At 32.8% G+C, this 72,089-nt stretch overlaps 7 protein-coding genes and 1 long non-coding RNA gene across 10 annotated transcripts in view; 4 read left to right on the top strand and 4 right to left on the bottom strand.

Moving 5' to 3' along the window:
* The window catches only part of LOC128396726 (GTPase-activating protein skywalker-like), a 4,997-nt gene extending 3,490 nt beyond the window's left edge, over positions 1-1,507 (bottom strand). The window contains exon 1 of the mRNA XM_053357335.1: positions 1-1,507. This exon is cut by the window's left edge and continues 409 nt beyond it. Within this exon, the coding sequence (XP_053213310.1) occupies positions 1-1,361 (1,361 nt within the window). The 5' untranslated portion in view covers positions 1,362-1,507.
* The window catches only part of LOC128396724 (ATP-binding cassette sub-family C member 4-like), a 10,281-nt gene extending 1,001 nt beyond the window's left edge, over positions 1-9,280 (top strand). Inside the window, exons 2-15 of one of the 3 annotated variants that reach the window (XM_053357333.1) lie at positions 2,197-2,542; positions 2,647-2,829; positions 2,899-3,009; positions 3,089-3,197; positions 3,299-3,613; positions 3,697-3,986; positions 4,069-4,318; positions 4,379-4,863; positions 4,932-5,018; positions 5,119-6,052; positions 6,135-6,285; positions 6,654-6,884; positions 7,080-7,897; positions 7,959-9,280. In XM_053357333.1, the coding sequence (XP_053213308.1) occupies positions 2,756-2,829; positions 2,899-3,009; positions 3,089-3,197; positions 3,299-3,613; positions 3,697-3,986; positions 4,069-4,318; positions 4,379-4,863; positions 4,932-5,018; positions 5,119-6,052; positions 6,135-6,285; positions 6,654-6,884; positions 7,080-7,897; positions 7,959-8,204 (4,101 nt within the window). In that variant the 5' untranslated portion in view covers positions 2,197-2,542; positions 2,647-2,755 and the 3' untranslated portion in view covers positions 8,205-9,280. Of the gene's footprint in view, positions 1-1,718; positions 2,543-2,646; positions 2,830-2,898; positions 3,010-3,088; positions 3,198-3,298; positions 3,614-3,696; positions 3,987-4,068; positions 4,319-4,378; positions 4,864-4,931; positions 5,019-5,118; positions 6,053-6,134; positions 6,286-6,653; positions 6,885-7,079; positions 7,898-7,958 lie in introns of those variants that run through there. The other 2 variants (XM_053357332.1, XM_053357334.1) reach the window with 2 other exon arrangements.
* Positions 9,281-34,340: 25,060 nt separating this feature from the next.
* On the top strand, positions 34,341-35,021 carry LOC128396733 (V(D)J recombination-activating protein 1-like). The gene is made up of 2 exons (XM_053357342.1): positions 34,341-34,431; positions 34,699-35,021. Exons 1-2 carry the CDS (start codon positions 34,341-34,343, stop codon positions 35,019-35,021), a joined length of 414 nt encoding a protein of 137 aa, XP_053213317.1.
* A 12,229-nt stretch (positions 35,022-47,250) lies between these two features.
* LOC128396731 (uncharacterized protein DDB_G0271670-like) lies at positions 47,251-49,607 on the bottom strand. Its single transcript, XM_053357340.1, has one exon. The coding sequence runs from the start codon at positions 48,630-48,632 to the stop codon at positions 47,394-47,396; it is 1,239 nt and encodes a 412-aa protein (XP_053213315.1). The 5' UTR covers positions 48,633-49,607; the 3' UTR covers positions 47,251-47,393.
* A 3,807-nt stretch (positions 49,608-53,414) lies between these two features.
* LOC128396732 (neuropeptide CCHamide-1 receptor-like) lies at positions 53,415-55,267 on the top strand. The gene has a single exon (XM_053357341.1). The coding sequence runs from the start codon at positions 53,670-53,672 to the stop codon at positions 55,038-55,040; it is 1,371 nt and encodes a 456-aa protein (XP_053213316.1). The 5' UTR covers positions 53,415-53,669; the 3' UTR covers positions 55,041-55,267.
* A 2,521-nt stretch (positions 55,268-57,788) lies between these two features.
* LOC128396729 (uncharacterized) lies at positions 57,789-62,037 on the bottom strand. The gene is made up of 3 exons (XR_008326848.1): positions 61,794-62,037; positions 58,055-58,311; positions 57,789-57,911 (listed from the first exon to the last, which is right to left on the bottom strand). It is a non-coding gene; the product is annotated as an uncharacterized LOC128396729 (long non-coding RNA).
* Positions 62,031-65,345, top strand: LOC128396728 (glutamyl-tRNA(Gln) amidotransferase subunit A, mitochondrial-like). Its single transcript, XM_053357338.1, has 3 exons — positions 62,031-62,703; positions 62,852-63,196; positions 63,958-65,345. Exons 1-3 carry the CDS (start codon positions 62,502-62,504, stop codon positions 65,133-65,135), a joined length of 1,725 nt encoding a protein of 574 aa, XP_053213313.1. The 5' UTR covers positions 62,031-62,501; the 3' UTR covers positions 65,136-65,345.
* On the bottom strand, positions 65,231-71,198 carry LOC128396730 (homeobox protein 13-like; the record flags this gene model as incomplete). Its single annotated transcript, XM_053357339.1, has 6 exons — positions 65,231-65,908; positions 66,207-67,712; positions 69,352-69,625; positions 69,696-69,723; positions 70,142-70,334; positions 70,622-71,198. Coding segments are annotated over 6 exons (2,772 nt in total), but the record flags the coding sequence as incomplete, so codon positions are not given.
* Between the last annotated feature and the right edge of the window lie 891 nt (positions 71,199-72,089).

Below are 72,089 nucleotides of genomic sequence, written 5' to 3'. Positions count from 1 at the left end.
GTTGCCACGGTTATTAGCTCATCGGGTGTTAATTTGATTGTCTCACAAAAGGACAACATCAGGTCCAAGGTGAATGGTGACGAAGAGGATGTTGAAGATGATGAAGAGGAGGAGGAATTTGTTGTTGTTGTTGAAGTGTTATTGTAGGTGGTGTTTGATGTAGATGTTGATGTATTTGATGTATTAAAGTTGTTGGTGGCAGCAGCAGAAGTGGCAGAGGAACCATTGTTAATATTGTTGGTAGAGTTAATGTTGTTTAGGTTATTTATGTTGGTTGAAGTGTTATTAGTAATCATACCAAGACGAGAAGGTGGTGATACTGGTCTGGAATTTTTATACAATATTAATAATGTTAAACCAATACGATAAAGAAATTTTGTTCCTTCTACCAGGAAACAATCCATTATTCTGACAACATGTTCAAAGGGTAGACCAATGAAAATCCATTTTAACCAATCAAGGAAACAAGCGTCCATTTCATTTTCTTTAATCAAACGATCCCGTTGTTCAGTGAAAAAACCTCGCCTTGGAAGGAAACCAAATTTATTTGTTAATCGTAGTAGAACATAAGCTTGACGGACAATTTGGGTTCTCGATTGGGGCAATAGATAAGGTCCTTCTTTACCACCAATACCTGATGAAGGTGCTTCCAATAAATAGGTTAATGAGGTTAATGTTTGAGTAATGTCATAATAATGAAGAAAAAGAGCCGCAATTGGATATAATAATGGGCAAAGGGTAATCTCATTGTGTTTGAGAGCTAAAATCCATAGAATACGTTCAATTAATCTTTGTCCATCAGGGTTTAACTTAAAATAACGACAATAATTTGGATCAACAAAAGAAGGTAATTTACGAGGTAAATCACCAGGTAAACGATCGGTAATCATCCCATTAGAATATGATGTAGACAATTGTAATACCTGCATTTCAACAACACTTGCACCACCACCACCACCACCACTACTACGATTATTATTTTTACTATTATTTCTACCAGTAATTGATCCTTTATTAGTTGCACTTCCACCGCCACCAGTAATACCACTACTACCATCAACACCAACACCTCCTCCTCCTCCTCCTCCTCCTCCTCTATCAGATTGCCCGCCACCACCATCATTAACAAATACTGTTGCAGATGAGGAAGGTGAAAGTAAATTAGCTTTAAGGAGATCTTCAAATTGAGGCTCAGAGGTTGTTTTCTTATATGATCGACATAAAGATGGCCATAAATTGGTACGAATTGGTGAATTACAGGGGATCTGGAATTTTCGACACAGAGTTTTCAACTTTGACTGGTTACGGGATTTTACCCATTCCTCCAGAGGAGGATTATTATAAACATTTATTATAAACATTGTAATCACAATCAGTGTTTAATTAGTTAGATAACAACAGAGAGAAAGCGAGAAAAAGAGAGAGAGATAGAGATAGAGATAGAGGGAGAGAGAGAGAGAGAAAAAAAGAAAACAATTTACAACCACCAAGCAAAAAAAGAAAAACAAAACACCAATTAATAATAAAAAATTTATTCTCTCTTTATGACTTTAGAAGAGAATTAAAAGAGAAACATTTTATTCTCTATCCGCTAGGGGGCGCATCGAATTAGAAGAAAATCTTAACCCAAGCCGAGAATCGATGAGCCGGTAGATTAACAGCTTAAGAATTTTTTCTTCTTTTTTGTTTTGTTTTGATTGAGAATTTTTCTTTTTTTTTAATTAATTAATGTTAATTATCTTCATTTTCTTTTTCACCTTTAACCTTTTGACTTGATTAATGTTCCATGAATAACTAGAGAAAACTGTTTACTGTCAACTATTCGTTTCGCTTTGTTTATTCATCATCGATTCGTTTGTTAGATTGTGACATTTGTTTGTTTTTTTTTCTTTCTCTCTCTTGTTTGGTTTCAAGTTTGGAATTAATTTTAAATATGTTTCATTGATTTATTTTTATATTCTTTTCAAATGAATCAGATTAATTTTGTCTAATTGTGGTGGTGATTATCATCATGTTTCCGGTTTTCTTTTTCTGGAGATTTATAATCTAATTATAAATTTAATCTCTGTGTGTTGTGTTCATCATCATGATCTTTGGATGGATTTTGATTTTTTTGAGAATTGATTTTCTATTTTTATAATTGTTGATGATTCAATTGGTTTACCAATGGTTAAAGTAATTCTCTATTATGATTAGAAATTGTTGGAAATTAATCAGATCGGATCAATCTTTTCGCCGGGAAAAGAGTGATGTTCAATTACTGTTACGGATCAATTGGATTGTCAACAAATAGACCAGCCGAACAAACAAAATTACATGTAATCATTGGAGGTAATCAATTTGATGATAGCTGTTGATTGTCACAATTAGACAAAGAAGATGATGAAGAAAAGAAATCATCAATTGGAAAATCAATTGAATTTATCACACCAATGAGAAACAATTAGATGATCAGATGATTTAAATGAGCAACTTTCTTGATTGACTGATTGTCTAAATTAAAAGCCACGGATTCTTTTGGATTAATCCAGTTAATTTAAAAGTAATTGTTGTGCAACATTGTTGACTAATTGAATGTTTATTTGATTTACTCTAATTTCTTTAACGGTTAACATTTTTTTTCTTTGTTTAACTTTTATCTCTCAGGATTGTGACTCCATTTAGATTGTGATTCTTTCACTGCCAACCCGTTGGTACGTAAATTAAATTGTGCCCTATCAAGACGGAGAAGTGAAAAAATCGCGTGGTGGTTACTATGGATAACCAGGAAAAAGTGACCATTCCCTGTCCATGGGATAGTGCTAATTTCTGGTCTCGAACTTCATTCGCGTAAGTACAACAAAAAGAGATGAACGAATCTAACTAATTGATTGACTTTTTGCTCTATTAATTTTACAGTTGGAATTTATCCTTATTCAAGAGAGGATATAAAAAAGATTTGGAGCTAACCGATATGTACCGATGTAGTACCAGCGATGAAGCGGACAAAGTTTACAATAAATTGTCTGTGTAAGTGACAAATTCCCGTATTGGGATAAGATCATTTTCTGTTGGAAATTTACTTAGAAAATCTTATTATCCTACACAGAGAATGGGCCAAGGAGATGAAGAAAAAGCAACCAAGCTTAGCGAGAGCTTTACTTAGAGCATTTGGTTATCGTTACATGTTAATCTCATTTCTTATTCTTGGCTATGAGGTACAAAGAGAACGAGAGAACCGACAATCAGTTTATTAGTTTCTTGATTGTATTTGTATATTTAATGATTTTTTGCTTCTCTCCATTTTGTTTACTCACAGGATTTTTTCATTCGGATTATTCAACCTTTCTTTCTTGGTGCAATAGTTAATTACTTTGGTAGAGGAATAGAAAAGGAAAAAGAATCAAATAATTTACTCTATTACACCATTGGATTCTGTTTCTGTTCCATATCGTTTGTTGTTACTCATCATCCATGGTTCGCAAATGCTGCTCGATACGGAATGAAGGCTCGAGTTGCCGTTCAACGATTAATGTTAGATAAACTGTTAACCCTTTCGAAATCATCTATTCTCAACAATGAGATTGGTCAAATTGTTAACCTAATGTCCAACGATGTTCAAAGGTTTGATGAGGTAAGAGACTGATTACCTGATTCTCAGATTATTATTATTATGAACATTTTGTTATTAATTGTTTTGTTATGAAATTGTAACAGTGCTCTTGGTTTTTACCTTATATGATTATTGCTCCTATTCAAACGATTATCATTTCTTTCATTATTTGGTCTTATATTGGTTACTCTTATTTAGCCGGATTTGCGGTCATTTGTATTTTCGTCCCTTTTCAATTATTGATGGGCTCATCTTTTGGGAAAACCCGACGGAATACCGCTGGTTTTACCGATGAACGGATAAGAACAATGACTGAAGTACTTTCTGGAATTAAAGTGATCAAAATGTACTCATGGGAAAAACCTTTTGCCGATATGGTTCAATCGTTACGAGAGTAATTATTATTATTATTAATATCACATTATCATTATTTTCTTAACTGATAATTGTTTCTTTTTTCTCTCGATCTTTTCCAGGAAAGAAGTTAAAAGTATCAAATGGTTCTGTTTTCTTCGTGCCATCAATATGTCACTTTCGTTTGTCACCACTCGAGTTATCATCTTCTCATGTTTTGTTACCCATATACTACGAGGTTTCCCGTTGAAAGCTGATGCCATTTTCGTAACTTTGGCTTTATTCAATACGCTTCGGATAACGTTGACACTTCAATTTCCTCAAGCGGTTTCAACCTTTTTCGAAGCACTGGTTTCATGTAAACGAATTACGGTAGGTTTACCTGTATATAGATTTCCATCATCTAGTGTTAAAATTTATTCTCTCTTTTAGTCCTTGTTAGTATTGGAAAATGTTGTCAATTCAAATTCGATTGCTGTTGATAATCCGGTCGAGACTCGATTTGTGCACATTGATAAATTAACTTCTTATTGGGATCCATCTGATGACGATTCTTGTCTGGAAAATATTAACTTACAAGTAAATCAAGGTGATCTTATGGTGATTATTGGTTCTACCGGGAGTGGGAAAACTTCCCTACTGTTGGCAATTCTTGACGAGATTCACAATAAGACTGGTAGAGTTATACGAAATGGTACAATTTCTTATGCTTCACAGGAAATTTGGTCTTTCAATGCAAGTATTAGGGAAAATATTCTTTTCGGTCAACCATTTAATCCCGAAAGATACAAACGTGTACTCGCAGCGAGTACTCTGGAGCGTGATATCATGTCCTTACCCTTTGGTGATTCCACCTTAGTTGGTGAGAGAGGTATTGGTCTTAGTGGTGGTCAAAGAGCGAGAGTTTCTCTTGCCAGGTAAATTATCAATCAAAATCATTTCATTCCAATTTCAACTAATCAATTGAATCTATTACATTTTTCAGAGCAATTTATCGTGAAGCTGATATTTACCTTCTTGATGATCCTTTGAGTGCTGTTGATGCTCATGTTGCAAATCTTATATTTGAACGGTAAGACATTTTGATTGGCTGATTGTTAATGACAAGCGATTAATATGATTGACGTAATTAATTCATTTTTATCGTCATTCTTATTTGCCTTTTTTCTTAGGTGTATTAGAGATTTTCTTTCTGGAAAAGCGGTTTTATTGGTAACCCATCAAATTCAATTCTTACAGAAAGCTAGTAAAATTGTTTTAATGCACGACGGTAAAGCGACCTTGTTTAATTCCCTTACTGAACTTCAAGCAGCCAAAGTTGATTTAGTCAGTGAAATATCAAAGGAAACAGCTAAAAGTAAATTGATTAAGGCCAAAAGAGCTCGAAAACGGGCTGAAAAACAACGTAAATCAAAAGACGTGGCACATTCACCGGTCAACTCAACTCCATCTCGAGATTCAACCGCTTCCCAACTTTCCGTGGGCTCTATGCCTATGGGAGCGATTGATATTGTCCCAATTATGCAACCATCACCTGAAGTTGAACAATATTCTAGAGGAACAGTTAAAACTAAAGTATATTGGGCTTATCTGAAATCGGGGGCCAATTGTTTCCTTGGATTAGCAACATTGGCTACCAATATATTGTCCCAAGTATTTTTCACCTCTAATGACCTTTGGCTATCCAATTGGACGGATTCCTTTTCTGGTTCATTAATGAAAAAATTTCGAGACAATTTAATCATGGAATGGCTTTGGTCTCGATCACCAGTTGGGTTTTACAGTTTACCAATCATGGACTTTGAATCGGCTGGTTATCGGTCTGATGTTCCCGATTCGCAAGATCCTAATTTAACATATAACATTGGCATCTATTCATCATTAATCATCGGACTTTTTGTAACCAGTATTCTAAGGTCAACTTTACTTTTCCGTATCTGTAACAATGCCTCGATTAACCTTCACAATGTCATCTTTTATCGTGTCCTACGATCACCAATGTCACTCTTCGAGTCTAATCCGATAGGCAGAATTTTAAATCGCTTCTCTAGAGATCTTTCAATCATCGATGAACTTTTACCATCAACTGCGTTTGATTTAATTCTGGTAAGTTAATCATCAATTATCAATCAATCAATTTTTTTCTCTCTCTTCCTTTGTTAAATTGTTGTTATTCTTTCTCATTTAGAATTCATTTACTGCAATTGGTTGTATATTTGTTATTGCCTATGTTTCACCTTCATTAATTATTCCAGCCATTTTCTTGTTGATTAGTGTACTTGCATTAAGAAAGTTTTATATCCGCTCAGGGAGAGACATTAAAAGACTTGAATCAGTTGGTAATTAAGTTAATTAAACATTATCCTTGTTACAATTATCTAACAAGTGACAACAATAATTGTGACATGTTTATAATGTTGAACCTCCTTCACTCATTACCATTTACTTTAATTTAATATATCTAACAAGTAAATTGTTTTAACAATCAAGTAATACAATTTGTTTAATGGGTTTTCCACTCATTAAACTTTTACAAGATCATCATCTTGATTATCATCACTATTACCTTAATCATTTCGATTGATTGAATCTTAAGATCTACGATGATGATGATGATGATGATGATGATTGTTTTTCCTCTTGTATAATTTGTATTTTTAAATAATTAATTTGATTGTTTTCTTTTGTTTTTGTTTTTTCTCATTAGCTCGAAGTCCGGTTTATTCGTTAATCCAATCAATTGTCGAAGGAATTGTAACAATTAGATCATATAAAGTGGAAGATTTATTTTGCCGTCGATTTGAGGCTCACCTTAATGATCATTCGGGTACCTGGTTCACCTTTATTTGTGCTTCAAGAGCATTGGGAGTTTTCACTGATTATTTTTGTCTACTATACATAATCATTGTTACCACTGTAATTGTCACCATCACTCAAGGTAAACATTGTCAATCTACTGATATCAACCACTTAATCAATTAGCGTCTGTGTTAAATGATTGATAATCATCTTGACTTGGAAATCATTTCCTGTGTGATTTTTTTTCTATCTACAACCATAAATCATCGTAAAGATTTTTACTTGATTAGCTAATTAGTTTTCTTACCTCTTTATACTTATACTTTTGATTTAGATAATGCTCCTGGAGAAGTTGGTGTTGCCCTTTCATCGGTGGTCATTCTTATCGGTCTTTTCCAATGGTCTGTTCGTCAATCAGCTGAATTTGAGAGTCAAATGACTGCCGTTGAACGAGTCATTGAATATACTGAGATAGAAACTGAAGCTCCTCCAATTACTGATGTTATCCCACCAGCGACTTGGCCTGATTCTGGTGCCATTGAATTTGAACATGTTAGTCTTAAATATCCATCAGCGATTAAACCAACACTTGAAGATATCAATATAACCATAAAGCCTAAAGAAAAGATTGGAGTAGTGGGTCGAACAGGAGCTGGAAAAAGTTCCCTCTTGTCGTGTCTTTTCAGAATCGTCGAACCGAAAGGTTCAATAACTATCGATAAAGTCAATATCATGAGTCTTGGATTGGACACTCTTCGTAAAAAAATCTCAATCATTCCACAAGAAGCAGTTCTATTTGCTGGTACAATTCGTTACAATCTAGATCCATTTAAAGAGCACTCAGATGCCGAAATTTGGGAAGCTTTGGGCGATGTTCAATTACGAGAAACTGTTGATGAGTTTAATGGAAAATTAGAGTATGAAATTCGTGAAGGTGGAAGTAACTTTTCGGTGGGTCAACGGCAATTGGTCTGTTTGGCTCGAGCTTTGCTTCGTAATAACAAAATTCTTGTCATCGACGAGGCTACCGCTAATGTGGACTATTCAACTGATCTTGTTATTCAAAATACGATTAGAACCAAATTCTCTGAATGTACAACACTTACGATTGCACATCGATTAAATACCATAATTGACTCGGATCGTGTTCTGGTAATTAATCAAATTAACTTTCCACTGTTCAAAAGAAATCTAATCATGTTTCTTTCTACAGGTTCTAGATGCTGGTCAAGTTGCCGAATTTGATTCACCATTTAATTTACTTAAAGATAAATCGACATTATTTTCAAAATTAGTTTCACAAACGGGCAAAGCGATGGCACGAAAACTACGACATGCAGCCGATGAATTTGAAAAAGCCCGACAACGAGGTGTCCAAGTTATGTTCAGAGAACTGGTCAAGCCGAAAACGAAAACATTACCTCTTCCCAATCAAATGATTTCACCAAAGAAAAAATAATTTCACTTCCTTACTCATTTGTAATATTATCCTTTTTAATATAATCCTTAATTGTCAACAATTGATTGTTATACTTTTCCCTTTCCATTTTTTTCTATGACTACAATAATTTTTTTCTAATCAATCATATCATTTCAACTTTGGTGACATAACTATTTTCTCATTTTTATGATGATCATCATTATTTTAAAAAGTTAACCAATGATATATGAAAGCTTTCAAATCCAAAGCTTGACCAAATAGTGGACACTCACTCACACACCCAAGGTAATAACATTTCAACTTACTGAGATGATTTATCTGAATCTTGTCGATGCTCAAGATTGTTGACATTTTCCCATCTCTCTCTCTCACTGACCGATCTACTTTCCCGCCCTGTTATCAAAATAATAACATTAATGATGAAATTCACTAACGATAATAAACTGGAGAAACAAAAAAATGTGAAATCGTTTCAAAGAAAGAAGAAGAGAGAACAGAAAAAAATCGAACAAGAAAAGTTCTAAATGGACTTTAAGAACGTAAGAGTAAATCTTGAGAAGAGAAGTTATTTTTTTCTCTTCCATCTGTATTTCGAAACTGATGGTGGGAAAGTTACATGGAAAGGATATAATAACAGAAAGGAAACAACAACAGGAAATAAGAGAAAGTGGACAATGGTCAATATATAAAAAAGCATCAATATTAGAACATGAGATCGAGTCACACCTTCGTTTAATACTTTTGGTCAGAAAACTCACAGAAAGACACACTCACATGAAGGAAGAGATAAAGACGATGGACATGATGAATTCTTATTCCGTTTCTTAGTTTGCTCTCTTTTTTATGATGATGACCAATAAGGAGATGGTCAAATGGCTGATCCAAAAAGAAAAGATTTTTTCCTTTTTTTCTAAAAGAGATAAAGTTCTGAGGGAAAAAAAGATTTTTCTTCCTTCTCAACATCATGATTCTGTTTCTATCCCTCTGATGTACACCTTCTTGATTCAGAATCATGATGGAAACTTGAAAATATTGGATTTTCCTTCTTATTTATCTTCATGTGAACAAATTATTATTCTCAATGAAATATCATGAAATATTTATCATGAATTTTGAATCAGAATAACAAATGACAGTCAATATACTCTCAGTGGATGATGACACGTCTTTTCATTGCCTTTCTTTATCACCATTGAATCGTTTATCCATATAAACCCTCAGGGTAAAATGCAAGAGAGAGAGAGAGAGAGAGTAAAACTCTGAGTAATCTTTTCATTTGATTGAATAAATGATTTAGAGAATGATGAGAATGCTAATCATCATCATGAGAATAATCATGAAACCTTCTTGAAACAATTCGAGAGACAGAGTGAGAATTAATTCCAATGGTACCAAAAATCCTGCAACTTTTTTTTCTCTCTCTCTCTCGTTCATATATTTACCAATTCCTTCATGAAAGCAAATGAACTAATCATCATAATTATACCCTGAATCTTTCTCATATCTTCATGATACATGGTACATAATATAATCCATGAAAATGACAGGGGAAATAAAAATGATAATCAAGACAATACACCAGAGTCAATGGTAATAATAATAAGCTGACAATAGGATGAGAAACTATTGATGGTGGGTAAATATTTACTCCTAATTATTGAATCAAGAATCATCCCAGGAATTCAGGGGGATAAGGTGAGTGAGAGATAGTGATGAAGGTGGATAATAATGAAAATAATAAGTTCTGATAGGATTTAGGTTGAAAATTCATAGAGATGAATGAGTTTTCATTTAGTATTAACTTAATGTTATCCTGAAGGTTAATCTTGATCATTGAATATTAGATAATCATTGAGATCAACCAAGTAAGGCAACAAAACAATTAGTTAAACAATAACAACAACAACAATCAGGCTGATTGTTGATTGATCAGTTAACCAAATTGGTTACATTTGAAATCAGGTCATTTAATTTGGATGAAGATACTTATCATTAATCGTCCATCCAAATGTCCATTGTAACAACACTTTTGGTCAACTTTTATCTTACTGGTGATAAAATCGTTGTGACAACTAATGACCATTGGTCACGTTAGGTATTTTTATCCTGAGTAATAATAATGGCCATTTAAAGGTAAAGGTATGTGATATCACCGATGATGGACATGAGATGGACATTAAAACTTTCGTAATATATGTTTCCATATTGACTATTGTTGACCATTTTTAGGTAATAAATGATTAAGTAATAAAAATAAACTGACCAGTGGAAAATGAGGAAAAAGTAAAAGTACTATGAATGAATTAATTGTTTCTATTTTCAAATTTTTTACTCTTTTCCTTCAATTTGTTGATTGCGATAATTGTGTCTTTCCATTGTTGACTGAATTTAATTGTCTCGGTAAGTTGAATCTGCTAATCACTAATTTAATTATCAACAATCAAAGTCAAAGATGAGTTATGATCATTTTTTTATTTTATTTTTAAATCACTTATTCAACTAAATTGTTTCAATCGAGATGTTAATCATTGAGTAAATTGATTATTGTGACTTCATTTTCATGTCAAAATGTTGTTATCATGTTACCAGAATCTGAGTGAAAAAAATAACTGAAATCATGCATATATATATCATGAAACAATCCTCCCACTACAATTTCCACCTCTTTCTGTCTCTCTCCCTCTTCAATTTCCTCCCTGTAAATTGATTAAAATTTTATTTCCACCCACTGACTCCCACTTTTTTTATCATCACCAGTGTACCAAAGATGATGAGCTTTTTGTCTTATTGATGTTTCGCTTCAATTAGTGGGAACAATGATGATGAGATGGGAGTGGAAATAGGATGAAGAGGAAGATGTATGTATATGTATTAAGATGAGAATTGAAATGAAGAAGAAAGTGAAATGAAGACAATAGATGATGATGATGATGAAAATCAACAAACGCTCTATGAATGTGAATTAAGCTATTGGGTATTTATTTATTTCTTCAACCAATTCAATACCTTTTTGGTATAATGATGATAACGAGAAGACAAGAGAGAGAGAGAGAGAAGACTATCACTAGGAAGATAGTGAAGGAGGAAAAAACAAGAAGATGAAAATACAGTGAGAAAAAAGTTCTGTCATTTTATTTGGATTTTCATGTAATTTCTCAGTTTATTTTTCGTAATAAGTTTATTAATTGTGGCACAATCAGAAAATTTCATCAATTAATGAATTCCAGGAATTTACTTTCAAGAAATAACAATAATTTAGTCATAAATGTTGATCTCGGTTGATTGACAAAATCAATTATTATTTCTCTTAGAAACGAAACTTTCACATAAAATTATTATGCAATCGAAGATTATAGTTATTAATGACCTCCAACTGACCTTAAAATAAATTGAATTTAAAGTCACCATGACCTTGAGATTTTTAGATTCGACTCTTTGATTCGCTACTGAATAAGTATTTAGTCGTTGATAAGTCCAATGGCCTAAAGGTTATTAGCATAGAAAACGGCAAAGTGAACAAAAAGATTGCCCAGTATGTAAAGAGGAGAATTGAAATGAAGACAATAGATGATGATGATGATGAGAATCAACAAACGCTCTATGAATGTGAATTAAGCTATTGGATATTTATTTCTTCAACCAATTCAATACCTTTTTTTTTGGTATAATGATGATAACGAGAAGACAAGAGAGAGAGAGAGAGAAGACTATCACTAAGAAGATAGGAAGATAGTGGAGGAAAAAAACACAAAGATGAAGATAATGATGATATAAAAAAGAGTAGAAGATGAAGAGAATGCGAATTGATGATAAAAACTGGAGGAATGCAAACAGATGATGCAGTTAACTAACATTGATTATTTGCTGGGACTTAAACGAGAAGCCATTATTTTCATTCATTGAGACTTAGCGAGAGATAGACTCAGGTTGATGATCATTTCATCATGAAGCAATAAACTAGTCAGGCAAATATTTACCTATCATCATCATCATCATCTTTCAGTTTCATGTTTCCACCCTAAGGCTAAATAAAAAAAAACTAGAGCATAAAAAATCATTGAAAAGTAAAATTAACTTGACAGAAATGAAATTGGATCCATAGTTTGTTGGAAAATGAATGATTTCAACTCATGAAAATTTTGGTAAATTCAAATTTTGAATAATATGAAAAAAAGACAAAACAGTTCAACGATATTGAAAACTCCAATTGTATCAACAATACACCGGGGTGAAAATACTTCCCACCGGTGTAAATAAAACTCAATTACGCTTGGCCAATGTCTAGCTAATTGATTATTCAATGAGTATCCCAATAGCTACAATAATTAACTAATTTTTTGATTCAAATTTTGATTCAGTTCTTTACTTTTTGTTTCACCCAAACAAAAACTAAAACTTTTTCTTTGCATCAACAAAAAAAAAGAAACACAAAGTTTCCTATTATTATTTTATTACTATTATTATCCTAACAGACCAACATTAAATTGTAACCATTTAAATGATAATCATGATATTATAATATTCATAATTAATATAATCATATTACAATAAACACGCTATTACCTATTCTTGAATATTGATTGTCTTCATTATATAATTTCAGTTAATATTGATGATCTTTAATGATTAACATAATGATAACCATTATAACGGTAATATAACAATTTTTGTTAATCAACATTCAACTCTCACCATTTGAAATTAGATTACTTTGAATTAAATTGTTATTACCATTGTGTATAATCAACCATTCTACAATCAACTTGATCATTTTTTGATAATGATGATGATAACATTAAATTGTTGAAGGTAATTGTAATGTTTAAAAAAATATTTATCCTCCTCTTCATACTGATGATGATACAAACATGATAATGATATTAATGGTTGATAATAATGGGTTATATCAACTGAATCAGTATATCAGATTGATTATGATTAACAATTTTCCTCAACATTTAACCTCAATGGAAATGATTAACAATTTATCTTAATCATTGATTGTGTTTCTGTGTAACAAAATAGTTACAATTTTCGATACCCGATTGTGTTGATTGTGAATATTTCGAGTTTGTTTTTTTTCCTCTCGTTGATTATGTTGCATTGATTGTGTTTAAGTGAATTAATTTGATCCATTGCAATTGATTGTGATGATTATTTTTTCTGTTTACTCTCTTTAGACGATTGAAAGTTTGTTACCATTGAATTTGGATCACAATTAATTGATTGTATTTGCAGATTCTTTGCAATCTTTAGATTGCAATTTATCTGCTCATTTTCAATGGAAGAGAAAATTTTTTTTCTCTTCGAAAAACTTTTTTTCTTTTCGCGATTCTTTCACTGTGATTAAGAATGCTGAGGATTTTATTAATATACAAGCTCTGTTGATATTACATTTTTGTCCTTCGATTCATCATCATCATCATCATCATTTCTCTTTGACCAGAGTTCACTTTTTGTCTTCATTGGTCATCTTTTTGCATCTTTACTTTTGGGATAAAATTGGTGTTCATTTGATGAAGGGATCTGATGGGATCAATAGGATTCTCTGTATGTGAGAGTAAATGAGAGATGATGGAAGAGAGAAAGTTAGAGGTAAAAGGTAGTTGTTGTTGTTGTTGTTGGGATGAAGATGAAAAAAGACTTCAATTGGACACTAGATGATGAAGATGATGGAAGAGATGAGGAAGAAGAAGAAGAGAAAAAAGTTCTAAGAGTAGGAAGATGAGGATGAGAAAAAAAGGTTATAAGAATCAAAGGAAATGGTACAACTGAAAACTCCCATTGGAATTGGAAATTGATTCAAGAAGATGAGAGAGTAAGGAAAAGGGAGAGATGGATAATGAAAATGATGAGAATGATGAAGAAGAGAGAGAGAGAGAGAGAGAGAAAAAACTTAGATGAGAATCTTGAGTAAGGAAGGTGAATCTTTTTTCGAGAGATGATGAGATGGGAATAGTTACTTTTCTGATAATAGACAAGACATGAACTCTTTTGCACTGATGGTCAGTAATGGAAGTAGGAGGAAGATTATGATGATGATGATGATGATGAATAAGTTGACAGTGAGTTGGGATGAAAAGGTAACATTAAAAAAAAGAGGAGAAAACGGATGATAAAAGAAGCAGAATGATGAAGAAGATGATGAATAGTAAAAGAAAGACTTTATTGATTCTTACAAGTACAAAGTATTATTTACTTTTGATGTTTCAGATTATTTACCCCAACAATTTACCTTGTGGCTCAATTATCTTAACAACGTAATTGCAATTAAATTTGTAGCCTCTCATTCAAACCAAGAATAAACTTCTCCTTCTTACTCTCCCTTACCTTATCCACCCTCTTCCACCCTCTCAACCATCTTGTTCCTCCCATTCCCAGAAGTACAATTTCCAATAATATTACCGGAAGACAGAATAAAAAAAGTAAAGATCAGGAAACATTCAATTGATTTCCTAATCGTTTTTACTTTCTTTTTATCTTCTTCTTATTTTCCCACTCTAGTTCTCATCATCATCATCAGTTTCTTCTTAAAATTAAACTACACTTGATTCTTGAAACTTTTCTGACAAGAAAAGACTGGGAATGGGAAAGAATGGAAAAGAGATAGAGAAAAAAAAGTCAAGATTCTCTTTTTTTTCTCTCCTCATTCTTATTTCCACCTCCTTCGATCATTTCCCTCCCTTGATCCTTATTCTCTTCCTCATCGTCTTAATGTTTTATCCTTTCTCTTTTTACTCATCCAATCTACTTCCTCTTCTTCCGTTACAATTGTTATTTGTTTTCTTACTTTCTCTCTCTTCGGTCTCACTAGCCCATCACACTTTTTCCATCTCTCTCTCTACCCCTCCCTCTCTCTCTCTCTCTCTTCCTCCCTGAAGCTTTTCCCTATTATTAGTTCATTTAATGATATTACATTGATTTGACATGAGTCTTTATGTTGTAAGATGATGATGAGACGAAAGTGGATGATAATGATGATTCAGAAAGAGATGAACATTCATATAAAGACCCAAGAAAACAAAACCCATTAGATAAATGTTGATATACCACTAATCAACCTTTAAACAGTGGGGATACTATCATGAATGAGTTAGGGGGTAGGGTGGATCAATTTATCCAGAATTTAGAGCTGAACTGATTCCCATAAGACAAGGCTGAATTTTCACTTTGAATTTTCACTCTCATACTCCTACAGTTTTGTTTTCTTTCCGTTTCGTATCCAACATCATTGGTCAATAATGGGAATTTGAAATTCGAAAAAAAAAGTTCTCCCAAAATTCAATCTACCCTAAATTTCCTAATAAAGACCATCATTTATCTAAATTATCGATGATCACCTTTCGAAAAAGAGAGAAAAAAACTTTCTCCTTCAATCTCATCTTCATCTCCTTCTTCCCCTTTTATTGTTTTTCTTTTATCGGGTTATTAGTTTTACTCTATTCTTATCCATTACATGATAGGTATACATTAGATGAGAAATGAAATCAGAACATGGAACTTTTTTCTTCTCTCTTTCTCTCTCTCATTTCCAATCAATTTCTATCATTTGGAAATGTAATTTTCCATGGATTTCAAATTCTTTTTTTTAGTCTTCATGTATTTCACCTGAATTCTGGGGATTTATGTAGTTTTATTCCCTTTACCTTGGATTCCTTTGTCTTGGATTAACTTGACCAAAGATTTTGCTGACCAAATGATATAAAGAAACATAAAGGTGTATGTGATTAACACTTGACTAAAATAATTGGACTCAATGGTGTTCCCTAATTAATCATGCTTGGTCAACTTTTTATTGAACATCATCAATCTAATTGTAATTCACTGCTCATTTATTTCTCATTCATCTTTCACCCAGAACTGCGATAGTTTTAATTCTGATGAACATGATGATCTAGATCAAAATCAGAATCAGAATCAGAATCATATATCTGACAAACAAACAGGCAACACCCAAACGTCAAAAGTAATTCATCATCAGATTGGATTCATCAAAAATTCATTGATTGATATTAAATTTATCTTCATCATGGAAACATGAAGATCAAAGTGCAATGGAATCAAGAAGAGAGAGAGAGAGAGAGAGAGAGAGATTTACTATTTGGTATATTTTCATCTTAATTGTTTACAATAAGATGTAAAAACAATAGATTAATGATTTAAAACGGAAAAGTGAAATTACTTTGATATAACAATCAGGTTTTTTACTATTTACTTTATATCATCTTCATTATCATCATTAACATGTTCATGGTGTTTTTTTATCTTTTCATTGTCATTCATGAATCTCTGATAATATATCATTAGAGTAATAAAAAAAACTATTTACTCTGATAATTATCACTATGAATTGAGTTTTGGTGTTTGTCTAATCATCATTCAAACTTTTACTATTGTTGTGTTTGCAAAAACTTAATCTCAATCAATGATGATGAGGATGCAGAGGAAAAAAGCTAATGACAATAATAAGATGAAGATGAAATTGACAAATTTAATTAGACACACTCACAATGTTTACTATTATTAGTATATATCCACAAAAGCAAATGTAATAATAGGGAAAAAGAAAGAGAGATTGCGAGATTGAGAGAGAGAGAGAGAATCAGGGAGAGAGACCATAGTGACAGAATGAGGAAAAGGATGAAGATGAGGATGCAGAGAGAGAATATAATTCAGCGATATTATTATTAGGCACAAAAAGAGAGCCTAGTTAATGAGTAGGATCAATGAGCTGCCTTGATAACTAACCCGCTAACTCACAATCTAAATAAACTTTTTGTATGATTATCATTAGTTGATTGTCTCTTTCTCCCTCTCATTCAAAATCTAAGTTACTTACAATTAACTTAATTTACCTTCTTTCCAATGCAAAAAAGCAGCTCACAAAACACTTTGCTCTTTTTTTCTACCTACTCCTTATCATCTTCATCCTCTTACCACCCTCACAATTGTCTCTCCTTTTTGCTTTTCTCTTTCATTCACTTATATCCATTGGTCTATCATCTCTTTTATTATCATCATCATCTCTCTCTCTCTCTCACTCTCTTCTTTCAAATTTGAGTCCGAAAATTGTTGACAGCCACATATCCCTAAAGAGATGTACTCAACAATTTTCTTCTAAACATCATCTTCATCTCTTTCCTTTCTTCCATTTCCCTCTTCATCTTTGCAACTACTTTAAGCTTCATCATCAAGATATATACTTACTCAAGAGCACTCGGCTATAACTGTTACTATTACTAATATCACTGTGATATTATTATCATGATTATTACCATTGTTATCATCATTATTATCATATCTCTTGAAATAGTGAGTATAAAAAAAAGTATTGTTACTAGTACATCATGATGATGATAAAGATGATGATCTTGCTGAAATCTTTTTACTTCACTTTGCTCTTTCTAATGCATTACATCCTCCCCCATGATTACCAATCATCATCATCATCATCATTTGATCTCTCTCTCTCTCTTTCTGTCTCTCTTCCTCTTCCTCTTCCATCAATCGAAGACTTTAAATCTTAAACCAATAGTTATGGTGACAAAAAGTGATACATCAAATGAATCATCATACATAACAATCAAATGATGAAACTTATGTTACATGAAGCTCAATAAAAAGAAAGAGTCTTAATCTAATCACACCAAGGGAGTTGGCTAGCGAGGGGTTGACCATCATATCAGAATCAAAATGATGATAAAGATGACCTTTGATTACCACCCTATGGGAGAAAGAAATAGAGAGAGAGAGGGAGAGATGATGTTTAAAACATGTAAAAGAAAATAATAAACATGGAGGAAAAAATCCATGGATAAAAATCATATACAGACCATTTTTATTCTTGACCAAGTTTACCCATCAAAAAGTATTTGAAAGCTACCATGATGATAAAAAAACACCCACGATGCTTACCTTTAACAATTGAAAGGTAAATTGTATCGCCCCAGGAAAATATTAATATAAGTGAACATTTTTTACTCAACTTATCATCATCAGCATCATCATTATCATCAAGTATGTATTACTCAGGTAGCTACAATGTATAATTAAATATCATTATCACCATTATCTATTAATATCAGACTAAATATTATAATCGCCATAAATGTTGTATTATTATTAATACATCAAATTATTATCATGATAATAGGTAATGGTCATCGTCATCATCATATTAATAACTTTCCTTTTACCTGTTTACATTCATCTCACCTCCAATAATGATAATGATAAAAACATGATCATCATCATCAACATGATGTTTCACTTTCAATAACAATTTATATCAAATATCAATTTTTGTTAACATTATGTCCTCCCACTTTATGTCCCAGTCACTGGACATTGGTACGCCCATTATTATTTTCTGTTCAAGATCATGATTTTTTATTCTATTCTCACCTTATCATCATCATAATCATCATCATCCATTCATCCTCATTATTTTCATAAGGTATTTTCTTTCCACAATAACTTGTACCGTTATATTCAGAGGAGATAAAGTATATTTTCAATGGAAAAATCTCACCATCAGAAAAAAAGAAATGGGAAAATTGACAGAAAACTTTTCTTTTTATTGAATAGGTAATACCATTAATGCTCTAACAATAAGTATGGTTACTTGAGGTTTTCTTTTCTACATGAAGAAAATGTGTGGTAGTCAGTGTGGGAGAGCTGAAAGAGTGGAAATTGAATCTTTTGGGAAATGAATGGAAATATTATCATTAAAATCAGTTTGTTAATGGAAAATGAAATGAGGAAAATATTTCAAATTCTCAATTTCTTTCCATGACTTTTATTAAACATTCATTCAGATTTTTCTTGCTCTCTTCTCTAATCTCTAACCATTATTCTAACTCATTGTTTCATTTCCAGGACAATACCAATGGTGTGTTGCTAGTACATTTCGTCAGTTGCATAACTTTTATCATGGTGGATGTGAGAGGAGACTAATGAAGATGATGGTGGTATGAAAAAGATTCACAGTCAAAAGTTACCATTTGAGAAGAAATCTTTTCATCGAAATTATCACAGAAGTTATGATAATGAGTAATATTTTATCTGTAGAAATAAAGGTTTATCATTGCTAACATTGAAAGGGTTGGAGGATAGAGGTGGAACACTGTCTTTCCATTATTTTATCATCTTCCAATTTTTTAGAAAGTTTTTCTATCTCTGCATCGTATTGGAATTAATCTTCTAATGTATCATCTTCTGAATTCATTTGAACAGACATTTAATTGGAATTAATATTCTGTCTTGTTTCTTCCAATTTATGTTACGATGATTTCCATTATGATAGAACTTTCCTGGGATAAAATTTACTCAGGAGTCTACAGAAGAGTTCTTCTAAAAGTATTCCCTATTTTACTTCTTCGGGATTGATTAATAAAAGTTCTGAATTTCATTTCGTTATTCACAGCAGATTATTTGATTCAATTGCTTATCAATTAAGTACATGATTAAATTAAATAAGATCCAATAATCAGTCAACTTAATTTCAAAAGTTTATTTATCGTTATTTGAGACTCTCGACTCTACTCATTCATAATTGATTGTAACTCAAAAAAACAAAGGAAAACTATTTATGCTATTTTTCAACCGTTCTAAGTTTTCAGTTTACCTTTCCAAAACCAAATAGAAATACATAATCATCACTTATAGCGAATGGTAAAAGAAAGAGATAGAAAAACTATAAATTATAACTAATTATACGATGAAATACCTCGAAATGATAGGAAAGCAGTTCAAGGTAAAAAATGGACAAAAAACAGGAAAGGTTGAAATGTGAGAAGAATGAATCTGTTGAGTGAAAGCGGAAGCTTGTAAACATCAAAATGTAATGAACAAGCACAAAATAGACACAAAAATCAATTACCATATTAAAATTAAATTTTTATTATATTGTGAGGAGATAAATTTGATTAAGATGATTTCCTTTGCTCTTCGTTCGTAGAAAGATTTAAAATAATATCTCGACTGGTGGAAGGTGTATCGGCATGTAGAATAGGGTTTTCTCTCAAACGCTCATGGGTGATGTATAAATTTATCGATTCGTTACAGTCAAACCTGAAAATATAAGTTGTTGCATAAACTCTATTTGTTGATTAAACTCATCACTATTTCCAGATCAGCCAATTGTCGTCCAATATTGTTCCAGAAACCAGTCTTCTGGTCCAGTTATTGATAAGTGATGCAAAATCAGTAGATCAATTATTTCTTGTACGGCTCCTTGAATCTGGACTACTGCTGTTAACTCTTTGGTGTTTGCCTATGGACATTTTGAGTTTGAAACTTAGATCAATTGACAGTTTATTTCGCCTGAACCAAAGCTGTCTATAGTTGTGATGGTACTTACGTTGACCTTAGCAAAAAGATTTCGATAATTCTAGTAGCGATAATGATTCGTAAAACTCTTGACCTTCGATGAAAAGCTTTTTATTATGTCTAGTATAGTGATTGGTCAATACAGGGTTATATCTGTGCAATTAATTGGCGAGTAATAATAGTTAAAAAGGATGGTAAAGTACCGTGAAGAAAATACTCAAGATAAATGTTGTCTCGATGAAACTGTTATCCTTGAGGCGGAAGTTTAGCGTAATAGAGGTTACGACTGGTGATGAGGAGTACAATATTTAAGTTCAAAAGCGATTCTTATGGCGAAGGATCGTAGGTTAAGGATACTGGTTATGATGAGATATGATTATGATTACGAATAAAAGGTAAAAGGTATGCTAATATGGTTAAGGACCAAATAAATTTCCAATGAAGGTGTCAATAATGGTAAAGGTTCGGATGGAATAGATAGCAAAAGGTTATGAATAAGGTGAAGGATCAATTGTAAAAAAAGGAAAAGAATACTCAGAAGCCTAAGTCTTACCTTGAAGATGATCCTGTCACGGGTCAGTCTGAGAGGGAGCGGCGGCTTAGCAGCAAAGGAGGTTCTGGGGGAACACAGGTATGTTGGTAACGGCGAAACTGGGCACACAAAATTGGAGATGGTGGCAAAACTGGGGGAACTGGGGGACACAAAGATGGCGGTGGTGGTGGTGAACACCAAATATTTAAAATAAAACTTCTTAAAACCAAAACTTCTTAAGAGAAGTATAGCACAGAGAGAGAAAGAAAAACAACTAAGAGTTTATGTTGATGGTGACAATGTTGAGTTGTAACTGACTTCGCAACCCTCTGTCTTTCTCTCTTTCTCTTCTATAGCCAATTCGATCCATTGCGAAAGAGAAAAGACAGAGCAAAAGAAAGAGGTTTGACCCCAAACAAAGAGAAAGAAAGAGCCTCTTTCTTAGGGCCCCAAAGTTAATTGATGCGATCTTAAACTTTCCTGCTTCCCTAGAGAGATGGTCATTTATAATGTCCACCTTCCTAATGCTTTCCTCCTCCTAAAAGTAATTTAGTTTTCCTGCCTAATGTAAAATGGAAAAGTCATAAAGAAGTTAATTTCCTGAGAGAGGAGGAGTAAAGATACATACATTTACTTCTCCTCTCTTGTCAATGATAATCAAAATTAATAGGTTTTTGGGAGGAAAAACTCCCATTTTAGCATTCAAATAGAAAGTGATAAAAATAATAACATTGGGGTGAGAAGGGAGGTTATGATACCTTTGCGTGTGTTAATATCTTGACTTTTATCCCCTCACAATATAAATGTCCAACCAAAACAGTAATTAATTATTTCTATATCCAAATAATCGGTAAAAAAAGTGAAAGTTTGTTACACCATAAACAGTTCTGTAACGTAAAAAACTTTACTTGATGAGTGATACATGAATTAAATAAAGTAAGAACACAATTAGAAGAACTTTAACTAATATAATTGAACTTTTATTATCCAATGGTTGATTAAATGATTGTAATGAATTACACGGATTATTGGAATGGGTTAACTTGAATGTTGTGATGATTCTAAAAGAAGTGAACATTCTATCAGTAGATTATCTGGTTTTATACGAGGTCGTCGAGAGTCACGAGTGTGTCATGCGAGTTGAAAGTTTTGTTTTTTGAAAGTGTTTTATTCTATATATACTATTTTATTCTTGTTTTGTTTTGTTTAGTATTAACTCATTCGTTTTATTCTTCCGTTTTCCTAATTTAGCTTGTACAGGAAAGACGTCAGTATCCCGCTTAAGGAAAATTCCAAACCTTGGTGCTTTTTTAGAGAATGGAGAGAGAGAGTCACTACAAGGTATTGGACTTTTGGACGAATTTTAGTAAGGGATGAGACCTACTCAGATGATGATTGAGGAGGACCAAGACTATTCTAGTATTACTGATCGGAAGTTAGATACTTCGGAGGTTGCTGAACAAATTAGAATTGACGGGAATCAGCAGAATCAAGCGTCTGGTGGTGAGGATGGTGTTGGCACTCAAGGACTTGCCAGGAATAATCTTGTAATAATAAGGAAACAGAAAAGGAAACGAGCTAGTTCTCGGAAACGTGCACCTCGAGCAGAGATTGAGCGATTAGAGCAACAACCACCAAGTCCATCTTCAGAGTCTCAAGAAGAGATAAATCCATCGGATGAGATTCAAGCCGCTCCTTCAGGTAAACAAATGATTGGGATTCACGAAAAGATGCTTTATCACCCCTGTGATTCGACATTCTATACTGTTATTGATGGCGAGCCTATCAGAGGAGTGGAGTACGAGCGTTCCATGGCTCCGAAAAGTCGTTTCATGAACGCTAAGCCTCTTTCAGATCTGACTGAAATTACCAGGGAAGAATTGGTTGCATGGGCAGGGGTGAAGACAAGCACATAGATAAGCAGGAGGAAGCGGCCAAGACATTTGAAGACGCCAATCCAGTTTGTTTCGAATGTTCCTATTGTGAGACTAGAAAATCAAGCTTAAAAGAGCTCAAAAAACACACGGTGGTTAGGTTGAGGAGCAGCGATCAACGTTATTTGGAGGTGGATTGTCTGGCTCGTATTCGAGAAGATGATATATCTAATCCAAAGGCAATAGGTACTTCTAATCGTCCGTTGAAATTTCCATGGGCTTATATTGTTTGTACAGACCGAAGAAAATTCATACCTTGCTTGGACCCCGTCGACTGGAAACGTAGAACATGATTGCGAGGTTCCAAATGATATCCAAAAACAATGGGATGACGTCATGATCGATGAAAGGAGCACACCGTTGGGGCAACGTATGATGTCAATCCCTTACAAATAGATGGATATAATCTCCTGCCATCACGAGAGACACATTTATGTTTCGGCGCCCCGGGAAACTTACATGATTTTATGTGTCTAGTATTTGAGGATCTGGATCTCTGAAATGCACCACAAAACATGCATCCAAAACGTTTGATCTTTGGACGTACATTTGCTGGATTCGAAACGTCAACCGCTCCCGAGTTGAATTTTTTGTATTCCTCCAGAAGGCCCCACTTAATTTGCTTGTTTGAAGTGATGTTCCGTGACTTGGTTCCCATTGAACCAGAGCTCTAACACCTAAGGCTTCATAAAGTAAAGCTCTTTGTTTTTTTCATATCTTCACACAAGTATTGTTTCAATAATAATATTTTAATGGTTTTAAGCGAGGTTCAGAATCGAATATCATTAGTGTTTAAATCATTTGTTCAAGATATTTCATTTAGTTATAAACAACATAAAATTGCTAAAGCTAATTACTACTGAAGCTTCAATCTTATAAATTATCACAACATTTGTGTCTTCTTTTTTTCATTTTTCATTTCATTTTTGGCAGAGATGGAGAAAACAACAAAAATTTGTGAAATTCAAAAACGTGAAATTGAGGATTTTTTCACACACTTGATCAATTATGTTCCGGAAAATAGTAGGAAAATTGAAATAGAAAAATATAACAAGCTATTTGGATCTATATTTTCGTATTTTTCAGGATATGGGGAAGAAGAGGATGAGAGAGAAGATGAGCTCATGGAAGAAAGGGAAAGCGAGGCTGGTGAGAGAGAAGTTGATGAAAATGCTCAATCAACTTCAGGGCGTGAGGAAAGAATTGAGGATGGAGAAGATCAACAGGAAGAAGAGGGTAATGAAGCAGTTCAGGGTGGAGCGAGTGGGGGTGCGGCGCAGGGTGAAAGAGAAATTCAAGCCAAGCTGGCTGAAACGCAGAGACGGGAAGATGCAATATGGGAAAAATTCAGAGCCTCTGTAGTTGATGAAACTGTTTTTACATCAGAGATTGAGATATCGTCTATTTCAATCTCTGATGTAAATGAGGGAATTAATACGATAGTGGCTCTCGAATCAAAAATAGAACAATTTTGGCGCAATATGTTGAAGTATTATATGTATAGGAAAAACCTAAAGCAGATGAAGGATCTATCTGATAACGTCGATGATATTCTAAAATATCTGAAAGATCATGGACTCAAAGAATATCACCGAACTCATGCAAGTTTCCTTATGAGCTCATACAAATTGTATTGCTCATACCCACTGATCTTACGGTCAACTTGCTCCTTAAGATTCGTAAAAACAAAAATAAAATCAAAAAATAATAAACAATCGATTAGAGGCTATTCAAGCCGATCGCTCTCCAGAAGGAAGAAAAGAACTTTCCTTCTGGTTAGAAGAGTAAATTCTAAATTTTTTATATATTTATTTACCATAATCACCCTCATATAATCATATATAATATATATGTATATAATCCTATATAATCATAATTATCCTCATTGTAAATATATGCATCTTCAAAAAATCAATTCAAAATAACAAAATTTTCAAAAATACAAAAAAGACGGGGACGGATCGATGTCTCATGCTTGTTGTGTAATTTACTCAAGCAAATTTATATTCTAAAGTTATTTAGAGTTCTTGATATTAATCACTAGATTAATCATTTATCCTTTCGCATATGCAATAGTCATCTCTATTATCTTTAGATCTAACGCAATCCGAGTTATCTTTATTCCTTATTACTTAAGATTTTTTTGTGAGTTTCCTGATCGAATTTTCACTACAACTTTTAATTCGTTCACATCAATTGCGATCAAATCATTGTTTTTGAATAAATTTTTTTATTGAAAAACGGTCAGGTTATATTGGTAGAGTCAAATTAACAGCAGCAACACTTTTCTTGAATTTCAAAGATGACTCAATGTTGGACAGTCAACGTCTATCAATGATAGTTTCCAAGGATTCTCTGCAGACCTAAACAACGTTGAATGGATGCGGTCACTATTTAATCCAACACTAGTCACGAAATTTTCATTGAGAAGGCTGAGATACTAGAATAATGAATGTAATATGAAAAACCTCCAGCGTTGTGAGTTGCTCTATCCGAAATTGGCGTCAAATTGTATCTCTTCAGCATCTTATTTAATTTTCTACTATTTTGATTGTCAGGAATTCGAAAAAAAACATTTTCAACGTTGAAATCACCGCACAAAATCAAACCATGAACAGATGTAAAAGATTTGCCATTTTCATCAACGCCACCAAATTTGAAAGTATCTAAAATGGCCATAACGTATGGACACCATTGGTCAAACCTTAAATCGCCGGTATGTGTTGATATATCCAAGGCGAAAATTGTTTGACAAAACCAAGACGGCATTTATCACAGATAAGTCATTCTTCAGAGCCGTTCAATTGAAAGAACTTGTTCTGCGAAGCTACCTGAGACCGTGTGACTGAAAAATAAATAATCTTACCAATATATTTAGTATATGTAGTGCAGGTGATACAATTAAAGATTGTTCTTCTTCATGACACCGAGATGTCTCCTATAAAGTCTCGATTAAGATCACGAGAAAAAATTTGTTATTTTGCTCAAAGTAATAAAAAATATGGTAAAAATACTAGTGCAATCAACGCAACTAAATCATCATCAGAGTCTGAAACAAAAATACAATCGGAACTAAATGAAAAAGATCAACCATCATCATCATCAACCGATGTTCAACCGAAATCACCAAATCAACCATCTGCTGAATCAAATGTTGAAGTTTCGACACAAAAATCAGGACCAACTTTGAAAAAGAGAGGTGTTGGCAACAAAATAGTTGCAACCCAAGATCCAAATAAGGATGAGGATGCAGACGAAGATGAAGATGAGTATGCGGATGAAGATGAAGATGAGGATGCGGATGAAGATGAAGATGAGGATGCGGATGAAGATGAAGATGAGGATGAAGATGAGGATGAAGATAATGATGATGATGAAAAAAATAGAATTGTAGTAGTTGGAGTGGGGATCTCATCCTAAACACATAAGAAAAATAAAGTATCTTTTAATCAGTAAAAACCCAAAGGTTATTTCAAGGTGAAAACCAACATTTGGTCCGTCGAGCCGGATAACGGCAAAGTCAATTTTTTTTGTGTGATTTAAACTAGTGGAAGTGAAAATTATAAACATTAATAATAAACAATCACCCTCATCACCCTTATCATCTTAATTATCGTCTGTTTGTGTTTATTGATGAAAAATTAAGTTGATTAGGGAAAAGTTAATTCTGTTTATCAATCGACTGTCCGTCAATCAAGACTAAACTACCACATCGTTTAAATTTCAAAGGTAAACCAAACATTCACTTTAATGATCAATAAATTAACCTTTAACTATTTCATCGAAACATTTCGAATCTACATAAATAAACAGAATGGAGTAGATATAAATGACTATTGGAAAAATTCATGTGATTAGTTAACAATCAACCCAACAATCAACTTTTCTCAACATTACAACCGTTTCAACTTTTACAAAAATTAACAATAAACAAATAAAATGATTACCAATAAAAAGAAACAATAAGAATATTAAAGAATTCAAATCCTACAATCAAAAGTTGTCTACAATTATAAAAAAATCAATTACAAATCATCAATGGATCGTAATTAAGTAAATACAATCAACAAATTTCTTTGTAATTAATAAAAATCGATAAGTTTGCAATGGTCTTTATATGCTGATAGAATACTATAATGGATAAAGACAATAAAGATAAAACAAAATTTTGTTTGCAAATTTAAAAATTAACTGCTCATCATCAGGACGTGCATTATCAAAAGGAAAAAAGGACAAGAAGACAATTCATCATCATATATGGATAAGTATATCAATTTCTTTACCATTCTAATTATAATTCTCAAAAAAGAAGTTAAAAATAATCAGTGAAAACAGAGTTTTGTCCGAGCCATTTGGCAAACGTTCTTCTCAATCGTGAAACAATTTAATCTCAAATCTTAATTCTATTCAGTGTGTTCAATACCCTAAATGGCTTGGTGATGGGAATTCTGACTCTAATCCCAAGCCAATTTGGCAATCCATTCTGCTAACAACAAATCCTTGTGACGGGAAATTTAACTTCTAGTCATAAGCATATTTGGTAACATAGTTAACATTCATGCTCCGAGTCTTTAACTTTAAATTAACTCTGTGATGGGAAGGGTTTATTCTAATCACGAGTTATAAGTTGGAGTCCTTGTTTGTTATCAGTCACATCAAACGATCAATCGCACTCACTGACTTTTGATGGGAAGTTTTATTCTAGTCAAATGTTAGTTTGAGTTGATGATCCGTTGGTATAAATATGAATTGTCTCAAACCAAGCACAATCAGTAAGCAACTTGAACTGACTGCTAATAGGAAGCTTTAATCTAATTAGTATATTATTAACTTTAAGTTTGTGATCTGAAACCTTGTGCTCATTCATGGCAAATTGTGAAATTAAGTTTGATCTCATAAGTGTAAAAGTACATCCATCTGATATTTACTGGTCTCGTTATCAACGCCCTGTAACTGTTACCTTCTCTTATCATCAAAAATTAATAACCTCTCGCAGTGAGACTGGTATTAAATCATTTGTTGGGCTTTTACCTTACGTTAATTAATCTTCATGTCTTCTGACCAATCATCACAACGAGTTATTACGTGTACACCCCTGAAGCAACTGACAAATACCTTTTCGGTGATGAACTAAGAAACAATTTAATCCTTTTTAATCTGTTTATCACCCACTATTATTGCTTTTGTCTTTCTTTTATTCTCTCTTTATAAGTTATACGTGTCAACTCATCAACCTCTCTAATAATGTCTGATCCATCTCTAATTACTATCAATATGTTGAACAGGTTCAACCTAATGAACCTCAATCTTCATTACCACAAAGAGTAAAAATGTAATCTTACCTAATTACCGACTCATATCCCACACTTTAGTGGTGAAATCAATGATAACGTTATCGAATGGTTCGAAAACTTCGAAAGGGTAGGTCGCAATTATAATTGGACTGCAGATAACATGTTCACAATAGTACCAACTTATTTGCAAAATACAGCGCGAAGATGGTACAATTTCATTACTGTAAATATACACCTAAGCTAGCGTTGGGTTGAAAGAATCAATGATAAGGATCTTTTTCCCTCTGATTTCCGTTCCTACTTATCACAACAATTACACAATGCTTCTCAACAACCAGGACAATCAACAACTTCTTTCATTTATGAAATTCAAGAACTTTGTCTACGAATCGATGAAAATACTCCAGAAATATTTATCCTGAGTCTTGTTAAAGAAAAATTGCTTCCACGAATTAAATACGGGATAGCATTACAAAATCCCCAATCACTACAGCATTTGGTTGAATCAGCAAGATTAGCTGAACGAGCAATGCTTTCCTGTAACAACTCGTTTATGATGCAAAGGGAAACGATTAATCCCAACATGAATGAGACTATTTCAAACTTACAGGAAACAATGAAACAACTGAATCTAAAAGTTGACAATTTAGCTACCAAAGTAATCATTTGCAGTTACTGTAAGAGATTCGGTCACACTGAAGCAGTTTGTCGCTATAAGAATCGTCAAGCATCTGACAATAATCCAAATTATCCAACAAGATACAATCAACCTCCGGAAGCAACCAATACATATAATAATCAACAGCCCAATCAACAACGACCACAATATACGAATAAACAATTTGCTGATCGTGAACGGGCATTTCGAGAGAGATCCAGAGAACCCGATAATTGGAGAGATAAGCCATCTACTTCAACAAATCTTCCACGGCGTGGAAGAAGCAGAAGCCCGGAGAAGCGAAAGGATGATGAAAGAAAGAAGAGTCAAGGTAACACCAGAAAGCGATCTCCTGGAAGACCGAAGAAAGCGGTAAAAATGATAACCCAAGAATCATCAGAAGAGAGTGAGGTCGATACCGATGATTACGATTATCCTGTGGAGAATAATGCTATTTGTTACTTCATGAAGAAAAATTTAATCCATCAAGCAATTAACATTAATCAAGCGAAGGTTAATGCAATGATCGACACCGGGTCCGAAATTTCGTTGTTATCGGATCAGGTAACCCGCCAATTGGGACTCAAGTTGAGTAAACTGGGTGGACCTCTTCCTTATGCCGCTAATGGTGAACCACTACCAATAATGGGTAAAACTAAAGCGGAAATTAAAATTAGTGATGGAAAGAAAGTGGTAAAGTTTATCGCAGATTTCCAAGTTTGTAAAACGTTACCACGGAAATTAGATGCTTTGATTGGACAAGATGTACTAAGCAAAGCGATGGTAAAGATAGATTGTGCAAGCAAAACCATTCAGATTGGGGACCACCCACAAGTGGACCTGATTACATCTGATGAAAGTTCTACGGATACCGAACCTGACACGGTGACGTCATCGGATGATGGTGAAACAACACTCACTCCCTCTAGTGATGAGTCAATGAGTTCAATAGCAACTGAGCTCACTCTCACGCCATCTGGTGGTGAATCAATAAACTCATCGTCACCTAAACTGTATCTCACGCCATCTAGTGGGGATTCAGCAGGTGAACAATCAGCTTTATTTAGTACTAGTAATCTGGTGAGTCACGATTCATCGGAGGAAGGTTTAATCCTCGATGTGATGATTAAACACCAGCTAACGTACTAACACAGTTGAAATGCCTGGCTAACGAATATCGTGATGTTTTCGCGGTTAGAGCTGAAGAGCTTGGGAAAACAAACTTATTTGTCCATTCAATCAACACCGGTGACCATCCACCCATCGCTCAGTCGCCTTATCAACAAAGTGAACAGAAAAGAAAAATTACTAAAGAAACAGTTGCTCAACTACTTAGAGATGGTATAATAATCGATTCTTTCTCACCCTGGTGCTCACCTGTGGTACTAGTGAGTAAGAAGACTGGAGATTGGAGGATGTGCGTAGATTATCGGAAGTTGAATGCGATAACATGTAAGGATTCTTATCCATTACCAAACATAAACACATCACTCGATGCTCTTCAAGGATCGAACTACTTTAGCTTATTAGATCTAAGAAGTGGTTACCATCAGGTCGAGTTGAATCCCGCTGACCGTCAAAAAACTGCCTTCGTCACTACTTTCGGAATGTACGAATATGTAACGATGCCGTTCGGCTTATGCAATGCTCCAGCCACCTTCCAACGATTAATGGACGTGTGTTTGGCTGGGCTGAAATATAACTCATGCTTGGTATACATTGATGATATTATCATCTTCAGCAAAACGTACGAAGAACATTTAATCAGATTACAATCAGTTTTCGAAAGGCTAAGAATAGCTGGCTTAACACTTAAACCAGATAAGTGCCGGTTCTTGAGAACCCGAATTCTTTATCTCGGTCATGTAATCTCTAACGAAGGACAAGAACCAGATCCTGAAAAGATTCGAGCTGTGGTAAATTTTCCAACGCCGAATACACTCAAAGACATTCGGGCTTTCGTCGCTTTGTGCTCTTACTATCGAAAGTTTATTCGAGATTTTGCTAAGCTAGCATCACCTTTAACTCAACTGACGAGAAAAGATGTTCCATTTCAATGGAAAAATGATCAAATCGAGGCTTTCGAATGTTTAAAGCGAAAGATAAGCAGCGCTCCCGTTCTTGCTCATTTTGACCATACTCTGGAAACTCAGTTACGAACTGATGCATCTGATGTTGGTCTGGGAGCGATCATCTTGCAGAAACATGAGAAGAAATGGAAACCTGTTGCTTTTGCGAGCAGACAGATTCGTGGTGCTGAATTAAATTATCCGGTGTCTGATAAAGAATGCCTCGCCATAATATATGCGGTGGAGAAGTTTCGGCATTACCTGGAAGGGATCAAATTTGAAGTCGTCACCGATCATTGCGCCCTCTGCTTCTTGCGGTCGAAAACTAAACTTCCACCTCGGCTAATGCGATATGCTTTAACTTTACAATCTTTTGAGTTCAATATCACTTACAAGTCAGGGAAAATTCATGCTGACGCTGATTGTCTCAGTAGATATCCAACCAACGATCCAGAATTCAACACGGTTGGTTATGACGATTGTGAACAAGGTGATGATTTGTTCACTTTATTAATCACTGAAGAAGATCAGAGACAGAGTAGATTACTAAATGAACAAAGGAATGATCCTTTTATCCAGGCGAAAATTCAACAACTCAATGAAGAAAAACCCTCAAAAAGTACTGATCAAACAAAAAGTCAACATCGAATTAAAAATGGACTTCTACAGAGAAAAATTAATCATAAAAATAATCAACAATGGGTCATCGTCCTTCCAAAATCCATGGTACTAGAAATACTTAAAGCTTATCATGACGAACCTCTTTCGGGACATTGTGGTTTATTCCAAACCTATGAGAAGATCAGAGCAAAATACTATTGGCCAAAAATGAACAAGGAAATTGCTGATTATATCCAAAATTGTGAATCCTGCCAGTACAATAAGACTGGAATAGGAAATTCAACTGCTCCACTAAACTCAATCGTTGTTTCGGCGCCGTTTGAGAAAATTGGGATCGATATATTGGGTCCTCTCCCTCGTTCATCGGGTAAAGAATACATCATTGTGGCCACTGAGTACTTCACTAGGTGGGTGGAGATGAAAGCTCTTGCAAAGAAGGACGCAAAGAGTACCGCCAAGTTTCTAATGGAGAATATCTTATGTCGACATGGTTGCCCCAAGTCAATCCTGAGCGATCAGGGACGAAACTTCATAGCGAAACGGTTCAAGAAAACTTCATGAATGCGAGTGGCAACTGTCCACCGCTTACCACCCACAAACGAATGGATTGACCGAGTAAATCGTACGATTTGTTCAATGCTCATGCACTATTGTCAAGAACAAAACCAAACTAAATGGACGCAAATTTTGCCTCTAATTAATTTCCTTATAATTCAAGTGTCACCCTTCTTTCTCTTATATGGGAGAGAGCCAACGCTTCCCGTTGATTTACAAACTAATCCTGATGTAAAGAAGACAACCCTTGGCAATACATGAAATTTATGAATCATGAATGAAATTTGTTAGAGAACAAGCACAAATCCATTCTGCAACCTCATAGAGAAACAAGCTGAATATCATGATAAAAGAGAATAAAATTAGAACTTACGAAGTAGGTCAATTGGTTCTGCATGAAGTCAACCTCAGGAAACCCAAGGAAACTTGGCCCAAAATACGAAGGACCATTTCAAATAATTAAGAAAATGGATAACACCACTTACATAGTGAAACGAGAAAATTCGACGGACGAGTTTAGTTCATGCATCGCAAATAAAACTCTACCACCGACGAGAGAAACAACCACCAAGTGGAGGAGAAACGCCTCAGGAATCGACGAAGAGAGACAAGTAACGTTTCACTCATAATGATGATCATTATTCTATCCTTTAATCTTTCCATCTGTCAAGAATATGGACCAGATATCATCTGGGAAAAGTTGACAGGAAATTTCTAAAAGGGAATGCTTACGTTAATTATACTAAACCAATGTCTGATCAATCAAAAAGTTTAACATATACAACAGCCATCAACCATGTATGGTACACCGATACGTCAGGCACCTATTGGGGTGTAAAGACTAGAAAAGTACCAAAATACAACATGTTTAGAGCCTATACGAGACTTATGTCAAAACTAAAAAAAGAACCTGAAAAGGAGATTTCTTGGAATTAGCAATGGAATATTGTTACAAGTATTAAACTGACAATCTAGATCCATACTTCGTGCCGGAACCATAAACAAGGAGAGCGCAGAAAACCATTAACCACCACTACTGCCATATTGGTTTCATCCGCTCTCATGTGGGGTAAATCAAGTATTCTATTACTTTGGGGATACGTCTGTTGCTCAATCACAGATCGATTTCGATCGATTACAAAATTCAATAGATTAACTTCGACAGCGATAAGACAACATGAAACCGCTTTAGCTGATGAAGCACTAAAATTGAAAACCGACATTATGCAGTTACAACAGATGCTTCCATTGACAGCTTTCAACTCCGCCGACATAGTTTATAATACCCAGAAAATCAAGGAAGCAATCATTCAACTTAAACAGGATAATAAACTCACCAAGGACTTCATTGAACGATTTCGTTTAAAACTTCCTTGCAACACCTCATGTCCTCTGGAGCCTATGACCGAGACCACCACAGAATTCTCTAAAGAAAATGATACCTACGTCCTTAAGTTGAGATTCATAGTCCCGCAAATTGAAGATAATTTGGTAATTCATGAGGCCGACCCTTTCAAACTACTTAAAGAAGTCGGAAACGAAACTTGTACCTTTGAATATACCGGTCCAAAATATTTAATATCCAATACAAAGTCCAAAGAGATTTGTGAGGCAACGGAAGAAGAACTCAAAGCGAAACTAATCATGTTCGTGAGTGGGACATTCTGTAAACAACCAAAGCCACAGACATGGCAATTAACTGTTTTGAGACCTACTTGAACAATTATAAATTGTCTAAGCCGCAAGTTAAAATAATAGATGAAAATCTATATGTCTACTGTTATGGGTACAATCTCAGTTTATTCAACCATGTTCGAGATTGTCCGAATGCTGTGTTGAAATTGTCTAAAGATATGTCCTTCTCAATTGGTGACTACAATTATAGTGCTGAAAATTACATTATCACTAGTTCAAAGGTGATAGATGGATGGTCCAACCAAATCAATTGGCGAATAATGGCTGATCCTGTCAAATTAATAACCCTCAACACAACAACAATCAGGCTTCTAGAAAAATTAACTGACTCACAAACACTTGCTGTGAAACAAGAAAAACTTGGCTTGAAAAACTCAAAGACGAATTAAGCAATTTACTAATTGGTGTTATAGCCTTTTGTGTTGTCATTTTGTTAATTTTCAAATTATTTTCGATGCTGTGTCACATGATTGGACGACCAGTTGTCTCAGTAGCTTTAGTTCCTAATAACAATAATAATAATCCACCTCCATATATACCTAACCCTATGGCAATCAGTACATTATACTAATTCAAGTAAAACTTATTGATTTTATCATTAGGACTTTGCCTTTCTCATTCTCTTTATACATCTAGAATCGCCATAATGAATTACGAAGAGTGAGTACCCGTCCTAAGCACCAGAGATAACATCGAAGAGTTAATACGCTCACAAACGTACGATGATGAGATCCAGATAATCGAACCTGAACCTCAAATACCATCTTATCTTATACCTGAACCCCCTGTAAACCCTTTTAAGTTAACCTCTTACCTATTTTTAGACACCAATGTAATCAGAGATTATGAATGCATCATTTGTCAAAATTTATCAGAAAACCCATGTGTACATAAGGAAGACACTAGTTGTAAAGTTATGTTTTGTAGTTCCTGCCTTTTAGATTACCAGAATCAAAATAACTCTGAGTGTCCCGCAAGATGTGGTCTACCCTTCAATCGCAGCCAACTACGATATACCGGTCCAATCTCATTCAACGCATTTAGAAAGAAAATGGTACAATGTCCGGATCAAAAATGTAATCAAATTATGACTGTACGAAAGTACAAAATTCATGTTCAAAGGAAACACCAAGCCAGTTGGATCTGACCAATGGAATGGTCACCATAACACCGGGGAAATGTTGGCAACAAAATAGTTGCAACCCAAGATCCAAATAAGGATGAGGATGCAGACGAAGATGAAGATGAGGATGCGGATGAAGATGAAGATGAGGATGCGGATGAAGATAGAGATGAGGATGCGGATGAAGATGAAGATGAGGATGAAGATAATGATGATGATGAAAAAAATAGAATTGTAGTAGTTGGAGTGGGGATCTCATCCCAAACACATAAGAAAAATAAAGTATCTTTTAAACAGTAAAAACCCAAAGGTTATTTCAAGGTGAAAACCAACAAGAGGTATTTCTGGACAATGTGATACACCAAAGAAAAAGGTTAAGTGTAATAAACGTCGACCATCATCAATTAATCAACCACCAACAACCGAACCTCAATCATCATCATCCGAACTTTAATCATCATCATCCAAAGCTCAACAATCATCACTTGATTTTCAACCAGATTGGTTAAATGGAGCAAATACATTCGAGGATTTTAAAACATTGTTTAAGATAGTCAAAGTGCTATTTACCAAGAAAAACTATTGAAATTGTGTTTTTCCTTGTATCAAAGATTGATGAGCAATGATATTTCGCTTGATGAGTGTAAGAGGCGTGAAAACATCTATAGCATCTCAGTTTCCATAGATACGGAAGGAGAAAGAAGAGAAAGAGAAATAACTTTTCATATAGAATAAAATTTGGAAATGGCGAAAACTATATAAAGTTTGCAGAAGTGGATGAAAAGGTCGAATCCCACCTCAAGCGTTTGCACAGGAGTTACTTCTGCAATTAGAACGGGAAACCATGCAATGAAGTGGAGCAAAAGGCAAATCAAATTCAGTTCGGGACCACACCCGAAAACACGTTGGACTGAGATTTTATTGCGTCTATTGCTCCTGTTATAAGAGAGTTTACTCTTTTCAGGGATTAACCTGACATTTTCGAATTTTCGTTTTCATTGGAACATAAAAGGGGAAAAAAGTGATTTTGAATCTTTTTAAAATAAATTTTAAATACTAAATTCTAAAAATTCCATTTATTCCAAAGACTAGTTTTTTCTATTTTGCCAAAGCTTAGGTAAAATGCTGCCATCTAGCGATCTTGAAATTATTAGTGCAGGTGTAACAGCTTCATATCATAACTCACTGATATCAAAATTAAAATAACAATGGGTGAGTCAAAATTTGTGTCCTTTTGTTCTCATTCAAAATAACTCCTAATTTGTCTTTTGAAAATTCTTTGTTTGTTTCAGACAAATCTGTTACATCGACTGAGCAAAATTTGAAAAGATCTCATTGCAACAGTAAGAAAGTAGTAACAGTAAGAAAATTCATTGCAATAATTTTAAATTTAGGCTGCTCTTTCATCCACTCAATTCTTGGACTATTTTCTTGATAACGCATCTCGTCCCTCTAATTATGAAGACACTTTGTCTGATTTAAGAATTGATGAGGCTCAGATGATTACTCATGAAAATCATCCCAAGGAGAAAAAAACTCTTGATAATGAGTCACAAAAATTGTTTCCCAAACTATTTGCCATGTTAACCAAAGGTTATAATGTTGTGCTTTATGGTCTAGGATCCAAACGATGACTTTTGGAACATTTTAGAATGGAAATGTTGGAAAAATTTACTACAATTGTTTTCTATGGTTACAAAGATGCCGGACATCGACGAATTCTAACGGCCTTTCAGGAAGCCACTATAAAATAAAGGTTGACATGTTAAAACTAACCCAACGAGGAATCAATGGGGTAATAAGTGTGAAAGGTGGTTTATTGATAAGGGTACAGAGTATGACCTAAGGGTAAAGTTAAATTCAACTGTCGTGAGAAGTAACCCAACTTCACTTAGATTTATAAAGAAATGGTGTCTGGGCGTTAAACGCTTGATTGGCTTAACATTTCCGGTCTCTGGGTTAAAACGCACTTGCATTTTATCGGTAAGGTCACTTAAAGTTCGACACATTGTCATTTAGATTGTTACTCTTTTTTTGTATTTTTCATTTCCGTTTGGAATTTTTTTGTTCTTTTTGTTTTTCTTCTCTCATCGAAATGACCAATGGGCTGATTGCTACAGCACAAAAGGATGCTGAACTTTTTAGTTTATCCCTATCAGCTTAGGGCTTCTTTGATGGTGAGTTCCTTTATATATATTTTTTGTATTTTTGATGAAGATTATGGTGTTGAAGATTTGTGTTTCATTTCACTTGGTGGTGGTAAACTATCAACAACGATAGTATTGGTATCCTCCGAGGACATTTTCTTACATGTATTATACAGGGCTATTCAGCTATTTTTACCGATGTTTTTTGTGATTTTCTCAGCAACTAAGAGTCAGAGAGACACAAGACTTGAGTGGTATGAGTTTGAGCGATACTCAATTGTCATATCAAAAGATCAAGGTCATTAAGGTCATCAGTGAAATAACGCGTTTCAAGGTCATCTGAAAGTAATTCAACAAAAAAGAATATTCAGTTATACTGCTGACAAGTTTTGAGGTTTCTATGAGCTTTGCTTTGCACGTTAAGATAAATTAATTGAATAGAAGATTTTCAACAGTTATTCAAATAAACTGTAATATCTCAGATCTGTAACAACAACGATCTTTAAACTCATTATCCGGCGTTAAAATGTGAGTATAACTGAGGTTCCTTCAGATGACCTTGAAACGCGTTATTTCACCGATGACCTTAAGCCTTGATCTTTTGATATGACAATTGAGTATCGCTCAAACTCATACACACAGTCCCGTGTCTCTTTGATTCTTAGTTGATGAGAAAATCGCAAAAAACATCGGTAAAAATAGCTGAATAGCCCTGTAGATGCTGGTATGAGTGTTGGGGCAACAGTATCAAGAAAACCTTGTTGCTTGATCACAAGAGAATAATCTTTGGTGGTGGAAATGTTGTTGATGATGGTCGAGGTCGATTGGCAATTGATGGATTAATACGTTGACCTAATCCACTGGCTTCAATTAAAGTTTCGTCATACTATTTAATTCTTTGTTTAACAGCTAGTATACAAAGTAATTTACAAAACGTGTATAGTAGGTAACATAAATTCAAATCGACATAGATTTTAGCCGAATGAAATGCATCACTCTCCTTAAAGTGAACTAGAGCAACCCCCTAAATAGATCCTCCCAGTCTATTGCAATAGATTATCATTACCATCATGATCATTATCATCATCGTTATCATTAATAGAAAATATAACATTAGTCAAAGAGGAAAAAATTTCCGAGATAAAATAGCAGTAAACCTTCAATCTCACTTCCGGATGCCCTGTTTCCCTTTACTTCTGATTGACTTGTAACTTCCGTTCAATGGTTGATACCTCAACTTAACCCTAACTTTAGACTTTGTATCATGCACAGATAACTAACCATGATAACATGAGGATAATAATCGTTTCCATGATCAAAACTGAATACAGATTATTATTAACATTAATATTTTGGTATTTTGTATTGGAAAATCATATTCATGCAATTCACTATCTCAATCTTAGCAGTTCCGGTCATTAAATAACTCATTAACTCTCAATTGTTTCTATTTCCGTTTTAACCAAAATTCTTATAATGAATCAAACCATCATGAAGATCAATAAACTTTAATAAATTTGATCACTTGACGAGGTGAATGATAAGTATAATTTTTAATACAAAAAGTAGCATTTAGAATTTTCTATTGACTCGGTAATGAAATTAATTAATTTAGATTGAATGAAGTCACAATTTACAGGAAAAGTCGAGATTATTCATCTGAAAAATTGTTCATTTTTCGAAAGAATATTCTTTTCTTTTAAAAATTCTGCTCATTTCTACAGGAAATAATTATTCAGTTTAGAGATTGAACTTTAATCATTTCATGTAGTTTATAAATTTGTTGATCCTGGTCAGTGGTGATAATTGTTGAAATAAATTCGCAAATTAACTTATATTAAAATAATAAATAATTTTACTACAGTTTGAAAATATTGATATTATAAAGAGCCAAAAACAATCAGAATCATAATCAGAATTTACAACTGAAAACAACAAAGATAAATTGATTTGAAACTGTCAAACTAAACTCTATTCAAGTAAATAGTTGAAATTTCATTTTCTTCATATAAAATGCATTTAGTTAATCATGATGCTAAATGGTGATATTATGATCTTTGTAATGATATTTTTTCCCATTGTTCTGGAATCGAAATGGAAATACATGAAGTTTGTATAAAGAAAGAGAGAGACATAAAGATCTGTGTTTAATATTTTGAACACCAAGTAAATGTTATCAGAGTATTTATACTCTGAGAATGTGAACTTTTGTTTCCTTTGAATTAGATACTTTTTTTTGATCATTATGATGATTCTTGATTCTGTCGATACTCAATTTTTCAAGCTTTCCTCTTTCTCTCGGTACAATGATTTTGCTCAATCATTTAAGAGGAGAAAGAGAGAGAGAAAGAGGAAGATTCAAAGTTTTATATCTTGCACTGAATAGTAAATGAATCCAAATGAATCAATGGCTGACCATTGTCTTGCTGTTTCGTGTCCCAAAGATAAATTTGTATGACACCTATTAATTGTTGTGGGACGTGCTTGGTTGACAATTCAATTCGATTCAATTCGTTTCAATGGTCTCACAGAGGGAAAATTTATCTTTCACTTTCTCTCAATCTCTCTTTCCTCCTACTCTATCATCATCATCATCTTCCCATTTTTATACCTCCTCTTTTTTCTTGAATGGTTCACTGAGATTGCTATCGTCAACCTTTCTTCCTTTTTTCATCATCATCATCATCATAAGTCTATCTCTTTCTTTTTCATCATCTTCCCCTGTCATCTTTTTTTCCTCTCGACCGGTAAAGCATTTTGCAATCTGCTTAAGCTCATCTATTTTAAGACTCATCATCATCATCTTCATCCTCATATACTCAGTCTCTGAATTTTATTCTTGCTCTCATCAACTTATCTTTTTTCACCTTTTCTCTCTTACTCTCACTTTATCATCTCCACCTCTTTCTTATATTCTCTTCCTTTATAAATATCTCACGTGACTATCTACGATTTTCTCCAACTGAATCTAATATGATAAATGTACGAAGAGAAATTTTTTTCCCCTCATCCCAATCTTTCTTCTTGATGGAAGACTCATTCTCTTTTTTTACTATTATCATCATCATGATCATTACTAATATTAAGATGATGATTTTTGCTTCTCTCATCTGAATAAAAGTCTCAAGTTAACTGAACTTTCCTTAAGCTTTTACCTTTCGATTTCTTCTCTCCATCAACAGAAAAGGAGCGAAAGAGAAGTAGAGATAGAAGTAGAAAAAAGTATTAAGGAAAAATTTCGAATAAAAGTTCATGAGAACCTGTCGATGATGATAATAATAATGATCACCATGCATCTTCACAGAACTAACATTTACCATGTTGTTTTCAATATAACAACATGATTAATGATGTTGAAGCCATGATTCCAGGTTTAAAGGCGAGAGAAAGAGAGAGAGAGTTTAATCTTGCACTCGATTAGCTTCAGCTTATCGAGATCCATTAAGAAAGTGAAAGCTCATAATATACACACAATGAACTTCCTTTGCATACCCTCAGGCTATATGCTCTGCAATCTATTCTGATGATTGACAAAACAGCATCAAAGTTTATTTTTGCTTTGTTGCTTCTGTTGATTATGTTGTTTATTATTATCAGAGATTCAGTATAAATACAAAACTGAAACAACATCTACATTATTTACTCTATTTGCAAAGACAACAAGCAAACAAATGTGTACAATTGTTGATTGCATGCATTGGTCACTATTTGGTTTGAAAGAAAATGGTCAATTGGTCAATAGCTTTTCCATGTCTATACTCTGAAAACTGCTTCAATTATAATACTTGATCAACTCTTCTGGGCACAAAGTAAATCCACCAGAAGATTACATGTAATTCAATTTTCATCCTTTATCCATTTTCCCCAAATAATATATTTCACCCTATGGAAGAGTAGCCAGGGAGAGAGAGAGAGAGAGAGAGAGAGAGAGATAAACACAATCGCAAACAATTGAAAATTCACAATCAAATAGACAAACTAATATTCTACATTGATGAAGATAATCATCATCATCAGTATCTTTTCCAATCTCATCATCATTTAAAGTTTATTCTCATTTATTTTAATAAACATCAAGGATATTGCTCAGGAAAGTTCAGTTCTCTCTCGTAATTTTTGGGTTGGGTTCCCATTATAAGGCTTATTGATAAATTATTTTTAAATCGAACACTTTTACTTCGTAAAACTTTACAAACCACTTCTTTTCCTCCTACTTCTCCTCCCACCTCCACCTTTATTGTTTACATCATTCTCCCATCTTCATATACATCATCTCTCTCCCTCAAGATTTATGGTCCCTGAAGCTTAAAAGTGTGGAGAGTGAATTAAATTAAAACGCAATCTTGACACAATTTGTGTTCTCCTTCATGAACACTAACCTCAGAGTGTCTGAATTTTTCATGTTCATAGTTATCTAACTTTTAGTTTAATATGAAAAAGATGAAGATGATGTGAATGATTGTGTTTAAATGCTGGAAAAGAAAATTTTTCTCTCTCTCAAAAGGAAATTAAAAATGTAAAGTCAATTGATTTTTTTGTATTTTTCTCTTTAAAATTGAGCAATCTTTTCCCACCCTCAACTCTTCCTATTCCACCAAAGCATGAACCAGGTAACAATGAGAGATAAATGTAGCAATGGGAGTGGAAATCATATATCGGCAACGACAAGGAAGTAAACTGATTTCGAATTGCGATAAAATTGAAATTTCTTTCAAGTTGCAATAGTGTAGCAGAAAGAAAAGGGTTGAATAGATTTCGAAAGTTGTTTTATTATCACTAACATGATGATGAATCAAAAGTAACGGTAAAAATAACATGATAATGAAAAAAAAGATGATTAGAATTCAAAAGCATGGAAGAAAAAATTGAATAACATGATAATAGATAAAATAACAAAAGATATTTTTGAGTGAGAGTGGGGAGAGATGATAATGAAGGAAAGATGCTCAGGAAATGAGGACTGAGTTATTCAGGGTGGAAATTCATTTTTTTAGTTCGAAGATGAAAAAAAAGATGAAGAAAGATGAAAAAAATAACAGTCTAGTAAGTGTTTAAATGATTAAAATGGCAAGAGTACAAAAAGGTAAAGGATCAACTTGATTTACAGAGTTTTTTACCGTTATTTTTTTCAAATCATCTTTATCATTTTTACCTGGTTAAGTGATGTAGGTTCACACTCATGAGTACTTGAAATTCAATTGCACTTATTTGCACAAACAGGGTAATAATAATAACGGTGTTTTCGAGCTCCCTCTCTCCCTACCTCTCTCTTTTCTCTTCTCTTATCTCCTCTTTCACTCACTCACTCACTCACTCTCTTTCTTGGTTTTTCTCGGCTGAACTATTTGTCTTCAATGTTTGGGTGTCTGATGTTATGTGTAGTCATGAGCAAAGATACTCAGGTAAGATGGAAATCGAGCAATGGATGAGAAAGATAAGATAATGATGATGAGAGATAGAAAATGGATGATGAGTGATGGTAAAACTCCTTTTATTGTATTTTTGAGAGAGAGAGAGAGAGAGAGAGAGAGAGAGAGAGAGAGAGAGAGAGAGAGAGATGCAAAGATACAAATGATAAGTACTATGATTAGGAAAATGTAGACGATGATGATGATGATTTCAACATTAAATTACTTCAAATATCTATTGCTCATCATACCCTCATCAACTATCATCATCAATACCATTCTTTGTCTCTTCCAAATGCTGAGTATCCAGAAAAAATTTTATTATCTTGTTATTTTATTACATCTTTTGGTAGATTCCCAACCTACCCACCTTACCTTATTTCCTCCTTCCTCCAATCATCCATTTTCCCTCAACCTCATATCTTGATCTTCATTCTGTTTATGAGGATTCAGCTTACAAAATCATCTTCCCATAGTCTCTCTCTTTCTGTCTTCTCAATTTATGTGACATTATCATTTAGTTTATCATGAAAAATAAATAAAATAAAGTTAATGAATGTTCAAGTTACAATAGCTTATAAATTAATTTGCATATCAACCCCTTGAAAATTGATTGAATCCAAATGGTAATTGATTGATTAACCAAATTTACCAGCTAACCCTTAATCAAAATGGATCCTACTCATCATCATTTCATTTAATTATCATCTTATGTTATTGAATATATTTTTGTAACAATAAAGTACTCACAAAGTTAGACATGAGATAGTAATTAAGTTAACAATTTACATTTATTAACACTATTATTATCATCTAGTTAGGGTGTAATTACAATACGTTTTTCATATAACATAAGTGTGTTTGTGTGCTTATGATACATTAAATTTGCTTGATTACACTTAAGGTTGTTGATATTAATCATGATAATCATGATAAAGTTATTGTTTACTAATAATGATGATAAATCTTCTTAGCAGGATGAATGATGAGATTATTGCTTCAATAAAGAGGCAAATATATTGTGTATTAATGATGGTGTATCTTTTTTCAGGGGCGGAAGGTGAAAGGAAAAAAATACAAAATTTAAGCCAAAAAAGATCTTAAGTTAAAATCTATACATGTAAAGTAATCGAGGATTCTCATTATCATCATTAACATCATTATCTTTTTGCTAATCATCAAAATCATTAGCAACGTATTTATATACAGTATAATCATTAGAACTCATTATCATCATAATCATCACCATCATCTATATATATATATATGCATGTAATCATAATCATCTATGACTTTAGACGGTGGGAAGTGGGTGACGGAAGAGGAGTCAATGTTATCTCATTCATGTATCTGTCAATTGATAAGTGCGTGTATCTATGTGAGTATGAGTGTATCTGTGTGTGTGTGTCGCTGTTGTATGAGTATCATTGATTGTTGATTATGTTTATTTTATGAATAAACAAAATGGAGTAACTCTGTTTATAATAATTTGATTGGATGAATGAGATAAAAGGATCTGCATTGGTTTTTATAAATATTAGGAAGGATATTAAGGCAAATACATTTTTACATTGGTGTCTATGGTTTATTATGTTTATTATATCAAATATCATCTGAAAATGGGATTAAGGTGACATATTTATGACAACCGGTCATTCAATTGGAAACTTGTACACAGATTATATTCAAATCGGGCCGATGATCAACAGTAAGGGTGATGGAGAGAAAGAGAGAGATGAAAATAGAGTAGAAGACAAAAATGAGATAACTTGGAGTAATCGATAGTTGATTTTTTCTCTTCTTTCTCTCTCTCTTTTCTCCCTCTTGTAATCATTAGAATGTCCTAATGGTAGCAACACCATTCATCCGGATATTATAAGATCACACGCACATCATGTGCCTGGGTGGGTATATAAAGGTGGGGTGAGAAGTGAACAGTTAGATGAACATCGACAAAAAAGTTGTATTAATAATATTATTCGGATAAGATAATGTTCAATGGTCGATATTCAATCTAAAACGCGATTGGAAACATTAATAGAAGATTTTTTTGTTTCATCTTCTTTTTGTGGATTGATTGAGGTAATGATCTTGTTTTGATCATCTTCATCATCATCTCTCTCTCTCTCTATTTATTGTGTGCGAGAGAGGAAGATGATGAAAAGCTAGACAGAGGGATGGAAATGGAAGTGGGAGTGGGAGAACCGCAAATCTTTTCCTTTTATTTTCTGGTAACACGAGGAATAGACAGATCATTTTCTCTTCCACTCTCATCCTTTACCTCTTCATCTCAGGGAGTGATGTTTATTTCCCTGTTTATCACAGATTACATCATTCTCTCTCTCTCTCTCTCTCTCTCTCTCTCTCTCTCTATGATGGTCATTACCATCAATAAGTTTGATTATTCAAGATTAGAATAAAAAAGTTTTTCTTCCAAAGAAATAACAATCACTTTCACCTTTGTTTCTCTCAAATAGATGAGAAATGAATTTCATGCATTTTCGCAAATATCATCATTTATCATCGATTTCTATCTCTCTCATTTTCACATGGTCAGTTCTATTTCAATCTCAGGAAATTCAAAGTTTAAAGTCCTTTCAAGAGATTTTCATCTTGTTTCATTCAAAAGGAAGAGAGGAAAAAAGTTTCTACCTTCAAGTTTATTTTAGATACTTGAAAATAACTACAAACTTTGTGATAGTTTCTCTGTTGATGATGAAGATGATGTAAGTTTCCTGCTGTTTGATGTTTTTTTTCAGGGTGAAAAGAAAAAGGAAAAACTCTGAAGAAAGAAACTCTTTGTTGATGAGAAAGATAAAGATGACCAGAGGATGTTTCCATTTATTACCAAGTCAATCTTATTGATGGAAACACGTGAGTCTTGATTATTTCAAGATCAGGAGACTCTGAAACTTTCATGAGATGAAATTCAACCATGACCTTGTTGTTTTTTCTGATACAATTCCAACTGATTCATTGATATGTTAATTCAATGATGATTGTGATGATGATGAAAGTGTGAGCTCATTGTTAATTCATTTGATTTTACAATGATAGAGTGACAAGATGATGGTAATGGTCAGTTCGGATAAAATTCATTCGATTTTTGAAAATAGATGAAATTGAATGGTCCATTAAGGAGACAATCTCTCGTTGGATTTACCGTTATTTTCTATTGGAAATTGAAATCGATATTACCTTTTGTTTCACCAGGAAACAGGAAAAATAACTTGACCCCATATATCAAATTATCTTCCTTATCATCATCCTTTCTTTTCCTCTTTCTCTTCTCTTCATCTTCATCTTCTTCTTCTATTTTTTATCACCGAACAACATGATGATGAAGATGATACAATACAAGAACTTCAATGTAATGATTCAGTGAATGGGATAACTGTCAGAATTTTTTTCTCTCTTCTCCTCCAAATCTAAACAGATAATCTTCATCATCTTAATAGTGAATTATTATTTTTTATTCTCATCTTCATCATCCAATCATCCAAATCTTTCATTGACAATTGGTAATGATGAAGAAAAGTTGATGAAAGAAAATGATTCTCACTTGAGGATTGATTGTATTATTATTTTTTCTAAGAAATTTTCTCAAATGGAAATCATGTAATATGGTGATGATGATTATCATCTTCCATGGAGGATGATGATGGCTTATGGACTCTATTAGAATTGAAATAGAGTGTAACAAATGGATGATGATGACGAAAATGATGATCAGTTGCAAAACTGTCAAGAAGAGGTTTTCTCCCGATTATTATTAGATTATAAGGGGGAAAATAAAGTGACTTTGAAAAAAAGTGATAGAGATGAAAAGATGATGAGGATGATAAATGCGAAATGAAAGCAACAAGAAAAGTGTTTCATAAATCTGTCATGGGTATTGGTGTTGCATGGTGATGAAGATGAAGATTGAGATGATGATAAAGATGATGAATTTTTAAATAAACCATGCAAATGGTTCAATGAGAGTGTCTCAATTGAAGATTTATATATTTACCATTAGGGAACTACAATCAACTCATTCACTGGGTGAGAGTCAGGGAATCATTTTTACTCTCTCTCTCTCTCTCTCTCTCTCTTTCTCTCGATCTCTTTATCATCCTCATCATCTTCATAGACATTAGTTTGAAATATATATTGCATTGAATTTTTAAGTTCTTTTTTTTCGCCATCTTTATCTTCATCTATACATCATTTTGATCATCACACCATCTTGCAAAATCCCCTGAGGCTCAATTTACTTGTTTGTCTATGGTGAAGGTTTTTTTTTACAGTTTTCATATTTTACTTCAGAGGCAAATTGTTGCTTTCACTTACACAATGTGGTTGATAAGAAGGAGGTGGTTGAAGTGGGAGTGGGAGGAGAAGAGGAAGTGAAAGAGAGAGAATTTGAGTGAGATGTAAATGTTAATGATGGAAATGGTGTTAGAGCTGTACAGTTAACTTAAGGTTCATTTTTTTTAATCAATACAATTGAGAATGAAATTAAATTAAATTACAAAGCAAAAAGGCAGAGTAAAGAGGAGGAACTAAATCTATCCTTAAATAACATATTGATAAACATAATTATTTGCCCTTAGGATGTGACAGGTACACGTGACACGAGATCAACATGGATGATGATGGAGATGTTGATGAAGACGAAAATGTTGCAAGGATGAAGGGAGAAAAGATCTTGATGACGATGATGATGATGATGATGATGGTACAGAACATAAGTAAATTTTTTTTCTTCTCTTTCTCTTGAAAAGTTTCAATCAATTGATTCACAAAAATTCATTAAAATTTACGTTTATATCCAAGGAAATGATTCATTTTACATGTTGTCACGTTATCAGAAAACTAATTGAATAGAAGCTCATTAATATGGACAAGGGAATCCAATTAACAGGTAGATTAATGGTTGTGGTGGTAATAATGGTGATGAGAGTGGAAAATATAATAACAAGTTGATTAATTGGTGAGGATGAAAGGAGGGAATTATGATGAACTGATTTTGACCCAGAAGCGGTTCCACTTAATGCTGAAGGTGATGAATAACCAAAACAAAGGCGTTTGATGTTGGCTTTACGACGTTTACAGTTAATCTCATTAAAAGTATTTGCAGCTAACGAAGAGGAAGATGAAGATGAAGATGAAGATCCTAAAGATGAATATGGAGGTAAAGATAATACATAAGGAGTTGAACCTCTAGATGATAATGATGAGGAGGGAGAAGGTAAATTTTCTGAACAGATACAATTTCCCATGTAAAAAGCGGCCTTTTGCCGCCAAAGGATATTTAAACTATTGTTACAAGCTTTGGTACACTCGGTGCCCATGAAAACTTTTTCACAATGAACTTGAACAAATTCCCAGGCCTCTGAACAGGCCTCATCCTCACGGCAACGGGTTTCCGCTGAGGAGCATAACATTACTCCTGGAATTGATGATGAGAAACCTTTACCTTTATACCTGTGGTGATGATGATGATTTCCAGATGAGGATAATGATGATGATTCTTTACCTAATTTATTGTTGTTACCTGGGGAAGATGAGGGAACAGAATCTATTCCATATACTGATGCATGAGGAGATAATGATGATGATGATGAACCAGATGAATGGTGATTATTGTACCTTGAATGGCAAACACTGGTACGACGACGCACTTTCCGGCAAAATTCATTATCCCCACAGTCACAATTAACATAATCATAGCCTTCGGTTATACTATTGAGTGACATTAATGCCAATTTACATGCTTCTGAACAGGTACGAGTTTTATTGTTCAATAGGTGGGAACATGATGTCCGATAGTCTTGTAAGGCCATCGCACATCTCATATCACGGGAACAAATACTCAGGGCAGTGTCACATTTGGCACGTTGTGGAATTGAATGTGGTGAGATTAAGGATGAAGATGAGGAGGATGAGGATGAAGATGAAGATGAAGAAGATGAGCCAGGATGTTGGTAGAAGTTTTGTAAATTAGCGGTTGTGAGGGTGAAAACAAAGGGAGAGGTTGAAGAGAAGAGAGAAGAAAAAGAAAGTGAAGAGAAAATGGTTAGATACATAATCACCATGAAAGAATAATAATGATAATATTGGATGAAAAGAAGATGATGATGAATTGATTGAAGAGAATTAAGAGGAAAACTTGAAGAAATAAGAGTTTCAGGTTATCGGTGAGATTCAATTTGTTTGGAACAATTAAATTCCAATCAGTTTGATGGAAGAACATTTAAAACCACGAGAGAAAAATTGAAAAGAGATAACTATTAACAGAATTTGTTGTTGCATCCATGAGAATAGAAAATAAAATGAGAAAATAAATGGAATGAGATATTATCGAAACTCGAAATGAGAAACAACGACTGTGCAAAAAGAAAAAGAAAATGTAGATGTCGCCAGTGTAAAGTTCGAAAAAAGTAAAGATTTTGTTCTCTCTCTGGTTAATCGTCGATTATAATTTGATTAATATTCGAATTTACTTGATGTACAATTGGAGCTAATTAACTTGGAATTTGTTTTTCGAGTTAACTGTTTATTGGATTGACCGATACAAGGGTTGGCTCAGTTGATCGATTCTTTCAACAACTTGTTCAGAAAACGAGATTAGGATTGAAGAGTAAACAGAAAAGGGATAAGAGATTAGTGTGTCTTTGGGTCTTATCCAAGAAAATATTATTCGATCTCTTTCTTGGTTAAATTCTTGGAATATCAGATTTCAGCTGATTATTTGAAAATTTATCTCTCAAGTTGTAGATTGTTTTTATCATGGGTAATGAGATAATCTGAATGAAACGATGAATTCCATTGATACAATTAAGGCTTGTGAATATAAGAAATGGCGTAAATCTGATGAAAAGAGATTGACTGGTAAAGAGAGAAAGAGATAAACAGAGTAAATAGAAAAGATTATCAAGATAATGAAGATTAAGAATGATGAGGATCAACTAATTCTTACTTGACGATGGTGAATTTAAAGAATTACTTATGAACTTTTTTTCATATTCAGGTTAATATTTCAATTCGAATAGAGAAGTTCATCCTTTTCTTTTTCGAAACAGCAAAAAATAAGATTTCCTCTGAAACTTTTCTTTCTTTTCTTCAGCTACTCTCATCATCTCCTAAGATTATTATAAGATGATGATTATGATGATAAAATTTATTATAAAGTTTTTTTCCATTCATTTACTTCTCATGTTTCATGAAGTTGATCATTACAAATGTGATTAAGTGAGATAATCATTTGAAAGAAATGTACGAGAGAGAGAGAGAGAGAGAGAGAGAGAGAGAGAGAGAGAGAGAGAGAGAGAGTTTTTCTTCATGGAAAAAGATATTTACCAAAATTCTGATAATATTCAGATGGATTATTTTGTAATACAGTAAATAAATAATCAGAGAAACATGATATTCATGTTGATCATCATCAGCATTATCCAATTGATTTACATTGAGATTGAAATTATATCTCCAAATTTTCACTGATTAATTTTGTTTCTCTCAAGATTAATGAGATTGATAATCTTTTGACTTTAAATTGGATCAAAATGATTAAACATTTAGGTGGTGGATATTTATTATTGGGTTAATATTCTTGTTGTCAGCTAAATTTTTTTTCTTGTGCTTTGCATGATGATGAAAACTCAGGTGAAGTGGATTATTATTCAATGAAGCTGAAAAATTTGCATCAATTGCACCAAGTATTAGTTTGCAGGGGAGAAAAAAGGTATTCAGAGTTAATGAAATGAAATGAAACAGAATTGATGTAAACATTTAGATTCTGATGAGAGGGAGAAAAGGTTCATTTCTTTTCCTGTACATAATGTTCATGATGGTTACCCTGGATATGGAATCGATGTGATGTTGACAATTTCTGACTTGGAATATAAAATGAAAGAGATTGAGGATGTTTAAGGAAGAGAGAGAGAGAGAGAGAGAGATGTAAAGTTTTTTCTCTCCTTGTAAATTGGTCACAAGCCTTGGAATTTAAGGAATTACGATCACGAATTACAAACTGATTTCGAACTTTTTTTACTCATCTTCATCTTGATCATCATCTCACATTCTCTCTCATTGACAATCTTCCATAAGAAACTTAAATAAATGGTAAAGTGAACTTCAATTGGATGAGAAGATTAAGTAAACAAATGTTCAGTCCCCATGATGATAGAAAATCTGAATCGATAGAATAAAATAAATTCTTTTCGATTGCCCGAGTCAAAGTAGAGAAAAAAATATTTCCTTTTTCCCTCTCATCTCTCGTTTTCTCTCTCTCTCTCTCTCTCTCTCTCTCTCTCTCTCTCTCTCTCTCTCTCTCTCTCTCTCTCTCTCTCTCTCTCTCTATCTTGTCTTCCTCGTCAGATTCATTCATAATCTGAAGCCTTCCATGAATTTCCTAATCTTCCATTATTCACCTGAGCTTTATCAGCCCAACCCTCCCGCGCCCTATGGAATAAATTCGGAATTTCGAATTTGCATTTGCTATTATTTGTATTTGCTTGTGAAAATACTTGAACAAATATACAGTTGGATTTTCATCAAGTAAGATAAAATGGAACAAAAAAAGTAACTTCAGAAAAAGAAAGAGACATAAATAGAGAAAAGTAAATTTCAGTTCCATGACGATCTTCATCATGACTATGAACACTTTATGAGTATTGATGATTCCCATGTAAATATTTACTCAATCAGGATAAAATTCAAACTCTCGTTTCTCCTTTGGAACCAACTTTACATATCCCATCCAACTTAATTCAATGTAATAATATTGCAATATAAACTCTCTCTCTCTCTCTCAACTTTTATCCACTCCCATCAAAATGGATCCGAAAATAATCTGATAAATTATTGAATTTCGTTTTAATATACAATCGAATAGTAAATCGTTTAATTTTCATCTCAATTTATCATCTGATTAACTCAACAATTTAATATATTAAAACTTCATGTCCTGTCATGTATTTAGTTCACTAAACTTGGGATCTATGTATTTTATACCTTCGATATATTTACCGTTATGATTATTAAAGCTCGTTTGTTTTGATATTCTGTTATATTAATATATTGAATTTCAAGTGCATGATAAATGTTGTTTATCATTCATGTTGCTTCAATCATGTGGTTATAATGTCATGTAAACAATATATTATTTCATTATAATCATGATGATGATGAAGAAGATGAACAATAACAACAAGAAAAATGTAATAATCGGTTGTATAAGTAAAAGAAAAACAAAAAACATTTGAACATGTAACTATTATTAAACTGATATCAATTGGATTGAAACTTTGAACGGAGTGGTTAAGGGTTGGTAATAAGATCCAGTTGAATATCACATGGTAACAGAATGAATGAATTGGAAAAAAAATTCTGGATCCATATGAAGGGAAAATTCAATATTCTGAAAAGCCATATACATTAATATACTTTTATGGTTGATAACAGTTTCAGGATAAAGTTGAGAGTGGGAGTTGGAAAGTTGATATTTAGCTAATATAAAATATAACAATAAGTTGAGCTTTTTAAAATTCTCATTCAAAAGTTTCACTCAATTCAACTGGTCATCATGTTACATGGTTTTATTATCACTGAGGTCGTTTACTGTTGTATTGTAATGAAGTATATCATGGATACAATGGTCAATCTATGAAAATGGATCAGTCTATTAGGAAATATCAGATTATTGAACTGAGAATTGATATTGAAAAGGTATATTATGAATATGGAAGATGATACCTGGTGATGATAAATTATGTAAATGATTCAGGGTGAGATCTTTGTTGGTTTTTCTTAATGTTGTAATAAAGCTTATGGAATATTAGATGTTAATGATTGTAAATGTGCCATTGATTCAATTGACCTTGAAAAATATTAGTTTTCATTGAAGATTTGAAAGAAATTTTTGGAGAGAAAACTAGAATTCGAATATTTTTTTATTCTCTTTCAATTAGACTAAGGTTTTCTCTCTCACTCTCTCTTTCTCTTTCCGGTTAGATGGTAATGAATATTGATCTTCAATTTCGATTCTATCAACAGTTCACTTTGGTGATATTCATAAGTTTCCAAACAAGTTATTTCGAATTGAATGTTTTCTATTCGATTTCTTTTGCTCTCATTCTCATTCCCTCTCTCTCTCTCTCTCTCTCTCTCTCTCTCTCTCTTCTTTCTGCTCTTCGTCTTTTTCAACAGTTTCAATGAAATCGAAGATTTTTGTTTGAAAAAAAAGAGAAATAAGAGAAACTTAACAACTCAGAGATTCGAATTGAACAAAAAACAATGGAAGAAATTGTTTACTACTCTCATGAGACTTCAATCATCTTTTTTCTTCTCTCTTTTCCATCATCATCATCTCTCTTTTCCTCTCTTCTTTCGAGCCAATCGTTTTCGAAATACACTTTGATAGCTGTCATATTGGAATCACAAGTCTGGCGTAAAATAGAAAAGAAAACAAATCAGAGAGGAAAAAAAGTTCTAAAGGAAAATAGTGTTTAGAACTTTTTTTTACTCGTAAATTCTGCGATCGATGAATTTGATTGAGGGTTAATTTAGTAAGAATTATTTCAACCATGAACGCGAATCAAATCACAAAATTAGGTGTTGGTGATAATTATTAGAACAAAATAATTAAAGAAAGTTTAACTGACCGATTTCCTCAAATTCAATAAGCACAATCAAAATCAAGATTTTCATCAGTGAAAATATTGATCTTTATGGGAACTTATCAGTCGATCAATTGTCGCAAAAAAAGTTTCTTGTCTAATAATCGATAAAAATAAGTAATTTTACTTATTGTATCTCTTTTTTCTCGAATCTTTTTTTTATTTTTGTTCGATAAACTTTTCGTGAGTTGACATTTTCTACCAATAGATGGCACCAATGGTATTCTACAAGAGAAAAGTTCTAATCTCGATTCGAGGAGAAAGTTTTTTGATGAGAATGATGATGAAACAAAAAGTTCTTGTTCTAATGAGATGTACCTCAAATAAGGTTGAACAGTTTGAACATATTGATCAATCAATTGGTTTCCAATGAATTTGTTATCGCTTATCAATCGGAATTAAAGTAAATCATTAATCTAAATTAACAATCAGTTTTTAGAATTGAAAACAATTATGAACGAAACAATTGTCCAAATTGTAAGTGAAGTTGTACCTTCATCAAGTTACTATTCGATTAATTTTTTCGAATTAAATTCAAACTCATCTTCTAATCAAGGTTATCCTTCATTACAATTTAATTTCGACTCCTTATCAACAATATCATCATCATCATCATCATCTTCACCATCATCCATATCATTGAACAACGAGAATTCAACCATTTTAACTGATACAATAAACTTAAAATTCAACGGAACTCTATCCGACAACGATACTTATGTACCATATGAATATCGACCTGAAACATATATCGTACCAATCGTGTTTGGAATATTGTTCATAATCGGCTTGATAGGAAATGGTACAATTATATTTGTCTTTTTACGTAATAAATCAATGAGAACAATTCCCAACACTTACATCATAAGCCTTTCCATTGGTGATCTACTTATTATTACCGGTGCCTTACCCTTTGTTTCAACCATTTACTCCTTCGATTCTTGGCCTTACGGTCAATTTCTTTGTAAATTATCGGAATTTGTTCGTGATGTGTCCATAGGTGTAACCGTTTTCTCTTTAACCGTACTTTCTGCTGACCGTTACATGGCAATTGTCCTTCCATTAAAACGTTTCACCTCAACCAAACATAAAGAGTTAACCTTGACCATAACCGCGTCAATTTGGACAATCGCCTCTCTCCTTGCATTCCCTGGAGCATATAATTCATTTGTCATGCAAATTCCAATAACTCCTGAGAAAACAATCTCAATATGTTATCCATTTCCAGCCTCCTTAGGAACCAATTACGCCAAATTCATTGTGCTGACCAAGTTTATCATTCTCTATGCTCTTCCCCTTTTCATCATCAGTGTCTTTTACCTGGCGATGGCTCGTCATCTACTTGCCAATACACAGCGTTCACTTTCAGCAACCTCATCAAACGGAATCAACCAAACACACCTTAGATTAACCAAGGCTCGAACCAAAGTGGCCAAAACTGTCCTATCCTTTATAATACTGTTCGCAATCTGCTTTTTCCCTAATCATGTATTCATGATATGGTTTTACTTTTATCCAATTTCCTTTTTAGCTTCAACCCCCTTCTGGCATTATGTTAGAATTGTTGGTTTTATCCTTGCCTTTGGTAACTCTTGTCTTAATCCGGTTGCCCTTTACATCGTTTCCGGTTCCTTTAGAACTCACTTTGATAAATATCTTTTCCGTTGTCTTAAGAAAACACCAAATTATCCCTCATTCACAAGAGATGCTATCGGTTCATCAATTCATTCATCTTCTCATCGACCCATCAACTCAATTAGCTCACGATCTTTCAAAGAATCAACATCAACCTCTCTACCGATAACCACCAAAGGTCAACATTAGACCAAAAATTATCACATAGACACAAAATCAGCGTCACACATTTATATATACTTGTTACTGAAATGCTGAATATTTACCATGTAAAAGAAAAGTTTAATTTCCAAATCTAATGAGAAGTAACTTATTAAAATTCAAGTAAATTAACATGAAACCCCCTGAAAATAAAAACATGAATAATGTAAATTAATATTATAGCCAATAACTTTTCCCATTGACCATTCATTCATTTCATGAATCAATAAAATGTTTTACCTAAAAATATTCCAGAGTCAAATTGATGGAGAAAAAATTCAGAAATAAAAGTTCCAAAACAAATGGAAAACTTTTCTATCACTTGAAAGAAAATAATTTTCATAGAAATGAATGAAATTTAAACTCTAACTGAATTGGAATACAATGAAACAAATATTATGATTACCATGAGTTCACCATGAAACTTGACTGAATTAAATAAACATTTCCTCATGACTTCTGAACAGTCAAAGGGAACTTAATTTATTCTGTTATCGTATTTCCAATGACTTACTTACCACCATCATCAGAATTATCATTTTCCAAGTAACAATCAACTGATTATCATTTAGAAGTTAAGTTTATTATCATCAGGTAAATTGCTCAGGTAAGAATTGATAAATAATTGAATTAGATGAATAACAATTTCAACATAATACAAAAAAAAGTAAAATCTATCTACCAAATTGATGATGATTATTAATCAGGATAAATGATAATTTACCTTTGCCATGTTTACTTTTCTCATATTATCTTAATCATCATCACCATCATGTTCATCATCATGGTAACGATGATATTAATTATGATAGGTTATCATTAATCATCACGTTTTAATCACTTATCATAATCATCACCATGAATCATTTAAAGATTTTGATTACAACACTGAAACTGGACATGTAGCATGTCCAGTTAAGTTGTACATGTTTACACAGTAAGAATTGAAAGTTAATCAATGACAAGTGATTAACTTAAATTGCTTGTGATTAAATTGTTAATCTTTGATCAGTTTCTTATTTATTTTATCAAAAAAAAAACAAAAACAAAATACTAGAGCAAAAATTATCACACTAACCCAATCAATGTTAATCCATTGATGATTGTTTTCCCATAATTAATAATATAAATATGATTAACTGTTAATTGTTGGACACGTTTGGATTGCATTTGATTTGAAATATCAATCTTGATTAACTTAATTTACCTAGTTACCAAATGGTTTATTTAATTGACAACTAATCAAATAAATAAATTGATTCATTTGAAAGTTAATTAAAAAAAAAACTCATATGATTATATAAGTAATCATATCGTTGAGCAATTTACTTAATCAACAGGGGAAACTTTCATAATCTAAACTAATCAATAATCTTAAACTAGTGATGACAATTTATTTTCAATTCTAATAAAGTTGATTGTCTCAACGATATCAGGATAATCTTTGTGGCAACTTGAGACTTGGAAAAGATCATCTTATCCATTGGTCTTTATTTTATTTTTCTTATTAAATTGTTGACAATTAACTAACACACAGTACAAAGCTATTAATCAATTGGAAATTTAATCAGGTAAATTGTTTGGGAACAATTTAACAATCACTATGTTGTGTCATTGATAAAAAGGTAACAAGAGATTGACCAAAATCTCAGATGAATTGATTTTTTTTTTCATCAACAATTTAATCCAATTTAATCTTTACCATCTAATTGTCAATGATTTATGATTGGTAAACAATCAAACTGTTAAACATGATTAATTTTCATCTCTAAATACAAGCTACAAATGTTATTATTCAATTACAATTCATTCATGAAAATCTATCCCTTGTTCAGAATCCAAATTCAATCCAATTAGCTGTTAAAAAGTTACTCTCATGAATTTTGATTAGCCATTTATCGTTATTAACATTTATTCAATTAACATTTCCAAATTAATTAGAACAGTAATTAACAATCAATGTATACAAAATAATTATTTCCATTTGGATTCATCAAAATGTAAAAGAAAAAAAAATTTTCGTTTCTGTTTTCATTCATCAGGAAAACTCATCAATGGGAAAAAAATCTTCTCAATTTGGTGAATTCATTTATCATGAAAGTCTCAATAATTTACACCATGTAAGTCACGTGCTTTTTTATCTATAACATTTGACACCTTCAGGGGAAATTCAGTTTGATCATTTTCAGTGTGATTATATTGAAACTCAGGATGTAAGAAGATTAATTTAATATTTAAGACGAAATGTAAAGATGTAAATCTTATTCATGTTTTTATGTTCTTTTCTCAGTTTCAACTTACCTTTTGTTGCTCATGATGTTTTCTGTCTTATTCTGAGTACTCAGGATGGATGAACTTTTTTTTACGTTAATGTATATATGAATTCATTACTTGATTGATTAATTCTGATGGCTTATTTTAATTTACTATCTGCTAATTATCAGGGAAATAGACTCACTTAACCAATGATTAATGCAAATTCATAATTGAATTTTGTTGTTATCGAGGAAATAAAAAAGTGAGATGACTTTTTTTCCGTCTCCATGTTGATGATGGTGAACAGATAATTCTGATGATGACGTTTATCATGGTTAATCGGTTTTTCTGAGACTCAATTTTAAGTGTCAGCATATTTGGTGGTAGTGATGGTGATGAGGGTGAAACTGGGCTGGTGAAAAAGTTTTTTGATTCGAAAGAACTTTTTGTTTCTAATTCTTTTTCTCGATGTTTCCGGAAATTTTCATCGTCTTTTCTGCTACGTTTCATGATTATTGATAAACTAAAGCTAATTCGTTTAAAGTGTTTTCTTCCATGCAAAGAATTGGAAAAATTTTCTTTATCATCAAAGCGAATAAAATTCTAGAATTGTAAGAGAGCAAAAGAATATAAAGTTCTGGGAGGGAAAAAGTTCTCAGTGAATATTTGGTTTATATTCATTAGAGAGAAAGATGAAAATGGGTGAGAATCTCTCTCTCTCTCTCTCTCTCTTTCCTCTTACCCACCATGTAAATCTTATCTGAGCTTCCATGTAATCAGATTGTGTATTTATTTGTGAGTTTGCATATTACATGAATCATAAGATTAACTATAGCAATCTAATCATGCATGGAAATAAGAGAGTTAAATCCAATGAACTCACTGAGAGATGAAAGTTAATCAACACCTCACTCCCTCTTTACCACCACCACCATGAACCCCGATTACCATTAATAATATATACTTTTGTGCTGAAGTTGTTGTTGTTGGTATTAACAGTTACCTGAGATAGAAGGGAAAAAAAGCAAAAAAAAAGTTCAGTCTAATTCCATTGAAAGACTTACATGATTTCATTTTATTCATATTCTTATACAGAGAATATAATTCTGAGAATTTTTTTCCTTCCTTTCCATTTCCCTCTTTCTTAAATGTACTAATCATAATCATGATGATACTAAACAGTTTTTCTTGAGACTTGTTATCCAACAATAACAATATAATCTGAGTTTCACCAACAGAATTATTTTTTCTTGTTGTTCAGTTTCAATCAATACTAACATGGTGATAAAAATAATACTAATAATATCATTTAGCAGATTGTTTTTCTTGTCTTAACAATTACCTTAACTAAATATTTCATCAGTAAACACCAACAAAACATGATCATCAAGATGAACATGATGATAATCAAAATCCCTGTGAGTAATTCATGGTAACCAACTGATAAACTCATGATTACGACCTTGAATATGTATCAATGGTGAATCAATCATCATGTATACTGTATATTTGATGATAACATCATTAAGCTCACCATGAGTGAAATATTATTTAGGTTGATTGTTTTGCCTTGTATACAATTCAAATTGTTAATAACAATCAAAGGACAAAATTATCCCAAGGATTGATAAAGATTGACCAATGGTCAGTGTTAATGGTGATATCGTAAGTATAATTGTCATGATCATGTTGAAGACCAACAACTAACTATTATTATTATCATCATCTTTTTGGTCAAACTGGATCTCATTCATTTAATATCTCAATACATTTGAACATCTCATTGTATTGACAATACAAATGATTAGCTAATTGTAACCATTGAGAGTTAATTGGAAATTAAATTATTAATATATCAACACTTTTTTTTTCTTGTATCAAAATCATATCAGTTAATCAAAGCTAATTTCTCATCAATAATAATCAAATATTGTCTTATTGACCATTACTCTGAATCTTAACCTGAAATATTTAGACCAAACAATTTAGTGATTCATCTGATTTATTATCAAGAAAAAGAGTAATTTGAAAATTTAAATTGCTACTCAATGAAATAGTTAATCAAACTGTCAGTTTATATAATCAAAGTTTTACAACTTTTGAAAAGAAAGAAAAAAGAATCTAAAAAAAGTTCTAATCTAAATCAATCATATGATGACCATTATCATGATAGAAATCAACTGGATGATGAAGATGATGAGGGAAAGAAAAGGTCATGAGTTTACATAAAAAGTTTAGTTTCGAAAGTTTCAGTTCGAGAGTTCGAGAATTTTTTTTTCTTTCCCCTGATCTATAACATAATCAACGAGTTTCATGAAGTTTCTACGATTTTTTGTTCACAACAAAAAGAAATTAGAAATTAGATTGATTTGAAAATTGAAGGTAAAAAAATTTCTTCATAACTTTCACCAGAATTTATATTGATTCTTATATATATAATTGATACATCAGGTTGTTGACATTAGGAAGTTTGATTTTGATCAATTACAACAGGAAGTTAATCATCTTCATCATGATGATGATAAAACTGAACCTTAATCTAGATACATATGTAATATTATCGGAATGAATCTGAATGATGATGATGATTATACTTAATGGTTATCATTTCAATAGATAAGTAAAAATGATCAACTGATTAATGTTTATTACCAATATTTATGATGATTAATAATCAGATAATCATTATCATAATCAAAATCATCAACCATATCAATATAATTTGATTAGTTAAAAGTTATTAGCATCATCATCAGCCCACTTTACTATAACTATTGTTATTAATAGTTGATTCAGTTTCTGATATTTTTATCTCATCTGAGACACATTATCATGATGATGATAACAAATAATAATAATAATAATCATATGATGATGATGATGATGATGACACTATGATTACCTGGTTAGTTTAATGTCATTAAAATGTCATCATCATCATCTCATATTGTTGGTCATCAAAAAGCAACTTTATCAATGGTTTATCCTTAAGCATTTGGTAGCATCTTCATTCAATTGTAAAGGAATCATGATGAATGAATGAAAAATATTACATGTTTATGAGTTTAGAAATTTTCATCTTCATCATCACTGATTGTTTCAAGATCATCATCATCATCATGGGAAAAAAGGGATGATTACACAAGTCTGATGACCACCATGATGATTGATCATCTTCCAATTGGGTTGGATTATCATTTTCATTCATTTGAATTCTGCTGATCAATTTTAGATTCTCATGGATTTATTATATTCAATAGATATTTTCATCTTCCAGAATTCAATCCAGAACTTTTTTCTTCTTCTTCTTCTCCTTCCATTCACTTACAATCATGATATTCCGTATCAAAGTAAATACAATTGATTGTATTAACGATAATCAGGTATTCAATAAATTAATGATGATTACCATGAAAATTTTATCGCAATTCAGTTGGTAAATAAAAAAGTAATCATGAAATTCAGTACATATTAAAAAGACTGATGAAATTTTCATTTCCCATTTGAACAAAATGAAACATAATCTTTAGAGCATTCAGACTGTGGACTTTGAAAGGATTTTCATGATAAATTCATGGAGACAATGAATCTTTGTTCATCCTATTTTCTTTTTTTTTCACTTCTTCCTTTGTTCTGAACTTTACTCTGAATAAAATATTCAGAATCAGAATCAGAATCAGAATTTAATTTTACTTTAGTAACAATTTTCAGGCTCTTATTGATTTCTGATTAAAATTAACTTGGATTCCCCTTTAATCAATTAAACTTATGTTTAGCTTTCTGATTTGGAAACAATTAACTAAATTAACAAGTTAATCAATTTAAGGTTTTAAATTGCTCGGGTTTAATTGTTGTGGATACTTTGATTATTATTTAAAGAGAATGGGAAAATTTTAGTTACCATTTAAACTGTTTTACTTTGGAGGTTAATTAGCCAATTAAGATTTAAATTGTTGATTAAAGTTTCTTTAATTGTTATCAGTGTTTACAATTAATCATCATCTACACGGTTCATGGTTAATCAGTTAATCCGTTTCAACAATTAAAACCTTAAACAATTTACCTTATCTTATCAAACCTGCTGGTTAATATCTAGATTAACGGATCATCATTAGCTGATGTTTAGTTAATCATTATCTTAATTGTTGTTGATGGTAAAATCTATATACAGTTGATTAACTTGATGGACAATCAATTTTTAATTGTGATTTTAATTTATTTGTCTTTTTTTTCAATGGTTTTCAAAAAATTGAAGATTTTGTTTTCTCAGTTTTTTTCCTTCCTCTTTAATTAATCAAAGTTAATTAACCAATTTGAACCCTTTAATTAACTACCACACATATAAAATGTACTATTTGATTGTAAACACTTGATTAAATCAATAATTATCACCAGTTTGTATTGTTATCAATTAATCAGAAATTGTTATTATCAGATAATATTAATCACTCTCAGTTGGAGGTTATAATTATATTACTTATTTACCTTTGATTGTTGTTAATTGTTGTTGTTGTTGTCTTGTTGTTTTAATAATTAAATGTCTTCCTTGCTTTATAATCACAGGTAGTTAATTAATAACAATTGGGAAATCAAATCATCACCATCACAAGTAAATAACAATTACAATTGATGAGACACAATCAAAGTTTCATCAGTTGATTTGATAAGTGTTGTAATTTATTTGAACATCTGATTAAATCATTTGATTTTATTGATATCACGAATCTGATAATTAACTGGTGAGAGTTAATTATCTCACTAACTCTCTCATTCTCTCTCAACAATTAGCTTTAATTGTGACCAACAATTGAATTCAAGTTTCAGAATAAAAAGAAAATATCAACTCGATAAATTGTCTTAACCTCCCATTAAACATTAATTATCTTCTACTTTAATGGTTAAATAAACACTCTTCTTCTAGCCTTAATTGTGAATGTTAATCAGTTTTAATTGTCGCAATTTAATAAGTGAAAATAAAAAATTTGTTTTAATTGTGAATTTAATGTAACCTTTGAACTTGGCGGTTCCTCTCGTTTCCATGGTTACTTAGTTTTGTTACCAACACATTTGAAGATTTGTTTTTATTTCTGTGATTAAATTTGTTAATATTTCTAAATTACTTTTCGTTAATTTTTTGTTTAATTAGTTAATTGTTGACAATCAGAATTAATTTCTGCATTTTCACTCTCACTAATGGCTACATCTAGTAATCTATTATCTTCCAAGATAAGTGATGTACATAGACTATTAGTTTCTGGTAAAATTACTCCAACCCAATTATGTGAAATTTGTTTAAAGCGAGTCAATCAAACTAAACAATTAAATGGTTTAATTACAATTACAGCGGACGAAGCAATTTCTCAAGCAGAGAAATCTAGTCAACGGTATATATCAGGTGAGAATTAGATTCACATTATCCTAAGACGAAGAAGAAAAAGATTTTAAATCTTGATCAAGGTTTAGAATCCTTACTCTATTTGGTTCTAAAAGTTTAATTGTTCTCTCTCTCTCTCTCTTATTTTTATCCTTTACCTGGTAATTAGGTAAACAATTAGGAGTCCTTGATGGTATACCGATTGCTGTTAAAGATAATTTCATGACCAAAGGCATAAAGACAACTTGTGCATCGAAAATGTTGGAAAATTTTATCCCACCTTATTCAGCGACTGTAGTTGATAAATTAATCGAAACCAATGGAAGCCTTTTAATGGGTAAAACAAATTTAGATGAATTTGCCATGGGATGTGGAGGAGTTGATTCAATTTTCGGTCCCTGTTATAACCCATGGAATTCAGGGTTACCCTTTCAAGCGATTGACCCAACAAATGATAAGATTGTCCATTCAAATGAAGAGAATCATGATCCTGATGAATGGTTCATAAGTGGAGGTACTTAAAAAGAATTTAGTGTAAAACCGCAGAAAATACTCTCAACAATTAAGTACAATTGTTAAGAAAATTTGTTGCCTTAGCAACAAAGAAGAGAAGAAAAGAAAATCAAGATGACTCATCAACCGGAATATCAGCGGCTTTTAATCAACTCTTTAGGTTAGATTAACTCAGCGCTTTAATCTCTCTATCATCTCTTATCTAAATCTCTTTCTCCCTCTTGACCTTCCGTGATTCTTATTAATTGGATTACCAAGACTAAGATAACTGGATTAATTTTCTCTGTCCACTTCTCTTTAATCTACCGAAGGCGATTCCCACCTATCTTAACAATTTTCTCTTGCTTATGAAAATCTTTCTGCGAGCTCATCATCTTTTCCATATGGGTTCATCTTCTCTCTCTTTCTCTTTTACATATCAACCAATTAATGCTACTCTAATTAGAGCATATTGAGCCGCATCTTTCTATCTCCTCTTCCTGAAGATTCACTGGAAAAAGAAAACAACAATGTGTTTCTGGTTCCAAGAAATCGTCGGCAACTCATCATAGTTTCACATATTTCCTCCATATTGCAGGCATCATTTACTTTCTTTCTCTTTCTTTTCTTGATTCACTTTCTTTTTTCTTAAAGGATGTGAAGAGAAAAAAAAGAGATTAAAAAAAGAACAAAAGCAAATGATCTATCTCTTCATTACTTAGATAATTGATATTCATAATTTGATTTCTTTTCTCTCTCACTCTCTTATAAATATTCTTTTAGGTAGTTCTGGAGGTTCTGCTGTTGCTGTTGCATCAGGAATTGTTTACGCTGCACTTGGTTCGGACACCGGTGGTTCTGTAAGAAATCCTGCCGCCCATTGTGGTATCGTCGGCTTTAAGCCAAGTTATGGAGCTTGTTCCCGTTATGGTTTGGTACCTTTAACCCATTCCATGGATACGGTTGCGATAATGGGTCGAACCGTTGACGATGTTGAAATTGTTTTCCAATCTATCCAAGGTTGGGATGTAAAAGACTCAACCAGTTCAAGGAATCATCCGTACAAACCTCTGGGAACAGAATTGCCCATTAATCAACTGACCATTGGTTTACCCGATGAGTATCTTCCTGAATTTATATCCCCAGAGATTCAGTCACTAATCAATTCAACTGTTAACCTTTTAAAATCTAAAGGCATCTCTGTGGTACCAGTTTCACTTCCCCATACACCTTATTCATTATCATGTTATTCTGTTATCAATCAAGCTGAAGTGGCCTCAAATTTTGCCTGTTACGATGGTATTCAGTATGGACATCGTTCGAGAAAAGTACTGACCACCTCCAAAGTGAACAGTAAAACATTAACCAAAGAAACCAGGACAAACTCAACGTCATCACTTTCATCATCACCTTCATCATCATCATCATCATCTTCTTCTTCTTCTTCTCCTTCTCCTTCTTCATTATCTTCATCAGAGATTGAAATTAATTCCCCAGACAATGAAACCTTTGAGAATTTCATTACATCATCAAGAGATGAAGGTTTGGGTGAAAAAGTGAAAGGTCGAATCATGGCTGGAAATTATTTCCTTTTAAAAGAAAATTATGAAAATTTTTTCCTTCGAGCTCTTAAAGTTCGAAGATTAATTGTCAATGATTTTGATAAGGTTTTCAATGACCAGAAAATTGATCTACTTTTAACACCGGTCACTTTAACCTCTTCTTGTACATACTCGGAATGGAACCGTAAAGATGCCATCAACGAAGACTATTGTACTCAACCTGCAAACTTGGCCGGACTTCCGGCCTTAAGTTTACCTTGTGCCCTTTCAAAGTCAACAAATTTACCTTTAGCTTTGCAAATAGTTGGACCTCGTTACAAAGATAATATTGTCATTGCCTTTTCGAAATTCCTTGAAAGTTTATTATCATTTCCTCGATTAGTTTACAAAGGGGATTGATGATTATCAATGAATAAATAGTTACACGAAAAGAAGAAAACAAAAAAAAAAGAAAAGGTCAAAATTTGTAGACCCACTTGTTGAACACCAAAAGATAAGATGATTTATAAATGAATGTTTATTTTAAAGTCTTTTGTGTGTAGAAAACACATATAGCATTTTAGAATTGATAAAATACAATCTGAATTAAAGATGGACAATAGAAGCTAATCAATTGTTTATACTTGATTAATGATTAGAATGAAGGTATAACCATAACAAGAGGACTTGATTGTGAAGATGATCATTTAAAAGGAATGAAGGTCATCATGATAAAGATCAAAAAAGTAGAGAGATGATTTAATTTTTTGTAGAGATTAAAAGTTTTGCTTCATTGTTGTTTTTAGGCCTAAGAATGTCTTGGAAGATGAATGAAGATGAAGATGATGGAGATGCAGATGAAGATGAAGATGAGATGAACTGTGGTAATGAATATCCAGAAGTCCAAAGGTTTACAAGTTGTTGTTATTGTTGTTGTTGTTGTGTAGAGTGAGAGAGAGAGGAAGAGGGAGAAAGGAAGATGGTTAAAGGTGAGAGATGCTAATTTCGATAGGGTTTACAATAAGAGTATCGGTGATTCATATGCTGAGAATATGATCCTGAATGGGAAAAGCGTTTCAAACATTTTTTACATTGAAATGGTTTCTCTCCTGAATGAAGTCTTTTATGTTCAGTTAAATGGTGTTTGTGTTTAAATGCTTTACTACAAACATCGCATTTGTGTGGACGTTGTCCTGTTGTAATAAGACGGAGAGAGAGAGAGAGACAGAGAGAGGATCAGGAGAACGGAGGTAAAAAGCCAGAGAGGGAGAGAGGGAGAGAGAGAGAGAGAGATAGGAAAAGTAGGTGGAGAAAAAGAAGAAGAAAAAAATTAGTAACATGAAAAAGATAGAAAAACAAGAGAGAGAGAGAGAGAGAGTAAAAAGATATAGATAAATGAATGGAATCATTTGTATTGAAAGTTTCTTTCTTTCTTTCTTTTTGATGATTGATTGAATTTAATTGTAATCAATTAGAAAGTAATTAACTTACCGGAATGTTCATATTTATGTCGAGCCAATGAGCTTGATTTGTTGAAGGTTTTCTCACATTTATCACAACTTAAAATGGTCTCAGGATGAGATAAATCAACCGGTGAAGTTGAATTGATGATCGAGATGAGGCCACTCATCGGCACTGATGATGGTAACGGTATCATAGATCGTTTTCTTGGATGGTGTTGATACTTTGATTGTTTTGAGAGTTTGTTTGTTTGCAAACAAATATTACTTTCGATATTATCAATATAATTACAATCAAAAGTTAATGCACTTTCCATTTCACTGGTATTTCGATTATTACTGTTCACTGAATCTTCATCACTGACCATTGGTCTTTTCTTGAATGACAAATCAGTTGGAACGGACATGAAAGTATCTTTTTTTAAAGATAGATCAAGTGGTGCTTCGAAACGATCAATAAAATCATCATCGAAAATTGATTGTGAATAATCAAGCGAAGGTAATAGAGCGACTGATTTATCCTCGTTGTCATTATTACAGGAGAGGCCACTATTGACATTAATGTCGTTTGAACGATTCATCCATTGATTGTTGACAGTGAATATGTTGAAAGGGTCAAATGGATTGATGGAAAGTTGTTGATGAGCATTTCCATTGATTAGAGATGGAATTGAGTTGAACAGGGATGATTTTAATTTAGATAAACTATGAACATTATTTAGGGTTCTCTGAGATTCCAGCAGAACCTGAGCAATCTCGGTGAAAGTGTTATGAAACGTTGCTGTGGTTGGTAAATGGTACGGTGGTAACGTATAAGGCGGTAAATGGTACGGTGGACATTGGTACGGTGGTAATTGGAACGGTTTAATTTCCTGTGGGGAACAAGTTGGCAAATGGTTAATGTTTTTGTTTACATTGTTGTTGTTGTTGTGGTTGTGGTTGTTGTTTGTAATTAAATTGTTATGTTGTTGTTGTTGTTGTTGTTGTTGAGAATGAGAATGATGAGAATGAGAGTGAGAGTGATGATTACCAAGGTTTGTGTTGGTAAAATGATGGCTAAGATTGTTAGCAATTAAATTGTGATGATGATTAAGAATATTGTTAACAGCACTAGGAGAAATTAAATTGCCATTGACACTACCATTAGTTGAGGTATTCATTATACTGTTATTATTATTATCGTTTACATGGTTAATATTGTTGTTGTTTTTGTTGGTGTTTTGGTTGTGATTGTGGTTGTTGTTGGTGGTGTTTATGTTGGTGTTGGTGTTGGTGTTGGACACTTTGAGATTAACTTTGAAACATTTTTTACTTGTTAAATGTGATGAATATGATCCAGAGTGGGAGAAACGTTTACCACAGTGGGAACATTGGAAGGGTTTATCACCTGAGTGGATTCTTATGTGTTCCTTGAGGTGATGTTTGAATTTAAAAGCTTTACCACATTCGGGACACTTAAATTTACGGTTTGTAAATGATTTAAATGTTGTTGTTGTTGTTGTTGTTGTTTCCATGATGGGGTTAAAGGTGATCACAACTGTAATTTAAATAGAAATGGTCAAAGGTTTGGACAACCAGGTGATCTAGTAAATAACTTTGGTCATCTTTTGGGACGAAATTAAAAACAATAAAAGTAAAACAATTGATTTTATATGAGAGGATGAGGAAGATGAGAAGGAGGGTTATGATGGGAGGTATATGGAAGGATGAAAGGGAGCAGAAGATGAAAAGAGAGAGAGAGAGAGAGAGAAAGATAAAGGAATGAAGATGAAAGAAGATGAAAGAAGATAAGATAAAGAAAAGTAAACAATCAAAAGAGAATTTTTTGTTTTTCTATCACAGGTCAGTTTTCATTAGAAAATGAAACTTTTTTCAAGAGAATCAACAATCTAATCCTTTTGGTGTCTTCCTATTCCTCTTCTAACTAACGCCATCTATTTAATTCTTACAATTAAAAGTAATTTGATTCATTTGGTTAACTTGATCTAGTTAATTGTCGCAATTTCATCATTTTACAATTTGTCATTTTCCATTTGACTGAGAAGTTTTTTTTTTCCTTTCGAGTTTGTGTTAAAATTGTTCATTTACACAAACAATTTGATTGTTGATCTTAATTGTTTAGAAGGATTTTCTTAAGTAAATTGTGTATGTTAACATGAGAAATCAAAGGTAAATAAATTATCCCTTTTTCGGTGTCAACATTTATAATCCACTTTCAAAGGGATAATCTTTTAATTCAATTAATAACTTTGAGGTGCTTCATGTTACCTGTTTGTTAACTTCCAAAGAGTTAATTGTTAATCAATATCAGTAGATTATCCCTCGTATTGTTTAATGATATGTTGTGAATAAAGGAAAACAATTAGAGAGAGAGAATATGTAATCATTGTTGTTGATTTAATTTAATCCAGTTCTTTAATTATGTTACAATTTGGTGTTTATGGCAATTGGAAGCATCTTCAATGTCAAATTTTGTCTTTTTTTGTTTGTTTCTTTGTTTTCGTTGCAAGATAATCAATCTAATTTTCTTGTATTAATACAATCATATGATTTATATTATTTTTTTTTTCTCTTGTATAACAACAATAATAGTAAATAATAATAATACATAATAATAATAGTTAATTATATTGTAATAATTAGAGATTGTGTAGGTTTGTGAAAGAAAGAGAGAGAGAGAGAGAGAAAGAAATTAATTTGGACAGTATTTTAGAATTGATAAAATACAATTTGAATTAAAGATGGACAGTAGAAGCTAATCAATTGTTTATACTGATGATTTGGATGAAGGGATAACCAGAGGGAGAAAGAGAGAGAGACAGAAAGGGGATTTGATTGTAAAGATGATCATTTAAAAGGAATGAAGATTATCATGATGTTTCCATGGTGGAGAGAAAGAGAGATGATTTAATTTTTTTGTAGAGATTAAAAGTTTTGCTTCATTGTTGTTTTTAGGCCTAAGAATGTCTTGGAAGATGAATGAAGATGAAGATGATGGAGATGCAGATGAAGATGAAGATGAGATGACCTGTGGTAATGAATATCCAGAAGTCCAAAGGTTTACAAGTTGTTATTGTTGTTGTTGTTGTGTAGAGTGAGAGGAGAGAGAGAGGGAAGAGGAGAAAGGGAGAAAGGGAGAAAGGGAGAAAGGAAGATGGTTAAAGGTGAGAGATGCTAATTTCGATAGGGTTTACAATAAGAGTATCGGTGATTCATATGCTGAGAATATGATCCTGAATGGGAAAAGCGTTTCAAACATTTTTTACATTGAAATGGTTTCTCTCCTGAATGAAGTCTTTTATGTTCAGTTAAATGGTGTTTGTGTTTAAATGCTTTACTACAAACATCGCATTTGTGTGGACGTTGTCCTGTTGTAATAAGACGGAGAGAGAGAGAGAAGATCAGGAGAACGGAGGTAAAAAGCCAGAGAGGGAGAGGGAGAGGGAGAGAGAGAGAGAGAGAGAGAGAGAGAGAGAGGAAAGAAATTAATTTGGACAGTATTTTAGAATTGATAAAATACAATTTGAATTAAAGATGGACAGTAGAAGCTAATCAATTGTTTATACTGATGATTTGGATGAAGGGATAACCAGAGGGAGAAAGAGAGAGAGAGACAGAAAGGGGATTTGATTGTAAAGATGATCATTTAAAAGGAATGAAGATTATCATGATGTTTCCATGGTGGAGAGAAAGAGAGATGATTTAATTTTTTTGTAGAGATTAAAAGTTTTGCTTCATTGTTGTTTTTAGGCCTAAGAATGTCTTGGAAGATGAATGAAGATGAAGATGATGGAGATGCAGATGAAGATGAAGATGAGATGACCTGTGGTAATGAATATCCAGAAGTCCAAAGGTTTACAAGTTGTTATTGTTGTTGTTGTTGTGTAGAGTGAGAGGAGAGAGAGAGAGGGGAAGAGGGAGAAAGGGAGAAAGGGAGAAAGGAAGATGGTTAAAGGTGAGAGATGCTAATTTCGATAGGGTTTACAATAAGAGTATCGGTGATTCATATGCTGAGAATATGATCCTGAATGGGAAAAGCGTTTCAAACATTTTTTACATTGAAATGGTTTCTCTCCTGAATGAAGTCTTTTATGTTCAGTTAAATGGTGTTTGTGTTTAAATGCTTTACTACAAACATCGCATTTGTGTGGACGTTGTCCTGTTGTAATAAGACGGAGAGAGAGAGAGACAGAGAGGATCAGGAGAACGGAGGTAAAAGCCAGAGAGGGAGAGAGGAGAGAGAGAGAGAGAGAGAGGAAAAGTAGGTGGAGAAAAAGAAGAAGAAAAAAAATTAGTAACATGAAAAAGATAGAAAAACAAGAGAGAGAGAGAGAGAGTAAAAAGATATAGATAAATGAATGGAATCATTTGTATTGAAAGTTTGTTTCTTTCTTTTTGATGATTGATTGAATTTAATTGTAATCAATTAGAAAGTAATTAACTTACCGGAATGTTCATATTTATGTCGAGCCAATGAGCTTGATTTGTTGAAAGTTTTCTCACATTTATCACAACTTAAAATGGTCTCTGAATTGTATAAATCAATCGGTGAAGATGAATTAGTGTTTGAAATAAGGCTACTTGCTGGTGTAATACTAGATTGTAATTGTTGATTATTGTGATGATGGTGATGAAGATGATCACTATTCTGGTTAGATGATGGTGATTGGCAATTTGAATCATCTAAAGGATCATTTTGTGAACGAGCTGGTGAACTTTTAACACTGTTGTTAGTTGTAGTGTTGTTGATTGTGTTTAATTGCGTCGGTGACATTGGTGACATTGGGCTACTTTGTTGACTCGAACAGGGTGAAGATGAGGTTGTTGGTTGTCTCTGGTTCTTGGGTTTGGGTTGTTGTGGTGTCGTTGGTGCTAATGTACCTTCAACCGGAGATGCTGATGATGGTAACGGAATCGGTGATTGTTTTCGTGGATGGTGCTGATGATTTGATTGACTTTTTATCTGTCCAATTGGTGAACAATTTACTTGTTGTTGTGTAGGTGTTGTAACTGATACCTGAGACTGTGATTGCAGTGAAATTGGTGATGGAGTAAATTGTTGATTTCGTTGTTGTTTCTGGTGAAAATTAGTTGATGATTGTTGATGATTAGTTTGCTTAGTACGTTTACTTGATTGGAAACAAATTTTACTTTGAATATTATCAATATAATTGCTACTTCCACCACCACCACCACCGAGTTAATTTACTTTTATTTTTACTGGTATTCTTATTATTGGTGTTGACTGAATCATCATCATCACTGACCAGTGGCCTTTTCTTACATGACAAATCAGTTGGAACGGATTTAGATGTATCTTTTTTTACAGATAAATCAAGTGGAGCTTCAAAACGATCAATAAAATCATCATCACAAATTAATTTACGATTATTAATCAAAGGTAATACAGTAATTGTTGTATCACCATTGTTATTATTACCACTACAGGTGATGCCGCTATTACCGTTATTATTTGACCGGTGGTGTAGATTGTTAATCTTTGAGTAATTACTTATATTACTGTGATTGTTGTTGTTGTTGTTGGCACTGTTCAAACAATCAATTGTATTGTTGTTGTTACGATGATGATTGTTGGTGTTGATGTTTTGTAAATGGTGATTTAAATGATGAGCGTTGCAGTTACCATTAATTATGGTGGGAATTGCAGTAATTGTAGTGGACAGGCTTGATTTTAATTTAGATAAACTATGAACATTATTTAGGGTTCTCTGAGATTCCAGCAGAACCTGAGCAATCTCGGTGAAAGTGTTATGAAACGTTGCTGTGGTTGGTAAATGGTACGGTGGTAACGTATAAGGCGGTAAATGGTACGGTGGACATTGGTACGGTGGTAATTGGAACGGTTTAATTTCCTGTGGGAACAAGTTGGCAAATGGTTAATGTTTTTGTTTAC

Source organism: Panonychus citri, unplaced genomic scaffold (assembly GCF_014898815.1).
Source record: "Panonychus citri isolate SS breed McGregor unplaced genomic scaffold, ASM1489881v1 Contig00027, whole genome shotgun sequence".
In the NCBI taxonomy this organism is placed as follows: Eukaryota; Metazoa; Arthropoda; class Arachnida; order Trombidiformes; family Tetranychidae; genus Panonychus; species Panonychus citri.
This window is presented reverse-complemented; position numbering and strand designations above follow the sequence as displayed.

Bases quoted from the DNA above. Each gene is read 5' to 3' on its own strand.
- LOC128396732 (XM_053357341.1), top strand. From the start codon at position 53,670: ATGAACGAAACAATTGTCCAAATTGTAAGTGAAGTTGTACCTTCATCA.
- LOC128396731 (XM_053357340.1), bottom strand. From the start codon at position 48,632: ATGGTGATTATGTATCTAACCATTTTCTCTTCACTTTCTTTTTCTTCT.
- LOC128396728 (XM_053357338.1), top strand. From the start codon at position 62,502: ATGGCTACATCTAGTAATCTATTATCTTCCAAGATAAGTGATGTACAT. The intron at 62,704-62,851 runs GTGAGAATTAGA...CCTGGTAATTAG, and splicing joins TAGTCAACGGTATATATCAG to GTAAACAATTAGGAGTCCTT. The intron at 63,197-63,957 runs GTACTTAAAAAG...ATATTCTTTTAG, and splicing joins TGAATGGTTCATAAGTGGAG to GTAGTTCTGGAGGTTCTGCT.
- LOC128396733 (XM_053357342.1), top strand. From the start codon at position 34,341: ATGATTGGACGACCAGTTGTCTCAGTAGCTTTAGTTCCTAATAACAAT. The intron at 34,432-34,698 runs GTACATTATACT...ACCTATTTTTAG, and splicing joins ACCTAACCCTATGGCAATCA to ACACCAATGTAATCAGAGAT.